Source organism: Megalops cyprinoides, chromosome 5 (genome assembly GCF_013368585.1).
Source record: "Megalops cyprinoides isolate fMegCyp1 chromosome 5, fMegCyp1.pri, whole genome shotgun sequence".
NCBI classification, from domain to species: domain Eukaryota; kingdom Metazoa; phylum Chordata; class Actinopteri; order Elopiformes; family Megalopidae; genus Megalops; species Megalops cyprinoides.
Genome location: NC_050587.1, coordinates 135,733 through 207,821, shown reverse-complemented (window position 1 = coordinate 207,821; position 72,089 = coordinate 135,733). Strand labels below are relative to the sequence as shown.

Here is a 72,089-nt window from a genome sequence, read left to right as displayed (position 1 = left end):
TGGAGATATAGCCTTCCCCAGACTGATGGGCTGTCACAACCTTCTTCCTGATGTCCTCGGATATCTCCTTTCCTCTTGGCATTGTTGGTCTTTGTGGGTACACCTTGGCACCTCTCTTTTAATCAGTGTTGCCCAACCCCTTTCCTAAGGATGTCTAATTTGATTGGTCTGCTTAACTGATTAAGCACCCAAATGTGTTTCACCTGAATCTGTTACCCACTTGACTTTACCAATGCAGCTGGGGGGTTCACTTACTTTTGCACATACACTAATTCCATCTTTCATGTAGTTTTTTGGCTACTCACACAATTCCCTCTAAACAAACACATGCAGTTGATAAACATACATCTGACATTTAATATATAAAAACTGGTAATGATACTGTAAAATAAGAAAATCATGGTAAAACAACAGAGAACTCTGAACTGCTCAAGGGGTTCACATACTTTCAAGAAGCACTGTATTTACCATTGCTTCATTTAGGCAGAATATGTTAAACACTATAGTTTAACCGCTCTTTAACATTAGCGGTCTTCCACTGATAAACGTGGCATAAGATGCACTATATGGACAAAAGTATTTGGCCACACCTGTTTTTCAGGGTTTGGGCTCAGCATACCAAGACATTTTGGACAATGCTATGCTTCCAACTTTGTGGCAACAGTTTGGGGAAGGCCCTTTTCTATTCCAACATGACTGTGCCCCAGTGCACAAAGCAAGGACTATAAAGACATGGTTTGATGAGTTCGGTGTGGAAGAACTTGACTGGCCCGCACAAAGCCCTGACCTCAACCCCATCAAGCACCTTCGGGATGAACTGGAACGGAGATTGTGAGCCAGGCCTTCTCGTCCAACATCAGTGCCTGACCTCATAAATGCTCTACAGAATGAATGGGCACAAATTTGAATACAATGTCATTACAGTGTAATGGTCAGGCGTCTGAATACTTTTGTCCATATAGTGTAGCTTTGTGGGTAACCTAATTTAGCAATGGACAGTGTTAAAAGCTGCTGTGAGTGATTTTTAAGAATTTTTAGAAGTGATGAGGGAGAAATGATAGGACCATTGTTTGTTTACTCGCTAAAACTGATACTGTTTTATAAATAAACCTACAGTCAAGTTTGTCAACAGCTTAGCCTACACCACTCAACTACTGTAACGTTAAATGTAATTTTAATGTTTGACTGACGGTACCAGCTTTCATGTTACTGCAGCAAAACCAGGCATGGCTGACATGAATGTTGTCAGGCTTATTTAAGCTAAGAGGAGAAGTGATGGGGGATAGGTTTATTTATTGTTTAAGTAACATATTTCTCGTGACAATTACATGGGTTAAAGAATTCCGGTCCCACGCTGGAAATCCGGCAGAGATTTTAGATTAGGTAATGAATTATTACTAGCGCATACAGCCTCTGATATTACCAGACTGGAATGCAATTTTACTAAAAACAATCACTGACGTGGCGTTTTTTTCTGATGAGTTTTAACCAACAGTAGCCTGTTTAGGCAACATACTTGCACGAGAGCACTGTTACTATCCAATTCTGTAACTAGTTTCAACTTTCTGTGAGGCGGGGCCAGGAAGTATTTGCGGGGACTGTATCAGTTGATTACTGCACAGTAGGCTAGCATGCATTGAATTAGATGGATCATGGAAGCGAAACTTGTGAAGGTTGGCGCAGACGCAAGCACAATAGAACAGGGGGTGAAAAATAAATGGCGATAGGCTTGGTTAGATGAAAACGGTAATGACGGACAAACGCTCGGTGTATGTTGTCACAAATTGACTTGCTGGGAGCTGTGGCTGCTGTAGCTGCTGCCGCTTCATCCATCCAAGACCGTGTGTGCAATCATAAAGTCCGCATTTATAGCGGAACATGACCTGTCTTTCAGGATAGCGCCAGCTCTTGTTGATCTGTGCAAAACATCACAGAACTGCACTCTCCAAACTTAGCGTGTCAAATACACAGGTCAGCTACCTATCCACTCACATTAGGCAATGTTTAGTGCGCAAGCTGTCAAAACGGGTGTTTTCACTGAACGTTTGACGAGTCCACAAACCACAACATGGATAGAATTTTCAATGTCTTGGGCTGATTCTAGGATGATGACTTGGACAAAGTTGTAACACAGCATGTTGGTACTCGACCAAGTTGTATTGAAGTTGGACTTTTCATTTTTAATAGCATTTAAGAAAAAAAAAGAAGCACTTTTAATTTGAGCACAGCAATACAAAATTGTATTAATGTATTTTTTTGTTTTACTATTTTGACTATGTACGTGCATCCATTTTGACAGATGACCTCTGTCATGGGCTACTCTGCTTGACTCTGCTTGGGTCAGCAGATTGTTGTGATTTGTGGCGTTCCAACCACGTGTGTTGCCAACAGTGGAGTTGCAATGTGCCCTCTAGTGGACAAACTACGCAATGACAATACTCATAACATTTTTGAAGGATCCATCTTCCGTCTCTCCGTTTCTTTTTTGTCGCTGATCGGCCGTTATAAATACAGATACCGATATATCGGCAATTGGCTCATATCGGCCGATAATATTGGCATGCCGATTTATCGGTCGGGCTCTAATATCAACTCTGAATCATTTGGACACTGAATTCATAAATAGTTTTCTTGCTTCAGAGCACTTTTAACATCGGGATCATGCTGCTGTGGAAATAAACCAACTGATGACAATGCACAGAGCTCCTCAGTATCTAGTTGCAGTAACATACAGGGTGGTGCCAAATTATGCAGGTCCTCAGGCTAAACAATCAATGCAAACCATTTTGAGAGGCTCTGAGGCCCTGTTTACACTTGGTTTTAAAATGTGTCTTGGGCATTCGGATGACAAGTGGACAGCCAAGACCCATTGCCGTTTACACCTGTGTCTATCATGCGTCTCCATGGTGTCCAGCTGACCACTTGTGTTCAGATTTCATTACCGCCTATGTCACTCCTGCTAGAAGGTCAAAGGGCCCCACGCACAATTATTATGTCTGTCTCTGTCGCCAGACAAGCGCCGGATTTGTTGAGCACAGGCTAGCTAAGAAAACAAAAATGTTTCAAGAACTAATATACATGTACAGGCTATTCAAACTGTTGAATTTAGCAGGAAAAAGTCATTTGTGACTTGCAAAAGAGCGCAGGACAAGACAAAAAAGAATGTTAGAAAAGCAGTGGCTTTCTCCGCTGCTGTGATAGCCACAAGACCCCGAAGGCATGCTGTCACCAAAACAACCACCACGTCCTGCATTGATGATGCATTTTCCTGTTATGTCCTTGTTGAGGACGCACCAGGATGCATTAGCGTTTACACTACAAAAGATATGTGGTCAAATGTGTCCCAGACCACCTCAGCAAGTGGTTTGAGTGATCGGCGCACAATGCGTCTTGTGATTCATTTTAAAACCGAGTGTAAACAAGGTATGAGAGAACTCAGTATGGGCCAGTTACAAGAAAGCCATACAGTGGTCGGTTAGTGTAAGGCTTCAGGTGCAGTATAGCAAGTATTACAATTCAGCCATTGCAATAATCCATGATTATGTTGGCATGCCTTGGAGTAGTTGATAATAGTATCTGAGTTCCCTTTAATGTCCTGAAGGCTCTTGGTATGTTGTTTGTTCATGTCCAGTGACCATGCTGACATTTCATAAATGGCTTAACTGGAGAACTGTTTTTAAGGAAGAGTAGCCTGTCTTTTTTTGTCTAGAATGATGATGATGATGATGATGAACTCCTGTGACGTGGGGGAACTGGCCCTTCAAATAAATGACAAGATCTCAGCTATTAGGAGGATCCTGGAACTGCGGCCTATTGGTATGTGAAAATGTAATTCACAATGTTTAGATTCTTGTCTATGTAGCAGACATACAAAAGTGCATACAGAGGTTAGGCTAAGAGCAGAGATGATACAAGTTCAACAGTGTTGCAGTCGATACTAAGAGTCATAACATAACAGGACTTTCTGTGAAATTCTGTAGCCAGTGCAGGAATCAGAAGATATAGCCTAACATTTTATATCTATCTATCTATCCAGAGCTTGTAATATAATGTAATATAATGAAGTTTGAAAAGAGAAGGTTTGTAATTCAGTTCTGTTCCAGCCAAATCAAAGTGGAGCCCATTTGCTATCTCTGGACAGTTGAATTAGAGCAGCGTTTTTCAGCTTTTTTCGCTTCAACACCCCCTTGGACTATTCCAAGGAATCACACCCCCCATCAATAGTCATATGTGCACATTTAGCACTTCAAATTTACTCATAAATTTTGATGTTTTACTTTGTAGGAAAATTTAAGAAATTACCGTTGTCCTGAACAATGACAATAAAGTGCTCTTAAATCTTAAATGTATGTAGCTTTGATTGTTACAATTATAATGTTTAAGTTATTGAAATAATTAATTTATATTCTAAATTATAATTATAATGATCTTTTTCCAACATTTGTGAAACGTATAGCCCTCTTCTCCAGTTTCCAAAATGTAGCACTTTGAATCTGACAGTAATGATCATGACTGTGAAGACAGGGTGACTAATGAACGCTTCTGTAAGGATATTTCCACTTTGCTATGAAGCCTGGCAGTTCAGGTATGTGAAAGTGTTGCTGCTTTGTGAAGAGAAAGAACATGGTTCAGTTATTAGTTCTGCTAGTTAAGGTCACTGCTTTCCCCTTGCTCACAATGTTGAACTTTTATGTAACAATGAAAAAATCAGTAGGTAAAAATAGGTGACAATAATGCTTTTCTGTGCTATTGTTATTAGTCTGTCGTTGAAAAAAAACTGATCATTTCATAAGATTGAAATCGGATGCAGGTTAACAGTGTATGACATTTCAGAGGCTCCATTTTATTTTTTATTGATTTAGTTGTTAAATCTGATTGGAAACTGTTCTAACTGCCCGTGAAACTAAACAGCAACAGCAATGTTTATAAAGAACGTTAATACCGGGAGCTCCGTAAGCTTTTTAGCAAGATATATAGAACATCAACTAGCATTGTTTTGGAGGAATGGGCAGTTTTAACATAATTTAGCTGGATACATCGTGACGAATATTCAGTAAGTTGCTAATATTGTAAATTTGCTAACTACAAAGTGGATGCAGAAAGAGGCCAATTGTAGCAAGATACCTGTCAGACCTGCTGCAACATTAAGCTGCTACCATGAATATTTAATAGCCAACAAGCATTAATAGGGGCAGCAGTGTAGCATAGAGTTTACGGAGCAGGACTCGTGACCAGAAAGGTTGTCGGTTCAATTCTAGGGGTCGACCGATTATCTGGTCGTTAGATAATTGGGGCCGATATTTGCAAATTTTTAATTTTTAATTATCGGTCATCGGTATATTTTTATCTAAATTCCTGATAAAGAAAACAAACAAACAAACAAAAAAACCCTTTTGAAAGCAATGTGTGTACTATCCCGACGCATCTCCTCTGTCAGAAAAACTGCTATTGGTATGGCTAACAATCCACAAAATTCCCTCATTGGCTGAGACGGACATTATCTGACCTTGAAAATCAAACGTTTTCTCAGACCTGCTGCTGGAAACAATGATGGAAGGTAAGTATCCAGATAAAGGGTTGTTGTGCTCAAACCATGCAGTTAACCAAATTGCACTAGGCTAACTGGACCCTTTTGAAGCAGTAGAAGTAGTCTACACGTAAGCTATAAAAACAAACTTGGAATATAAAAGAAATAAGGAACTAATTGGTGCACTTATAGAATAATTTGCAACAGTTTGAGACTGCACATTTAACAAATAGTAATGTATGTTTATTCTTTCAAATGAAACATTTGAAGAAATTTACCCTAAGGCACAGCCCTTCTGAATTGCAGTCGTCATTGAAGCAGCCGTTCATGAAATTAACACAGTTTGCACTTCACAGTATTTTCGCTAACTTTATCACAGTTCTTCCATACAATACCCTACTTTTGTATGAGCTGTCCATTTTTCACATAAATGACTTATGAGCAAATGGGCTCCTAGAATCTCCTCGCTTCAGAAAAAGCGTGGACGCACAGGCTAGTTTTAAGGTTTAATATTTCATACTTTATGATGAAAATGCAGCCTAAATGATGTATCAATTCGCTTTATTTCTTACGCAGTGATTGCCATTGTTCATCCGATACTTGAATGGTTTTGACACAGCGATAGGCATCTGTTGCGTAGCCAAAATAAGATAACCATAGAGAAATTTACCCACAACGTCAATATTAGCTCCCTTTTAGTAGGCCCTGTCTCTCTCTCTTGTACACCGTCTCATTCAAACGTGCACACCCTCGCATACACGCTGCAGCTCAAATGTGACCTTCGCTGATAATCTGTAATGCCAAATGTGGTCACTTTAGTTATTGCAATTTTCAGTTTATTTTTATCTTTGAGAAAGAGTTTTCATTTGATCTTTTTGCTCTTTATTTAACTTTATGCCTGAAAACATGACTAAGTAAAGAGGGTTTGTAATTAGGTCCATGTTGTCACAGCCTATTTCTTTTCACACTAGAAAAAACATGGTAAAAGCATTCAAATATCGGCCTGGAATATCGGTTATCGTCCTCTTTTTGTCACAGATAATCATTATCGTTTCGGCCTTGAAAATGCCAATTGGTTGACCTCTATTCGATTCCCCGCTGGGACACTGCTGTTTTACCCTCGGGCAAAGTACTTACCCCCAAATTGCCTCAGTAAATATCCAGCTGTATAAATGGATAACATTGTAACTGATGTAAGTCAAACTGGGTAACAGCATCTGCTAAATGCCAATAATTGTGAGACACAAGCCGTTTTCACATATGAACTCTGGACAAAGTGCAGAGAATCAGGTCCGGAAATTGGCTGGAATTGCCCTTTCACACATGTAGCACACAAAAGGAGATTGTCCATGACACACGCATTCTCACCTACAGCCAAAAGCACCTGATACAGTCTGTCAACACCATACCATAACTGTAGGAAATGGGGGCCTAATTTGCAGGTATATGCTTTGCATGTATGACCAGTGAATATGATAGAGAAAGCAGATTATTTTAATATACCGGTTTAATCATTGAACTTTCTTTAATCAATGGAGGGTATCTTGATGATGATCCAGTTCCCAGGGAAGAGAAGCTAGAAAAGAATAGAGCAAGGAATTGTTTTCATGGTTTCTTGCAGCAATCATCAGAACAGGATATAAAAGCACATTTAAAGTGCATTATTGGTATTATTTTTGAATCAAGTAAATGCAAGTGAATAGGTAACACTCAAACGTAATGTTTTTGAATGTATTACTACTTTTTTCCCCTTTTTGAAAACCTTTTCCGTCTTTGACCCATGTTCTTCTGGATATGAGTGTCTACTTGGCAAATGTAGTTTTATGAACAAAACTACTTGCCCTGTGTAGCTTCACTTTCTGCACAGGTCTTAACCCCTGGTGTAGAGAGAAACACACACACAAAACTTTTCTGCTAAAATTAATGAATGTTAAATGAAAACAGCAAAAATGGCAAAGTGGTAAGAACAGTGGTAAGAGTGGTCGTATGGTTGGACCCCTGAACACCTCTACTTTGATCCTAATGAAAAGATGCTCTTTTAAGACACAAACAAAATGATGTGTCAGCTGCTGCTTGTATTATTGTGTTCTTGTATTTTGGGAATGCATTTCTACTGAAGATTTTTCTTTTTTACTTGCCAGAGACTTTGGTGATTCTTAAATGGATGTAAATATCGTAATGTTCCTTAAGTTCATAAATTCAGTTTAGAACTGTAAAGTTGCACGAAAGTAATTTCATCCCTCTACTAATGTTTTTGTACAGCACAAGATCAAGAAAAGCGAAATATTCTTCTCAAGTTGGGACAGAATGTCCTTACCATAAATGGACTCATTGACAAATTCAAAACATGCATCTGTCAGCAAAAAGATATGCTGAAGAGCTTGAAGGTATAGTATGCAGAATGCATCACATAATCTAAATTTTATGATGTGCAATGTGTTCTTTAGAAAAGTCAAGCAAAAGGAATTCACTTCTGATTGCAAAGCTTTTTTATGGAAATGTATTTATCAATATTTTTGTATTTTGGAGAAATGGTGAGAGAGAAAGTGATATTTGGTACTCCAGGTAAGAAATTAGATGTTCAGGTCTACTTCATGAAATCAAATTTGTGCATTCCAGCAGGCATTTTTGGTCTGCAGCCGTATTTATACAGTGGTCTAATTCTGATATCTATAAAATGCCAAATGTACCCACCTGGATAACAAACAGGCTACCATTTCAGTTAAACATGTTGAAATGGTATATGTAATGTTACATTTATTGTTGCAAAAGTTTCTTGCCCCTTTCAAACACAACAGCGCTAAAATGTACTGTATAAAATGAACACCTTTTGTATTTGCTAGCTAGCAAGTTCCAGAATTTTCCAATTGGCAAACTGTATTTACATTATGAATATTTTGTAAAAGGAAGTGACAAAAATGTTTGCAGGGCAGCTCATACAACATAAAAAGACAGCTGACACATAAGTCGGAGAAAATTGCCAAAGCAGTTGGTGAATCACTGGACACTTTAGGAACTAGCTACGCAAAATATTTCCACCACTTAAGGGGACTAGGGCCTTGTCCTGTTGTAAGAGATGCCACAGTGTACCCCAACACAAGGTGGACACTAGCTATATGGCCAAGAGAATTTTTTTCCCCCAGCATAACCAGGGCAGCTTCCAGGTCTTTAGAGAAGTGTCACTATAAATCACTGCTTTATTCAGTGGAAAACACTGATAACACTATCAACACCATAATGTCTAAACGAGGCTAGGGATTATTGTGCACCTCTCTCTTATTGTCCTTGAGCTGTGTCTCGATTGTCTCAGCTGATTTTTCCATTGCTAGAGACAGGAAGTTGTAAAATCTGGCCCCACGTATACAAATTTGTTGTTAATTTGTTAATATTAAGGCACATTTATCTTTATAAATGTAAATGTTTGCAATTTAAATGCTATCAAATGTGAAATAATGCAATATTTGTAAAACAACATGCATTTTCTATGTGTATTTTTACTGTACATGTTCTCGTACATGCCTGTGTAGTTACCAACATTGTTCTTGTGACACAGTAGCCACCTTTGTGCACAACTTAATCAATGTTTGTGTGTGCCTAAGAGTTGCAAAGAGAAAACAGGTTTAAGTGTGGGGTCAGACTGCGTGTATATTGGCAAGTAATGAGACATGCTCATTTTCAGCAACATGGCCATTTTGTGTAAATTCTCAGCTGAAGTTTACTTCCTATATTCATTATTGTATAAGAAATTTAACTCAATGTTTTGTAACCAGTGCTTCCTAGACATCGGGGGGGTGGCAGAAGACTCAGTATTCAGAGAGACTGTGTGACTCATCTGTCCAAATAAATTGTTACATGGTATAAATTATAAATTGCTCCTGAGGTCCTGATGAGGACAAAACAGAAATGTAAATGTGTTACAATGTAATTTAACAATATCAAGAATCTAATGGACATTACCATGTACTCTCTTTTATCACTTAAAAACTGTCATTAAATTAACAGTAATAAAACAATAATACGACTTTAACATGCTATTATACATACTATATACATAATTTAATTAGCAAACTATTTATATATGGCATAATGAAGCATAATAAAAATATAACTAAACATAAAATGTCTTTCCTTTTAATTTCTAATCCATAAAAACACCTACAAATGACACTGTGTGCATACACAAGAAGTGTGCGTATGTCTGTATATGTTATTACACCTCATGTAATGAATATTTTGCAGTAAAAGATTCTTCTGGAAAATTGCTGGTAATTTTTTTCCTCCTAGGTGTTTATTGTGGTTATTACTTTACTATAAATTTCATTGTGCTTCCAAAAATTATCCTAGCTCAGGAAGTGTGGTATGCTCAAATTCAGGTGTGGCATGGTGCCATGCCCATAAAGTGCTAGTGGAACCACTGCAATATACATTGTGCCTGTGCTATCAGAGCCTTCTTGTTAGTTATGCTTTGTTGTTTCTGGATGGTGAATTGAAGTGATTGGCATTTTTCTGTGTTCCTGCAGGAACTTGAGGAGTTCTTTCTAGAAGACTTAAAAGATGGACGACATCTCAGGGAAAATTTGCCACCCCATATGCCCAGGAAAGGCCTTCTAACCCCAGTGTAAGCAAAGGGTTGACAATGGGATTTTTATACAATTTGAAGCATTAAAAATATTCTTTTTAATGCTTCAATATTTTATATGCTTTATATTCTTTTATAGTTTGTTTTATTGTCCCTGTTCTTTTGACCCTTGTTGCAGTGGGCTGGATTTAACCCAGAGCTGTGAGACTGATGTGCAGCCAGCCAAACAGCAGATCCTGCCAAGAAAACTTCCCTGCAAACAGATCAGAGGAATGGAATATATCACCATACAGGAGTTTGAGGGCATCCCACAGTGAGTTAATCAGCCTCAAAGTCATAACAGTCAAATGGAACAGTAGTATCAGTGTACCTGTGTTTTTACAGTAGTGATTATGTACCTGTGAATCAGCCTGTCATGAACCAGTGTGTTATTCCAAAGACATGATGTGTTTCTCAACCATCCATTACGGGGTGTATAAATGACAATGTATTGCCTAATGGCATTAAAAAACCAAGTGACTTTAATGACGCCAATAATGTACTTCCAGGAGCAGATTGACACCTAGAATCCTTGGAGCAATATGTCCATGGATGATTGCTTGCAGCAGGCCACATTTTTTATGGCTTCATATCACAGTAAATAGCTGCATTGCTTTGAAATACAGAAATATGTAATGAAATAGTTTGAAGAAACATGGTTATAAAATATGACTATTTCAAAATGAAACTTGCATTTGTTTGATTCTGATACTGTGGATTCACAGAATGAAGACAGCCTTGTGTTTATCAACCAAACACTTACAATGTTTAACTCTGAGGAGTCAAGAACCAGTCTTCTGGATTATTTTGAAATGTTTTGCTGTTGAATTTGAGGGAAAACAATAATAGCATGACTTACATGCACCAGTGTGTAACACAAAATAGTGACATAAAATTATGCAGTACATAATAAAGAGTGTATCAACAACAAATAAACCATATTTGTTTATGTCAATGTCTCTTCTCAAATGAAGCAAAAAAAATTCTCAAAGGTAAAGGTGGGTATAATATCTTCTATGGGGAAAAAAAGGGAAACAAGGGGCTATTAGGATTAGGATTATAATACTTTACCTTCACCCAGCCTTAACGAACTGATTTGTAAATCTTTTACCCTACCCTGGTTTGTTCCTCTGATTTTATTTGTTGTAGTTTTGTAGTTTTTTCATTCTCATATGTATGGAGATACTGCATTTCACTTGACTTGTTGAGTCACTTGCATGCCGTTGTTTTTGTTCATTTCATGCTGGTTTGTTAAATGCAACATTGTATTTGCATATTAAATGTCACTCTGGATAAGAGTGTCTGCTAAATGGCAAAATGTAGGGCTGCCCCCGACCAAATATTTTCCTAGTCGACTAGTAGTCGCACGTTTATGATGTTAATTTAATTATTTAAATATATATATTTTTTAGGCATCAGAAAATGGTTTGAGTTCCAGGGCTGAGAAAGAATGTTATAAGTAACATTGTTAACACTGTGCTACATTGCAGAGAAATACAACCGTAATAATGAGCCTTTAGAATATAAATTTTACAAGCGCACTGACGAAGAAAACTAATGGAATAACCCTTTCACACGCACGGTCACACCAGTGTGATTAGCCCCCCGGTGTGGGGATCAAACCAGAAACCTTTCGGTTACGACTCCTGCTCCTTAACCACTATGCTACATTGAATAAATTTAAGGCAGGCAGTGACCTTTGTGCGCAACAATAAAAAGAACGGCTCTTAAGTACTACCATTCAAAGGACTCGGATCAGTCACAAACATTTTTTTTTCTGCGACTAACCGACCAATGAAAACTTGGTCAACTAAGACTCTTCTCATCGATTAACGGTTTGGTCGAGGGGGCGACCCTAGCAAAACGTAAATGGCTTCTACCCTGGTCAAATGCATACTTGCCGCTCTTGACTGGTTCATTGCCAGGTGTTAATTAAATCACCTGACTAATTGTTAATTGATGATATTTGTATAATAGGAACTAGCATTGTCAAGCCTGATGAAGGCTGCTTGAAGGAGGTTGCGTTTATGCTGGTTTGTATTGTTTTCAAGATAGAAAAACCATTGTGACTTTAATCTGAAGATTCAAAAAGGAATACCTTGAATCAGTCAAATTTGTTTCAATGCCCACTGCCCAGTAATATTCAAGTATTAGGATTTGTTTTCTCTCATCTGAAAGACCATTTTGTTTTGAATGAGCATGATTTTTAAGTTTTTTTTTTTTTTTCACCTTTGTACAAAAAACACAGTAGCACTTGAACAATTTTCTCTTCTGTCTGTACATACTTAGTAAACCCTTTTCACACTATAGGTACATGAAGGGCCGTATGACACACAGCCAGCTTAATGCAGCGGTACAGAGTATTAACACAGCTGTGATGGAGAAATACAGCGTCTTGCAGCAGCCATCTAAGACCTTGAGCAATACAACCCGCAAGCTTCACCAGCGCTTTAAGGATGAGGAGACCAAGGACACCAAGGGTACATCACTGCTGACCACAGCCACCTTTTTATAAAGTGGAAAATTTCATCTTATTGTTTCATGCTTAATGTTATTTCCAGTAATAGTTATTTCCACAGTAATAGTAAGACAACTTATGCATTGGTTGTCTGAGTTTCAGACCATTCAGTTTGTCTCTGCAACATTAGGGTAGTACTGTGTCGTCAGTCATGTTAAAGAACTAACACATTCAAGGAATACCTCTCCCACTTTCCAAAAATGTCTTGCATGTTGTGAAACAAAAGTTTTTTGATCCGTTAACAAATGAACATCTGCATAGATTCTTTCCATACACCTTAACTCAGATAACTAAGACTAGCTAACTAATCTTAGATTAACTAAGATTTTTGTATTTCCTTAACACATGAAATGCTTTGTATTGTGCAAGTGACAGGGTTAACTACTCATTTGGTGTTTTTGTAGGCCGTTTTTTTGTGGTGGAGGCAGACATTCGGGAGTTCACGCAGATGAAAGTAGACAAGGGCTTCCAGAGCATGCTAAGCATGCTACGTCACTGCCAGCGTCTACGTGAAGCGCGAGGAGGTGGCCTTGTCCGCTACGTTTTGCTGTGAGCTGGAAAACTATAGGAACATCACCTCCCTGCTGACCTGAAGACATCAGGAGTGGGTTGCCTGTTTTGCTCCACTAATAGGTTCTGTTTTTCTTGAACACAGCATTTTTGCTGTAGTTCTGAGATCTGATCAACATATAATAAACCACAACACACAGGAGTCTGTCATTTGCTCATATGGGCAAACAACTCATTCTTTATGCTTGGAAATTGATTAAAAAAGCACTATGGTTGGAGGTATACAAAGGCATAAAAACTATAAATTAGCACTGTAAAATCTCATTGATATCATTAAAATCTCTTAATATCTCATTGTTTGGTTTGTATATTTAACTAAACTCAGTCCTTTGGATTCATGCACAAATGCTTAATTTTCCTAAAAACGTAGTTAGTGGCACCACATCAGTTCTTGTAGCACTGCAATGGTAGCAACGTCATTGGTTCTTGGACATTGCACAGTTGATGACTTCTCAGCCATGGGTGATACCACTCTGTCTTGTCACAGCCAAATGGCAAGATTTAGAACAGAGGCTCAGCTGGTAGAAGCTGTCTGTCTTTTCCTTTTGGAAAAATGTTTTTTAACTCAAAAATCCAGAAGGACTCTCTTTGTAGCAGTCTCTTGTTAAAATCACCATCTCTCCTTTTGGGGTAGACCTTCTCAATGCCTAGGAACTGCAGGTCAGAAATGGAGTGATTAGCTGATTGGAAATGCCGGGAGACAGGTGATGTGTCATCCTGTCTCCTAATTGTACTCAAATGTTCCAGGACTCTTGTTCGTAGTGCCCTGGCTGTTTTACCTACATACAAAAGTGGGCAAGGGCAAAGTAAAACATAAACAACATGGGTAGATTTGCTCGTATAAACTGTTTGATTTTGTATGTCTTATGTGTGTGTGGATGTGTGAAGAGTTTTAACTTTAAATAGTGGGAACAAGACATGCAACTTATATATATATATATATATATATATATATGTATATACGTACGTTCACCTGAGTACCATGGGAGTCAAACTATGTTACATTTAAAATTATTAAATGTCTTTTAAACAATAACAAAACTTTAACAGCATTCACTCGCTAGCGAACAGGCTAACGGCTTTGAGCTACCGCTAGGATGCTAGCTAATTAAACTAAATTATTCATTAAATAGAAACAGACAATTATCAGGCATTACAACATCTTACAAGTTATGATTATCGAATACAATACCACATTTGGGAGTAACATTTGGGATATGACATCCCTCACCTGAAACAAGAAAACAAACGTTTCAGTGGTGAGCTGGGCTGGAACTTCAGCGGTCTCGTCTCCAACGGCCAACTCAAGAACCCAGCCCGAGCGCCCTAACTGCACCCGCTGCCAATCCACAGCGCGTGGACGGCAGACAGACACAATAACGGCAGAGACACAGACGACCATAACGTACGATCAAGGAGGGGTAATCGTGAATACACCACATAGACACAAATTTTCCAATGCACATAAAAGCGTACGTGCCACACCAGTAAGAATTAATGTTTTTAATGTCACTACTCAAAGGACTGTAAGTTAGCTTAACGATGCAGGAGTTGTCCTTTTGTTTGGAAGCCAGATCTTGAGAACCTGTATTAGAGGAGGTACGTACTTTATGTAATGCTACATCCAACCAGCTATCAGGGTAGACCCTTATGCTGAAATCTCAATACAGAACTCTCGCTTTGACTTCAAAATCACTTCTGTCAGAACAGATACAATGTAGTCTTGTAAACTGGCTAAAGGGTAGGCCTCGTTTAAGAGATGTAGGGTGGGCACTACTTGCATGGAGTAAACTGTTTTTCTCTGTGTCTTTTCTATACAAAGAACTTATAATGTGTCCGCTAACAACAGAAATACAGGTATCTAAGAAGTTTACATTGGTGGTACTGGCTGTATAAGTGAATTTAATTGATGGTCTTAAGCAGTTTATATACAGGACAAACAGTTCAAATTCAGGTAATGAGCCTCTGAAAATCACAAAACAGTCATCAATAAATCTCTTAAACAAAATGATGTTGTGTAAAAATGGATTATTATTGAAGACACTGTTTTTCCAGAAAACCCAGATACAAGTTCGCATAGTCAGGGGCCATGGTGGCACCCATGGCTGTGCCATTAATCTGTAAATAGTTCAAAAAGGAAATAGTTTTTAGTAAGAACTAGCTCGGCCATCTCTACAATGAACTTGGTCGGTAGGCCATCATCATCAGTCCGTAAATTCAAAAAATGTTCCAAGGCAGTCTAGCCTTCAGTGTGGGGTATGTTTGTATAAAAAGAGGTCACATCCATAGTGGCAAGTAGAACATCATGACCTGAGTGACCCATCTGAGACAGGCAGTGTAGAAAATCAGATGTGTGCCTGAGATAGCTTGGGAGGGCTGTAACAAACGGTCTTAGTATGAAATCAACAAAATTAGAAAGTGGTTCAGTAAGACTGTTATTCCCTGCCACTATTGGCCTGGTGGATTAGTTAGATTTTTGTGAACCTTAGGTAAAATGTAGAAGGCTGGCTTAGTGGGAAAACGGTTAAAAAGATACTTGAATTCTTGATCTGAAATTAATGAGGAAGAATGGGCTTGTTGAAGAAATTTTTCCATTTCCTTTTGAAATTGTACAGTGGAGTCAAAGGGCAAGGCTCTATGATATGAAGTGTCCTGTAATTGTCTCAGAACCTCTTGGTCATATAAAGATTTAGGCGTAACTACCAGATCAGACAGGTGTGGATGGCAGAGGAGACACGGTTCTTACCGTAGCCGTAGCCAAACTAAATGCCGCCACACTACAACCATCACAGCATAATTTCTTTTATTAATATCACCAGCACCTTTGATCTGCACTGGATAAAGTGAAGTTTGGTTTTATGAAAGTCCGTAAGTTTGTAATACACGGGAACGCCACCCAACCTGGACCTATTGTTTGGACACTGGTTTATTGGAGCTACCTGCGCGTTGAGAACACTTGGCCATCCACTCCGAGGCTTATAGGATAGCGCTACCAACCACCTAGCAACACCCTAGCAACAACTTAGCAACACCCAGGCAACCACCCAACAACGCCCTAGCAACCAAATCATACCATAGTAACCATCTGGCAACATGCTACCAACCACCTAGCAACACCCTAGCAACCACCTCATATACCTTAGCAACGCCCTGGCAACCACCTAGCAACAGCCTAGCAATCATCCAGCAACAAGAAACCTCCGAACCTCAGAAACCTCTTGGAAACAACTTAGCAACACCCAGGCAACCACCCAATGACACTCTAGCAACCAAATCATATACCTTAGTAACCATCCAGCAACAACCTAGAAACTGCTTAGCAACATCTTAGCAACCACTGAGCAACACCCTAGCAACCACTTAGCCACATCCTAGCGATTGTCTCATATACATTACATGTTTTTGCTGCAGGGTTGCAAGCGCACTCTGCATTTTCTTCAGGAAATGCACTTTTCTAGTTAGTGTGATTGCAATGTGAAGTGCAACTATTGATGTGCAATGTGAATTGCAACTATTGATATCCGATAGTTTTATTCTTCTTATTCCACCAAATTTTGTCCCGCTTCTCCTCCCACAATTTTTGAGATATCGACCCCAAACCAACTGTAACTCGTCCAGTCTGACCCTGATCGGTGCGCTTGTATACAGCTAAGCCGTACCCGCACTCGTTTTCTGGTTTTTGTTGGTTTTTTCATCCCTTTTTTCCCATGGACTCCCATTCATTTTCAAAATCACCCCCTCACACTTCATGTCCTTCCCACTCAGTCACTTTTCACCCAATAGCCACCATCCCTCATATGCTACTTCAGGACAAATCACACAACACTCATCCAAGACCATCTTTACCTGCACTCATCTTTTTGTCTTTCACTCATCTCTCCATCCTCCCATTGACTTCAATCCAAAGTCTTACCGCTCCGTCACGCTTCGTACCTCATATATTGGCTCAGGTCATGCCACCCAACACTCATTGAAACCCATACTGACCCGCACTCATCTTTTACTCATTCATCCCTCCATCCGCCCATTCACCTCAGTGCATTTTTAAGGTCTTACCGCTTGGTCACCATTTGACCAATAGCCATGGGACCTGATATGTTGCTTTGGGTCATGTGACCTAACACTCACACCAAAGGTGGGTGTGTCCCCCACAACCATATTGTTTACCCTAGCAACCACTTAACAACCACCTAGACACACTTTAGCAACCACCCAGCAACGCCCAGTGACCATATTGTTTACCCTTGCAACCACCCAACAACGCCCTAGCAACCACCTCATTTACCTAAGTAATCATGTAGCAATGCCCTAGCAACCACATAGCAACACCCTAGCAACCACATAGTAACGCTCTGGCAACAGCCTAGCAACCACTTAGCAACAACCTAAAAACCACTTAGCAACATCCTAGCAACCACCTAGCAACTCCCTAGCAACCACCCAATATACCTTAGCAACCACTTAGCAACAATCTAGAAACCACTTAGCAACATCCTAGCAACCACCTAGCAACTCCCTAGCAACCACATAGGAACTAGCAACCACCTAGCAACCACTTAGCAACACTCTGGCAACCACCCAGCAACACCCTAGCATTGCCCCAGCGACCATATTGTTTACCATAGCAACAACCTAGCAACATCCTAGCAACCACTTAGCCACATCCGAGCGATTGTCTCATATACGTTAGCACGTTTTCGCTGCCGGGTCACAATCACACTCTACATTTGCTTCAGAAATGCACTTTTCTAGTTTATTGTAAAACCTGACCAACAAAACAAAGAAAACCAGCCTATGCACACCAGCAGCAGGGACAAAGTGAGCCTTTCCCCCTGCTCCCCAGCCACACTTGTATTTAATCAGGATAAGGATAAGGATGTTTTATTGTCATTCCTCGACATGTGCATGACAGGGAACGGTTCAGAATAATTATGATAATATCAGGAAGAACAATAAAAAGAGGAAGCACACAATAGCACACTAGTAAAGATTAAATAGGTAAATAAATATATAAATATGAGTGCAAGTGAGCAGAGTAGTAGTCAGTATAGCAGCAAAAAAGAGAATGTTCAATGATAGCAGCAGTTCTCTGTGAGATCCAGACTTAAAGTGCAAAGTGCAAGGTTTCAGTCTAAGAGATTGCAGCAATGCCCTGGTGGGTAATGATGCCCAGATGTGGAGTGATGAGTTGTTCAGTGAGTCCCAGAGTTTGTCAGTCTCACAGCGTCTGGGAAGAAGCTGTTCCTCAGCCTGGCAGTTCTGGCCTTGATGCTGCGTAGTCTCCTGCCTGAAGGGAGGGGGGGGGGGGGGCAAACAGTCTGTTGGCTGGGTGGATAGAGTCCCAGGCCTTTTTCCTGCACCTGCTGCTGTAAATATCACCAATGGTGGGTAGGCTGCTGCTGATCTTCTGTGCAGTCTTTACCACCTGCTGCAGTGCCTGTCTGTCTGCAGCAGAGCGGTTAGCGTACCACATGGCGATGCAGGAAGTGAGGATGCTCTCCACCACACACCTGTAGAATGAGATGAGGACTGAGGTGCCAAGGCCCGCGTGTTTCAGCCTCCTCAAATCAGGCTTCAATTAGTAAGGTGTGGCTCGTTACCCAAAGAAACGGCTGGCGCCCCAAAGAAATTGCCAACACATGGACACAATTAAATGATTGACACACACAATTGACAATGTACAATTAGCATTTAGATTCATGGGAGAGGTGGTGAAGGCTCTCCTTCACAGTCTCCACAGGCAATATGCTGGCACCCTTCACTGAGGAGTGAGTCACACCTCTGCTGAAGAAAAGGACTCTAGACCCATCTGATGTCCAGAACTATTGGCTGGTCTCTCTCCTTCCTTTTCTGTCTAAAACTCTTAAACGAGCTGTGGCTAAGCAGCTATCCTCATTTTCTTCTGGAACAACCTTCTTGATCCTTTTTAGTCTGGCTTCAGGACTGGGCATTCCACAGAGACTGCCTTATTCTCCATCACTGAGGCTCTTCAATTAGCCAGAGCTTCCTCCCGCCCCTCAGTCTTGATTCTTCTAGACCTCTATGCAGCCTTTGACACGGTGGATGACAAAGGATAATTGCTGACACTGCTCTCCTTCAGGTTGAATCCTACCTGCCTGGATGCTCTTTCAGGGTGTCCTGGAACTGTGGGTTGTCTCGACTCCACGGCCTGTCTACAGGTGTCCCTAAAGGCTCTGAACTTGATCCCCTCCTCTGTCATCTCCTCCCATGTTTTTTGTATCATTTCTATGCCAACGACATGCAACTCTTCCTGCCATTTCCTCCATCTGACACACAGGTTTCTGCACGTATCTCAGCTTGCCTGAAAGACATTTCACAGTGGATGGTGGACCACCACCTAAAGATGAACTTGGCTGTAACTGAGATGCTTTTCTTCTCATCAAAGTCCTCCCCATTTCAAGAGCTCTCCCTCAGCCTAGATGCTACAAGCCTTACCGTCAATAGCGCTGTCCAAAGCCTTGGTGTTATGCTTGATAGCCAACTGTCCTTCTCTCAGGTGGCAGCAGTGAGTCGGGTGTGCAGATTCTTCTCATACAACATCCGAAGTATCCACCCCTATCTCACTAAGCATTTGACACAGCTCCTAGTTTAGGCCCTGGACCTCTCATGCCTGGACTACTGTAACTCCCTCCTTGCTTGCCTTCCTACCTGTGCAATCAAACCTCTACAACTAATCCAGATCGCAGCTGCAGGATTTGTCTACAACCTCATTAAATGTAGTCAAGTTACTCCCCTCCTCACTTCACTTCACTGGCTTCCTGTTATTGCTTGCATCAAGTTAAAAATCTTGGTGTTGGCATACAGGACAGTGAATGGGACAGCCCCCTCATACTTATGACCACTCTAAAAACCCTATGTTCCCTCAAGATCGCTGTGCTCTGCATCTACAGGGCAACTGACTATCCTGTCCCGACAGGGTCGCTCTTTTCAGACACGATCCTTCTCTGTATTGGTCCTTCAGTGATGGAATGATCTCCCCACAGAGGTTAGGACAGCAGAATCACTGGTCATCTTCCGTTGCAGACTGAAGACCCACCTCCTCAGACTGCATCTCAGTCCCACTTCAATCCCCATCCTCTAACACCTGCTACCTCTAGTATTGGATGTTTATTTTATGTGCAGTATTGTGGTGTATTTTCATTCTGTGTTTTAGGGACTGTTGTATCATAGTATGCTTGGTTTCTGTCAGATTGCACAAGTTAAATTTTGAATAGGGTTTGAACAGAGTTATGCTCACACTCACTGGTCACTCACTGAGTGTTGTTAGCTTGGTCTGACACTGTTGCTTGTTTAAATTGAATGGGTACATACAAGTTTTATTGTGATGGAATTCGCTCTGGATAAGAGCCTCTGCTAAATGCATGTACTGTAATGTAGTCCATTTTGTTAGGTACGGTTGCTGGTTTGCTAGGTAGTAGTGGGTGAAGGTTCAGGGACCAAGGCCTCTGTGATTTTTATCTTTTTGTAAGGCTATTAATCCTATCCTAGGTTTCTTATTTTTCCAGTAGAATTTTGTTAATGCCCTATATGCACGGCTGCGCATGACATATTTCCAGTGAAATCTCAGGTTGCTTGGCTCCTTCCGCCGACCGTAGAATGCTATAGGAATGCCGGTCGCCAAAACAGCCTAAACTCTGCTAATGTTACTGTTGTTTATTTATGTTACTTCAATTTGTGTGCATACCTTTACCTAATATCATAATGACATCTAAACGTCATTTAGTGTCATTTCAAAGACGGCAGGACAGCTCTTCTAGCCACCACTGCTGTGTGCCGCTATGTACAGCATCTGCTAAATGTAACTCTGTGTTTGACACTACTGCAGTATAGCAGTAATGTTTTGTAAGGGATGTTTAAAAAGAAGTAAAGATGACAGGACAGTTTCGAACATAGAACATGATTGGATAGAAGAATAGCTGAGTAAGTAAAATATTTTCTGCTTTTGTAGCCATCACGTAAGGTAAAACTACTAATGTCATAATTAATCTTCAAATTCTAAAATAAACTCCTGTTTGTTTACAGTATTACAGACCAACTAGAAAGCTTGCCAATTTCCACTTAGCTATCCTCAGCTATCCTGTAACTGCATTACTACTGTTTCAGCTATCCTGAATAGCATTGCCTCTGTGGTTATCGAAGCTGAAGTTTGGTAACATTAGAAGAGTAAGAACTCAGAACGTGTTCAACAGAACTTTGAACGTGACATTTAATTTACTTGTCCTACTCTCAGCTGGTGTGGCGTCTCTGCTTTCTTCATAGAGCAGTAGCAGTGAGCTCTCACAGAGATCTCATTTGTGGCACTATTTTTGCCTGATATATTAAGAAAACATTACAAATACATGAGAAACATATCTAGTAATGTGATTAGCCTGCTGCTGGACGGATCATGAATATAAAACCCCAAAGCCACACTAGCTCAGGGTAGCTGGCGTTAGCAAATTACCTTCAAAATTGCAAAGATAAGATCTTTCTTAAGTTTGCTCTGCGGCGTTGTACTGCACGCCTGGACAATTCTCTGCACATCACTGATTGTGAGTTTAGGCAACTCCAGCAAACGACAAGTGAACTTCGCCGACTCTGCCATGATGTTTTCTTCCACGTTCAGTCTCGCTGACCGGAAATTTCAGAGCCCCTCACATCAAACACGGAAGTGATGCGTGCATAGAGTCCATTAACTTGTCTAATGTGTTGAGCCAATTGGTGGTTGGCTGTACTGGAATCATAGAGAACAGGTCATTTTTGGCAGTATTGTCATTTTGTTTGTGGCACTGCATCCAAGAATTGAGTTCTTCCATCAGTTTAAGTCATCTTCATTTCCTTCCAAGAATGGATTGACATTGAGGTGGAACAATTCTGACAGGTTGGTGGAGATATTCACACTGAGGTATCTGATGTCTATGGTGAAGGGGAGAGGGAGATTTTGAGATGCAGCATTCCAGCAGTCCCTGAATCAGGGTAAAATTGTGGATTTAGTATGGTTATAAAGGAGCTGGATATATTGGAATATGAGTTGATGAGCTTGACAGGTTCTTGGAGTGATTTGGTCAGTATGAAGAAGGTGATGTGGCGTAGTGGGTCTAGGAAGGAACAGGCAGTCACACAAAGGCTTCCAAAAATGATTACCTTTATTTACAACAGTGCCACAGTGTTCAGGTTGTCAGTATATACAGTTCAAGCCTGAAACAGCAGAGGTGCATCATCAAAAAGAAAAAAACACAACAAAACAACAAAGTAAGCCAATAAGGCAAGCCTAAGGCTGTCTGCAAGCCCTACAGACTCACATAGAATACAGGCATAGAAGCTAGGCTCAAGTCTCTCCCTAAGTGAGCCAGTGTAAATAGACTCCCCTTACCAGACCCCACCCTGGACTGATCCACAAGGTATAACACATACTTTACTGTTGTGTATGATCTCATGCATGATCATATTTATGTACTACATTTACACAGAGGTGTAAAGAGTACTAAATCATTTTACTCAAGAAAAAGTATTGTTACTATGGTGAAATTGTACTAAAGTAAAATTACTTGTTTAAAAATCCACTCAAATAAAAGTAAAAAACAACTTATTTAAAATTTACTAAAAGTTACTTAGTTACTTTTTTTAACTGTGTGGTTGGCAAGGTGCAGATAGATTGTCCTCTAGGACCTTTCCCAGGCAATGCAGACAGGGCAAGAGCATGTATATAACATGTTATTTTTAATTTCAAATCACCTTTATAAAATAAATTTCATTAACAAATTAAATTAAAACATAAAATAAACATTGCATAAATATTTGCATAAATATTTTTAAATTGAAAAATAAAAATGATATAAAGTGCATTAATAAGTTAAATGAAATAAACAAACATGAAATAAATACAATTAAAAACTGAAATAAAAAATAAATATGATATAAAGTATACTAAGAAATTAAAATCAATTGCCTCCTCATGTCAGGGCTCCGCCCCCTTAAGCCGCGGTGTTTTTGTTTTTCCCCCTTACCTGTGTTTTTGTTTCCCCTGTGTTCCAGCCCCGCCCCGCTCCCTGCCTGGTCTACGCCCACCTTATGCCCTCATTACCGGCACCTGCCTGCCTGCTCACCTGCATCCAATTGCCTCGTTACCTCTGCCCTATATCTTCCCTGCATGTCTCTGTCTCGTTGCTAGTTCATTTCAGTGAGTTCTTCCTGTCTCGTCCCCGCTTTAGTTACCTTGAGTCGTTTGCTGTTGCTGTTGCCGTTTCCTGCCTGTTTCCCGACTTCGTTTCTGCCTGCCGACTTGGATCCATCTGACACCATTCGCCCGCCTGGTTCCCGACTCTGCCCGCCCCGACTTCCGATCCTGGATCTGCCCCCGGACTGCTTCCCCGTGCCTTTGAACCCTGCCTGTCCCTGTACTACGAACTGCCTGCTGATTGTGATTAAACGCCTGGTTCCGTTTATCCGTTGGTCCGTGTTTGTGTCCCGATCTCCGATCCTGACACCTCAAGGACATTAATTCTTGTCATTGGATCTAAAACACATGTGGCGACAGACTTAATGAGACCAGTCATTGAAGTTTCTAAAAGCCTGAGCAGGTCTCCTTGCTCAGCTTCAAAAGCCTTCACAGCTGCTTGGACCTCTGATAGAACTGACCTTAAAAATGTTAGGTATAGTACATTCTGAGGGTCACTGTACATTACATAAAGTGTCTCTGCCATGTAGCAATGCTCAGGCCAAAGTGCAGCTTCATCTCATCCCACTGGTTCAGGATGTGGTCAACTGCGGGCTCAATGGACAGCCACCATGTTGCACACACCTGAGTGATGTGCAGGGACTTTTCTCCAACGTTTATTCATAGACTGCCCTGTAAGCATCCCTCCAGTTAAAAGACACAGAAAACCAATTAAATGTCTCCCTCAAAAGGTACTCTACACTTCTTGGTGTGGTGTCATGTGATGCATGGCTGACAGCTAGCTGGAGAGAATGGCACACACATCTAATGAGCACAAGACTGGACAAGCCGTACTCATCCCAAAGGACTTTGTAAGCACCATTATTTATGTTAGTCATTACAGAGGCATTGTCTGTCCCAATGCCAATCAGATGTTCCTTTTTTAAACCACATTTGACTAGAAAATCCATTAGTGTAGTCGCAATAGCCTTAGCATCACCACCCGTTTGCTCAACCAAACCAAGATATGTGGAGTTGACCTGATTTTTATACCCACTTAAGTCACTAAATGCTGCTTTGCAGGCTTCCCCCAAATGATCTATGGTTAGCAATAAGCAGGGGTACCTGCAGGATTTCTTCTTGGGTACGCACAGAAACCTGACCACGCATGTGCACGTACACGCACGCACGCACACACACGAGAGAGAGAGCTGAGAGAGAGAAATGCCACTGACTGATTAATGAATAATGAAATGTGGCCTACCTATTTGAAGTTTACTCTCCTTCTCCCGGTTGCATCGAATTGTTTGAGCACTTCCTCACAGTCTATTTTCACTTCAGGATGAATGTTCATAAGGGCAAGTCCAGTGAGTCTGCCGTCTGTCATCGTGGTAGCGGTGACATTGATCACATAGCCTAATTGAAGAGCGTTTAGCCGGAGGAGAATATATGAAGTGGACTTGCACATGATATGTGAATATCAGTAAACACTCAGAGGTGGTCACCATGTCATGCCCAGTACTTAATAAAGTCGGTGCATCACAGTTCATTTGTTTTATAGCTGCTTTCCTCAGTGTGCCAAGAGCTAGCTGCAGGTGACTAGCAAGCTAACTTAAGCTTGCAAGCTAGCTTGCTAATTGATACACCTAGATAGCAAGCTAATTTCTGCTTTGATAGAAATTGAAAAAAGCACAATAAATGCCAAATGTTAATAAATGCTCATGCTATTATGATCATACAATCCAAAAATAGTCTATACTTTAATTCTGTCAGACAACTGTGTTGTCTTTTACATGTAATATTTAGCATAAAAGCTGGCACAGTAATGTGCCGATCTCCATCAAAGACATTTATAGGATGTTACTTTCTGTCTTGGCATAGGAGATCACATCATTTCCTGGCACGTAGTTGGAGACTTTTTATTTTTACTCTGTAACGGAGGCAATTTAAATTGTAGTGAAGCAACATAAACATAAAGTAAAATTACAGTTTTTAAAAAATACTCAAAAAGTATAAATACACAAAAAATCAAATTTGTTACAGTAACGAAAGTAATTGTAATTTGTTACTTCCATCCCTGCATTTACATTTATTCATTTGGCAGACGCTTTTATCCAAAGAGACTTACAGGTGAGGCAGAGTACAACACAAGCGAAAGCCATACATGCAGTCACAATATGTACTGTTTTACACAGTAATCAACACTCTTTCAGTACCTAAAACATTCTATATCCACATGTGACCTGGGGGGCGTAAAGTACAGGTCTTGGCTCTAGGGTACTCAACTACGCCACCTACGGACTTTCACCCCAGGAAATGCTTTCAATTTAGACCCCTAAAATGTTGTGCAGAGACAAGAGGGTTCTCACATGCAGGTAAGTTAGCAGTGATGACAGAGATGTGGTATTTCAATTGATACACAATTTTTATTAACAAATAAATTCATTAAAAATACAAGTCTGCAGTTTATTTTTGGTGTCAAACTAGGTAAAAACAGGTTAGACCATAATGGGGGGACAAGCATTGCCCCAAGAGGAAGGGGTAATGGCTGCCATCAGAGACAATAAATGGAATAGAAAATGGCAAGGGATGAGTAGGCTGACCACTGGGGAGGTTACTTTTGCTGGGAGGGGAGAGAGACTGATACACTGCACGTGCCCTTGATCCTGGTGCCTGCTTACACACACACGCACATATACACACGTACTGCAAAGAGTGACCACAGCAAATAGTGAAGTGCACTTTACCACTACGAACACTACATGCAGTGCGTGAAGGAGGGGACCCAGATCCAGCAACCCACCCTGCAGACCAGCTGCTACACTCCCTGATAACCCTATGGAGGGGGGAAAAGGGAGGAGAATAATTAGAGCCCCAGCCAGCTGGTCAAGGACTAAATACAAACTTCATATATGGAGATACTGGGAAAGACAGTAAAAACAATGAAATAAAGGAAGAAAACACTGGAGCAGCCAGTACCACGCCTATGGTCCATCCACAAATTAAAAAATACACCAGAAAGGTGGGCAGACAACACACCAATTCAGGCCACTTATATTTAAAAAAAATAATAACAGCAAGGCAAAAGCTAAGCAAAATTTACAGGAGTCAAAGCAGCAGTGGCAACTCTTCCTTAAAGAGGTAAAAACAATATTCATCACAGCTGTACATTCACATATCAGTAATATATGATGTAGTGTATTGGGTTTTCATGTTAATGTGCGCACACACGTAGTTAGACTCGCATGCTTATCGCGGAGCAGGAAGTAAGTGGCAGGGTGTAATCGAGCTAACGTGAGTGCGATGTGCTCAAGTTATGTATGCTGTATTCCATACTATGTTAAGTAAAAATTCGTTAACAAATAGCGTCTCGTCTTTTGACGGATATCACATATGAGTACACAGCACACATGTTACTCTCAACTGCCACGAGCTACCCACACAGGAAAAGACAACCCTAGTTTAATTTTACCTCTACATGCCTTCCAATTAACGTGAGCGAGACTTGTGCTTACTTGGCGTCTCCCAGCACAGACCTAAATCTAAAGACCTAGACCTAAAACATCGCCGTTACATACACACATATTTAAAATACAGAATCACTCGTTTGTCACGGATTTGAACTAAGCTACAGGTGCAAGAGATTGAATAAAATGCAGATACCTTCAATGGAAAACCCACACACCAACAGGAAGCGTTTGTAGACCAGAAAACACCTGTTATCAAACAGTTCAAATTTACACATACGAGTGAGCAACGGGAGCGATTTAACGGTGATAAAAACCAAACAGGGAGCACATACCTTTCAGCATCGGTAGCAATGCATGTCAAGAATAGTAAACTTTGCTCCATTGTTTTCGTACTTACATTCACAAACAAATGAGAATGACCAAGCAAATGTGATGATGAGGGAACTAATGACTGAGCAGAAAAAAACTCCATTTAATGTGCATACATGGTGTTATGGAATCACTTGAATTGACTTGCTAGTTGTGTTTAAATAATTATAATATGAAATATGATAGAAATGACAGAAAATATAAATGAAAATGTGCAATTTAGTGCATGATGAACTGCCCCACTCAACTTCATCACAATCAGGTTTTGTAGGAATGACAGGATGTTGTTTGTATGGAGGCTGATCTTGTGAGTTGACTGGAGGGTTGTGTTGCCAGTGATATTATCTTTGTATGTATTGCAGTAGGTTCTATAAACAGTACAAATAATGATGGAGACAGTGGACATCCTTGTCTGGTTAAAAAGTCATGATATGATCCTGATCTCACCTTTAATTCTTATATTAAAAACATCTCCAAAGTTGCATTCTTTCCTTTACAGAATATTGCCAGATAGCAATGTAATTGTTATAAGCCTAAGAGTTGCTCTAAATGTTAGTGGACTAATTTTCTTGGTGCATTGAAGACATTTTTATTTCATCAATAAAGCTTATATTGAATTCTACCCCATTCTTATATAGTGTTTGACAACCATTCATAAAAGCAATAACACACTCAAGGGTGTGCATTATTGCAATTATTTGCACTCTGTGATGCTGACGGTATTGTTTTGCCTTGTACCTAGTGATCACATCACAGCAGTGCCAATAATCACAGTAATGCACACCCTCCAGTGTATTATTGTTTTATAATTTAATAATTGCTTTAATCTGTAAATGAAGGGCCTTTATAATAAATATGAGGTGGAATCTTATTTCTTCCTTTTAGAAAAAAATGAGTGTGTAATTATCCAGGAATGTTTAGGCAGTACTTCATAATGTGTACATAGCACATTCATTGGCACTATAAAAGAGTATAATGGAATAATAACTTCATGAAGTATCTTCCATGCTTCATATCACATATTACAAATTTTAATGATTTAAACAATGCATGGGGCATGGTGGTCATGCACCAAATTAAAAGTACTGCAAACTCAAATGTAGCAACTGAATGGTGTTGCAGTAATTTTAATGTGTATTGATGGTGGATTTAGTGAGTAAGATCTGTGGTGGTCGGATGTTGGAAGTGTTAGGGATGGTGAGAAGCCTAACAGTTTTACAGTATTGCTAACATTTGGTGAGGTTTCTCTGCCTTAGCATGCTCACCTGGGTTAATTTGAGTTTCCCAGTGTGGAATTATGTGTTTCCCCTGCTTTGGTGCTGTAAGTACCAGTGGTTGGGGCATGTGACAGCCGTGTGTTAGGGACTGCAGCAATGTGGTAAATGCAGTGGGGATGACTTAGGTAAGTGTAAAGCCAGTGTGGCTAAATGTTGTCACTGTGGGGGTGGGCACAGTGGGGGTTTTTGGGGCTACATTCAACATGCTAAGGTTCTAGAGGTTGATCTGTTGTATGCGGTGACTGTCAGGAAGGTTGCAAGTGCCCATACTGGGGAGCAGAGTGGCTCTGTGGCTCTGAATCTGCAGGTGCTGGTATGCACACCTGTGATCCCAGATGATTCAGTGGTGGTCAAAAATGTGGATTCTCTGGCATTTGTATTCGATGTAACACTGAGGGCTAAAATGGCTAAAAACAAGTCTGATGTCATTCATATTGTGGCAGTGAGGTTTTTGGAAGTAGAAGTTGCCCTGGATGCTGTGTTTTAACTTCAGGAGGCACATGGCAATGATGCCTTTTTGATTTTGTGATGGAATGCACAGTCTCATTGCTAATGGACAGGAGTAGAGAGGATAGGCCAGGGAGTGGTGGCAGCTAAGGTTGAGTGTGTGTTACTGGAGGTTTAGAGTGCAACAGGTAGGTCAACAATGTGTTACAGTATAAGCAGCTGAAAGCTGTGGCTTGGCGTGTCATTAAGTCTGCAAAGAAGAAGTGTTGTACCTATTGTGGAACTATTGGTAGGGATACCCCCCTCACAGAAGTATGGAGTTTTATCAAGTGCATGTCTGGGATGTACAGGTGTTTTGCTCTGCCTGTGCTGGAATATGATTCTCAGGTAGTGTTCTAATGTGGAAAAAGCAAATATACTCTTTGACATATTCAGGCTGGTGCATAGTGGTAGCGCAATGGTTCAGATGGGTCTTGCTGACCAACTTGCTATGGCTGAATGTAATCAGGGGATGTTGGGGTTGGGTGTTGTTGGTGGAATGATGATAATACCTACCCAATAACTTTATAATGGCTGAATTGACAAGGGCCTTCGATGTGGGAGAAACATGGCTCTTGGTAAGGATTGCATATGGTATGGGATGCTGAGGCTCTTTGACAGGGTGTTGTTAGATAAACCGTTAAGTTTGTATAACTCAGTTTGGGAAGATGGTATCCCTCCAAGAGCATGGACACATGGAATTGTGGTCCCTATCCTAAAGCTGGGGAAGGACTTCAGCCCAATGCCCTACTGCTTGATTTTTCTTACCTCGGTTTTATATAAAATCATGGAAAGGATGGTGATAGACTGGGTAATACAGTTTTTGGAGTGTACAAATGCGTTTGTTGATTATCAGAACGGCTTAAGTAAGGTCTACCGTGGACAAAGTTCTTGTGCTAGATGCAGACAGTCGAAAGGCCCCCATGAATAAGGAGTGAAGTGGGAAACCATCCTGATGGCCGCTGTGAAAAGAGTGGGGGAAATAGTAACACATGTACTTTTAAAATGTGTCAGCTATGCTAAGGAGTGTAGAGAGATATTATACGGTTCTGGCACCTTGCAAAAATAAACGTAATGTGTTCTCCCTGGATTTAAACTTCCTTAACGACGCAGGTTTAGGTTCCAGGGTGTGATTCAATTCAATTCAATTTCAGTTTATTTTTATTTGTATAGCACTTTTTACGTAAGTTGTCACAAAGCAGCTTTACATTGTTCCCAGGCCTGAGACCCCCTGAGAGCAAGCCTAAGGTAACAGCGGCAAGGAAAAACTCCCTATCAGGAAGAAACCTTGAGCAGAACCGGCCTCATAGGGGGGGCCCATCTGCTTCTGGCCGGCACTGGGCAGATAGAGTTACAGACAAGTTATGCAATGTACTTTAAGACATTTATGATTGACAGACAATAACAGCAGAGTTATTATAAGAATGTCTCCTAGGATGTCCAGTTCGTGGAACGCAGTTGGCTTTGATGGGCAGGGCAGCGAGGTAGCAGGACTGGAAAACTGTGATCTGGACTGTGCGCTCAGTGTCGGTATGACTCCTGACCAATGGGTGGCAGCATAATACCTTACATAGCATTTTCGATGAGAAGACGAGTCAGTTTCGCTGTGTAACGTTAGCTCAAGGGGAAGTGATGTAATAAGCCAGTTATGGCAATTGAGTCTGTTACTATGTGGGGGTATTTCTGAACAAATTACAGATACATATTTTGGAAGCTAACGCTGCACAAAAAAAGATATATATATATATATATATATACATATATAAGACATATTTATATATGTATGTGTGTGTGTGTGTGTGTATCTTTTTTTTTTTTGAAAAAACAGCTAATTTAAGAAAACTGACTAATGCAGCTAGCATGTCGATTCCGAGTTGGAGGTAGGGCAAAAGAGTGATCTCACAAAAACATTATTAGCTTGTTAGGCCAAGAGGAAGTGAAACTAAACGTTAGGAGACGTCAATAAAAGAATCTCAACATTTACTGGTAAGAGCGATATTCTGAGAGTTTGCTATATTTTTACAGACAAGAAAAGGGACAGCAAAAGGAGATACGTGAGCTTACCCTTAGCTAACGTTAACCTGCCAAGTTTGTTTTGTTGTAGCCAGCTAACTAGTCTAGTTAGTTATGTCCACAAATTTTTTTATTGTCGGATCTATGTGATTGGCCAATATATTACTACCTAACGACCTCCCTATCTCGATTGATGGAAGCCTAGTTAGCCAGCTAACTTGTTAGTTTTAGCGTAGTCTTCGTAGATGGCTAGCCAGCCTCATATCTGTTTGGCGTGACTAGCTTGCTAACTATGTAACTAGCGAAATGTATGCATACAGCTACCTAGGCTACACAATGTTTTTCGCTAGCCCCATGAAAAATCTTATATAGTTTGGCATAGATTGTCTTGTGAGTTGTCTTTGTTGCAAGTAGCTTGCGCAAATTGATATAATGATAGTTTGGTAGCCAGACTAGCTAGCGTTAGCTGTACTAATTTTTTTGACAGGCGGGTGTTGCGTCCAGAAGCTAACTTGCTTGCTGACCTCTAACTTACTGTTTGAAAACTCCATTGTCGCATAAACTGTTAGTTAAGGTTTATGATAGAGAGTCTCACCATGACCCTAACTTGGTCTTTGGCACTCAGCGCGAAGAGCCCCATCCCATGAATGATTACTCTACGTTGATAAATCGTAATATTTTTCGCTGTGGTTAAATGGTTTTGTTATGGTCACCATTTTCAGAAAACTTGTTTTTGGTTAATTTAGTTGCAAATTTACGTAACGAATTAAGTATGCCGTATTGCATCAGCAAATTCAAACGGGAGAGACTTTTTAGTTTTCAGAAGTGTAAACACACATGATGGAGTGTTTACAATACAGTTTATAATAATGTGACCTCATGACTTTGTAGAGATTAACCTGATTATTTTTCCCTTACTTAGGGTCCAAGGTTGTACTGTTGGTTCTTAAGACTCCAGAAAACACTCCATATGCTGTTCTCAGCTTTCATAAATCTGCCCCATCAGGATGACTTCTTGTGTCCTTTGAACAACCAACCAGGAGTTCATTTTCAAATGGTCATTCATTGCACAGCTGTGGTGAATTATTTCATGCCCCCTACCTAATTATTATTTTGAGCAGTAATTAGGCCATTGTCATGTAAGATGTTGTTTAACTAATTACCATAATATAAAACAGTGATTCATCATGCATTTATAATTATATCTTGTGCTCTTAAGATTAAACCTTGTTTAAAGATCAGTAACTGATTAAAAATGATCAAAAATGTGGTAGGATCATTCGTGTGCAGATGCTTTTTAAGTGTTATACTTGTTTTATTCTTTCAAGCACAGGAATTTTTTCAGTTTGGTTCACTCAAAATACGTGATTATTCAGCTGACCACAATTAATAGGTGATAATAGGTGAAAAGACATTTGTGTAGTGAATCATGTCAAAATCATCAACAAAATAATTAATTAATGTCTTCCCAAATTCCCAAAAATATGACAGTGCAATTTTTACTTAAGCACTGCTGTGACAAAAAGTACTTTATGAAATGATTAATTGCAATACTTTGTTCCTTTTTGACAGTCTGCATTCCAGTTATCACTGATATATCTTGGGTAAATGGAATTTTCATACACCATTTTAATATTGCATGTTGACAAACATAAATATAACTGATCCATTTTGTGTCACTAGGAGGTAAGTTACTTTACCGAAGATAGAAACAGTTTGATTCCCTGCTTAGGCACTGCTGTTGTACCCTTGGGCAAGGTACTTAACCCACAACTACCCCAGAAGATATCCAGCTATATAAATAAATAAAACTAACTGATGTAAGTTGCTCTAGATAAGAGTGTCTGCTAAATGACAATCTAATGTGATGCTGCTCTATCCTTTGCTGTATCCAGTAGGTACTGTGGAGTGGGAAGAGGAGAGGAGAGAATCCATTAATAGTGAGAGGTACACTGGGGGAGAGAGCGTCGACTAGATGAGAGCGTAGAGAACAGTAGCCTGCGTGCAATAAGGAAAACCCCTACAGAGTAAAATTCTGGCAGCATAATGAAGGGATGGGTGGCGGGGGAAAGCATCAGCAGAACTGAGACTATGTAATGGCTCCAGTTGTGAGCTGGTGATGACAGAGTTAACATTCTGTGATATACAAGAAACTCTGCCTGTGTTTGTTGTCCAACCCACATCCCTCACCTGAAGGATTTGCTAAAAAGGTGCATGTTAATCATAGACTTGAAAACCGAGAGTGTGTTTGCATCTTGATATACTGTTACATAACAGAGGAGCTCAGCAGAAGAAAGCCTGATCAACTGCACAGCGTTTTGCCACTTTCGGTGTAACAAGATAACCAGGACTTTGTGTACAAAGTATTTTTTGGGGGTGGGGGGTTACACATAAAAATTAGTTCTCTGACATACAGAGGGACAAACCCAATTGAACAGTTTGCCAATTAAGAGAAACAAGCACTGTTTAATTTCCCTGTTCTGGGCAGCTGTATTTTGGAAGACAATTTACTGCTTAGAGACTTGGGGCTGACTACCAAGTTTCAAAATCACTAGCAATATGTGTGTGAAAAAATAACTACATAGCTAGCAAACATAACCCCCACCACTATGTTTAGCTACACGACAGTTAGTTTGCTGGTAGCTAGTTGTCTACTTGGCCATGTTACCTCAGACAGCTAGCTAGCTAAGTTATAGTAGTTTGTTTTCTGTTGGAAACAGTAGAGTTTGTACCTAGTTTACAGTTCTTGCATCCACTGAAGAAGTGTGGTATACTGGGCAGTGATAGCATTGCATATCAAAGAAGGTTACCTCAGGCAAAATTTCAGTAAACCATCTGACAGTAAATTAATTAGAGTAATTTGTGTCTTTCTTCCCTTTGTGTCACAAACAGGGTTTGCATGACTACTAAATTTTGAGTCGACATCTTTCCAGAAAAGTAGTCAACTATCCAATTAACTGCTGTTTACATTAGTTAACAAGGGGAAAAAAGAGCAGACACTATCAGTAACGCAGGCAGTCTTTACAGCTTACTGTTGTGTGTCATGGACAACTGAGGTAATTGCAGGAACTGGCCACATAGTTGTAGAGCCACATTCATGCTACTAGCGTTGTCATGAATGATACAAAACATATTGATTCCTACTCCTGCACTATTTTCGTAAGTCTCTTGGCAGTCTTGACGGTAGCGTGTTTTTCTAGCATAATATTGGTTTGCAGTACTCAGTTTCATTTCCCAAGTTTTACAAATATAAAATGTGTTATCACTTTGGTGAGGGGTTTCCGTGGTTGCTGATGTGCACAAATCTGTCTTGAGGGACAACTCGTGTTCCTATCTCAGCATCAACTGACTACTATCATACTGTCATACTGATACTTTATTGTATTCCACAGGGTATTGCTTGACAGAAAAGTGTATGAGCTTCTGAAAGCCTTCCCTATATATTACCAAAATAGGGCACACATCTTAAATGATGAAATTCAGCAGCTGTAATGAAAAATAATGAAAATTATTGAAAAGCAGCTGTAATAAAGTCATGCTCTCTCTGAGCTACATATGCTGTCAGCTTTTCCGATGGTGACCAAGGGCTTAGACTTAAAATACACATACATAGCAGTGTATGAATAGTATTTCGGAGTGCTCTGATATAGATTATGGTGCACTTCTGTGCTTTTTTAATTTTTCAGCAAGTGCTTTCAGACAGTGCTTATTCTGGGGTTTGTTGTCTCCCCCACCATTTGTTGATTCAATGATTAATCAAGTAATCAGTGAAAGCACATCTTGTAGTGATTCACATCTATTACTACTTTTAAAAGTTGACCACTGTATTAATTGACCAATTGGTGCAAGCCATAGTCACTAATATTCCCCTAGCTTCATATGCTGCCTCTCAGGTAGCTTATTAATATATATTTTGCCATTCAGTATTTTAAGTGTGCAGGCTGTCCATCTAAATGGCTGTTGTTTGGCTCTGAATTCTTTGAGAATGCTTTTATTCTGATACACCTTCAGAGTCAACAGTGTCCTCATTAATTATTTATGTTTTCCCTTTTTTTTCTACACTTGTATAGTGCTGCCCCACAGGCTGTTTTCACAGAAATTAACAGCAGGCCACAGAATTGCAACCTCCCAGCTGTCCTCTCTTGCTCTGCATTGTAACACTGATTTGTCTGGGTTACCCACCAGGTTGAAGTGCTGTTGTTAGAGGGAGATGACTCCTCATCTTATTGGAGTGCTGCCTCAGAAATCGAGGTGAAAACTTCAACAGTCTTAGAGGGGCCTCAAAAAAGAAGATATTTAGGAAAAACAAACCTTGGGAACAGACTCTACCATTCGATAAAGGCCACAGGGACATAGTGTTGCAAAGCTGCCATCCTCAATATGTCAATCACCAGCACTCCCACCAGTAATGATGCTTGCCTCAGCATCGTGCACAGCCTTATGTGTCACCGCCAGGGTGGCGAAAGTGAGAGCTTTGCCAAACGTGCTATTGAAAGCCTGGTAAAAAAACTTAAGGAGAAGAAAGACGAGCTGGACTCACTCATCACCGCCATCACCACCAATGGAGCACACCCCAGCAAATGCGTCACCATCCAGCGTACCCTGGATGGTCGCTTGCAGGTAGGGAGCTAAGCATATAGAAGAGTGAATACAGGGTGGGCATGAATAATGGACTTTTTACATTAGTTTGATATTAGTTAGGCCATAAGAAAAAATTGAGTGACTTGGGGTAATGTGCAAAAGCAGGTAGGAAACAGGGTAGGGTGTGGAAGAATCATGCAGAAACAGGTGGGTAGATATTTCGAATGGGGGAGATGTAAGACAGATGTCTTCAGTATTTTTTGTCTGCTGAATGTGTCAGTATCAGAAAGAGCTAAGTGCAAGGTATTGGAAGGAAGAAAAAGGTGTGTTGTATCTTGAAAGTTTGCAGCTTTCTTTAGGTTGATGTTTCAGTCCTTATGAAAAATATCAAAAGTGGCTGTTTTTTTACCTCACCTTATTAGATTTCCATGAAAATATTGGCCAATTGGAGAAATTCTCTATGCCAGTTGCGGACCTTAATGATGAAAATGAATGGCTGTTTCGTAGTTAAAATAGTTCAATATGTATAATGTGAACTGTCACTGATGGCAATATTGGTATACAGAAAATGCCAAAAACGACCTTAATTTCATGTAGTGTTACCATTAAATACCAGTTATTCTGAAAACAGGAAAGATTTGCAGTTTCCGTGTTTTGCATTTTTTTAAAAAAATGTAACACACCAAGGGAGGGGGGATAAGAAGGCAGACAGCAGCTCCAGTAGTGATATTAACCTTTTTGTGCATAAGGTCAATAATTGGTCAAACTTGCAACCACACATTTTCTTCAGGAAATGCACACAAATCTAGTTTCTTAATGTTGGAATGTCTTACTGTTGGAATATTATTATATAAGTATAACTTTCTATGAATGCCTGTGAATGTCTGTGTAATACAAATGCCGTTAACCTCTCTTAGTGTCTAAATAAAAAAATTCAATATCACTGCATTAGTAACTGAAAATTGAAAGTCATTTTCAAAATTTCCAAAAATGGGGATAACCACACAGGCTTCGATAGGGATTTTATAGACAGAGGGGAACTCTGTATTATCCAGTTATGTTGAGCTATAGTTTTGAAATAATGTCAGCTTTGAACATTGACATGCAGATAGTGTTGTCACTTCTGTAAGGAAAAACAAGGCGCAATTCCAATCTTCATGGAAAAGACTTCTTTATTTACAGGAACAGCAGTCGTCAGAAATACGTGAAAACGCACTCTGGGTTCAGCGGAGTCAATCTGAACACTGGTTGATACACTTTATATACCTTCTCTAAGTTCTTTGTCCTCAGAGGCTGGAAACAGAAATGTGTATTCCAGCTACATTTTTGCGTCTGGAATTCTTAACTCTGACAATTACCTCTGTTACCTGCTTTCTGCTGGTCCGCAGGGGGTCTGACCCTCAGCCCTCAACCAGAGACCTAGCCAGGTAACAGTCTATGGCAGCCTTTCTGTGTGTGAGTGTCTGTCTGTGTGTCTGTGTGAGTGTGTTGGCACCTAGGGTGTCGGCACCTCTGTGTCTGTCGGATAGTGGAGAAGACCCTGTATGGGGTGTCTCATGGCAGCATTTGTGTGTGAATGGGTTGGCACCTAGGGTGTCAGCACCTCTGTGTCTGTGGGATAGAGGGAAAGACCCTGTGTGGGGTCTCTCAGACCTTACACTTCCTCTAGTCTCAAGTTGGCATTTCCTGAACAAAGCAATAAACCATGTGCCAAAATAGAAATCTTACTAGCCGTTTACTTCATGCTTGTTTTCTGTTTTTTAGGAATAGGTATAGTAATGTATTAATTATTTGCAGTATAAATACACCATTAATATAACATGTGACTGCTGTTTAAATATTCTGTGGCTTTCCTTTCAGCCACCTTGATCCTTTTCTTGAAACTTCTTTGATGGGCTGGGTCCCAATCTGCAAGTGAGTGAGAGAAGTAGGGGTATATGAGTCTTATTTCACATTATTTCATAGAACTGGACACTTTAGGGGACAAGGAGGTTTTTATTTGGGAGTACATTTGGGAAACACTGCGCCATACATCACGATGAAGCAAAAGTGTCTCAAAACAATATATGTAACCCAACATTAAACTATGGAAACAGAAGAAGTGGCAACATCTGGAATCAATTCAAACAATATTGAAAAAAAGTTAAATACTAATTTAAAGTGGGTTTTAACACTGAAATCGTGTCTTCTCTCGTGCTGATATTTCCCGTTGTTTACAAGTACAGTTTGAAAATTAAGGGACAACATGTAGGTAAAATTTAAATCAATCTGTGGGAAAGAACGTTAAATTTGAAACACATCTTTGTCACAGTTTATGTTAATGTTATGTTTATATAAAATGCACTGGGATCACTTGGTCTAATGTTACACTGTTTTATGATTGTGAGAAACATTCATACAGTAAAATTACCATCTGCAATCATTAAAATACCAATGTAGTTTTATTTAAAATATAGTGTTCTCCGTGCTGAATGGAACTCTCGTAAAATGCTCAAAGCATGCAGCACTCTTGGATACTGAAGAGATCCTAGGATATCACACCAAGCTTACAAAGCATGTACGTTTGCTCGAAGGCAACAGCAGTGCAAGTGAAAGTTCATTTTACAGACTGGGATACCCTTGACATCTTGACTTGAAACCTTTTTCAGGGGAAGTGCTTAGGGCAAGTTAGCAAAAATGTAGATTGGGATGCAGCCATAGTCCTTCTGAGAACTGGACTGCCAAGTCATCTGACTGGTAGCATTAGGCAGCATCACTGAAATAGTAGATAAACCTTTGATATCTATTGGAGCACCAGAGCTAGCAAGGGGAATAATTATTGCATCATTATTCATAGTAACTGATATTGCCACATCAGGTAAGGTGGTATGCAGTCTAATGAATTTTACAATATTTAATGTAGATCATTACACTAAGGGATTGAAAATATTTCAGAGGAAATGTGCCCTATCAAGCTGCAACCAAAGATTGTTTTAGTAATTGAGTCAAGTATTCTGATGATTAATTGAGTACTCAGATTGTAAAAACTCTTATGGAAATTGTACTTTTAAAATACTTAAAGTAAAAAAAAAATATTTATATATATTATGTTAATCAGAAAATTTTGTAAATCCTCTCTTTAAACCAGTTTTCTGCATTCTGTTTTAGGCTATATCAAAAAACAATGTAGCTGAAACTTTACTGTCATTTAATAATTTTTTAAAAGTTTTGATAAATCAAAAAGCCAAATCATTTAAGCCTACTTATAAGCACATTTTACTGACTACTGTTTCCTCAGAAAATGTAATGACAGTGAATTGCCCTACAGAAAGGTGTTTAAAAAAAAAAGTGATGTTGGCTAAGGCAAGCCTGCTGCTAGCATTTTGGAATTTTTGTAATGATAGAATGGAATAATTGGTGAGCTAGACAAGTACTTTGTTTCATGTTTGCACAACCAGGTAGGCTACACTTAGGTAATGCACATCCCCAGTGGCTGACCTACTCTTAAAACTGGTGGTAGGCCATAAACATTTAAACATGACTGATACAAGTGAATGATGACGTTTTATTCAGTCCTGTCAGGATGACAAGGACTGCATGTTGGTGAAGCAAGGTACATAGATTAGCTGGCTACCGACATCTCCATAAATATGTTTGCTTTGTAAGAAGCAGCCTGACAATTTAATTGTTGATTAATTAAATATAAAAATGCAACTATATTCTACCACATTTAAATGGACTGCATTTATATAGTGCTTTTCTACTCATTTGAGTACTCAAAGCACTTTACAGTTATATGCCTCACATCTACCTACCAGTGGCAGAGGCTGCTATACAGGCTCACCAACTGGCCACTGGGAGCTGTTGGGGGTTCAGTGTCTTGCTCAAGGACTCTTCGACACTCTGCCAGGATGAGCCAGATTTGAACCAGGGACCGTCCAGTCCCTAGTCGACTGCTCTATCTCCTGAGCCACTGTCGCCCCGAGTTAGGCTACTATATAGGCCTACAGAATACACAAATATGAACATTCTGATTAGAAGAATTCAAAATACTTGGGATTTTAGGAATAATTTCAGCCCTAGTGCTAAGTGCATTTATTCACTCTTTTGATTTGCATACCATGCCAATTTCCATGCCTATTTGTATATAAAATTAAATTGTATTGTGTGAAAAGTTTATATGGTTTTTAAAATGCTGAAGAAACTTTATTTAAAATTCCATTAAAATGGTTCTCTTACCAATTTAGTAAGATTCCTGCCCTTGCTTTTCCTCGCTAAGTTTTGCAATACACTCTTGGTAATTTTTTTTTTGTTTTATCAAAAATGTAATGAATCAGTCAAAGAAGTAACACAATTATTAGCTTCATTCACTTAATTATTAAAATTGATGTCAGTGAAAACACTACAACTGTTTGGAATGTCTGGAATGTTTGGAATTTTCATTATCGTCTGTCCTCATTAGAGAGAAAACGTCAAAAATATCTTATGTGCGTTGGTAAGGGAATGACAAGACACTAGGCAGTTTCTTAAAATTACAGAAGCCGAACAATTTTCAAAACTGAATATAAGTATTGATACTAGTTGGCATGAGTCTTTACTTGAACATTTTTGTGTTTTTATGCATTCTAAAATGTCTTAAGACTCCTTCCAGTAGATGTTTTCTAAGACCCCTTTTCCGTATTTTTGAATAAAACTCGAAGCTTTTACATTTTCCTATTTTTAAGTTGGAAAGGAAAATAGTTGACAAAATGTACATATGCCTTAATTTCCCAAAACTGTAGACTGTAGCTTTCATTTGACTCCCAATTTGAGATGCCATGAAGCAGGATGTCTTTGTAAGAGTCTCTTCTAGCAAATAAACTGCACATAAGTCCAAGCAGATCAAGAAATAAGGAAATCCACTGATTAAAGATTCATAGCATGTAGTTTTTCCTGATCAATGAGTTCTATTATTAGTGTATTAGTATTAGTGTGTATTAGTGTATTAGTAGTGTATCTAGTATTAGTTCTGTCAGCTGGCAATTCAAGTTACATAACAATTTCCGTTTTGTTTTCCAGCCATGGTAAGAGCACCATCCCTGGCCACTTTTGTTGCATTGACACAGTTTTGGACAAGAGTTACTGTCTGATTTTGCAAAATGTGCCAATATGCTGCTCTCTTATTAATTGGTTCAGTCTTGTGTTAATCTGGAAAGTTTTTCTCTCAGTTTGATTTAAAATACTTGGGGTTCTGTTTAGAGGGTGCAAGAAAGATCCATTCAATGACCAAGGTGCAGTGATCAAACAGAACATTTTGTGGTGGTGCAAGTGGTAATTGAGTGAAAGTTTTTTCCACTTGCTTTTATTATTTGTTCTGATTTGGTGTGAGTCTTGATTTCCCAGAGTGGATTGTTGAAAACAGACCATAGGTATGTGAAAGAGATCACATGATCTCTTTGGTAGCTGTATACATGAAGTGCATTAGTATTGTCCTAGAAATCCAAAGGTGAAGGATACTGAATGCAGATGCAAACTATTGCCTACCAGAATTACAAAGAAAAATTAAGATTTGTTGAATATGTTGAGGTGACTTATGTCATTAAATATAAATCTGTTTTATGTTACTTATTTTGTTGTAATAGTTACTTATTTAGCTGTAGTAGAATCAAGATTCTTATTGAATCTTTTACTTGTAACTGTAGACAAGCTGTATCAGTAAAAATTATTTAAAATTGAGAAAACCAACATGACATGAAAGTTGAGGATTCTCCTATCAGTGGTTCAAATATTTTCCAACTCTCAGAGATTAGGCAATAACATACTCACACAAGGTATATAAGGGGATCAGTGGTGTAATGTGTTCTTTTTATATGGTGACAGTTTTATAAATCACTTGCTCTTACAATAGTTCTGTGGGGTACATGCTGGCGGTAATGAAGTGAAAAACACCTTTTCAGGATAACTAACATATTTTCATTAGAACTTTTCATGCTATTAACTGGAATAACAGTAGTTCTGACAATCAAAATTATCTTGCATGCCATCTTAGGTTCCCATTAGTCAAAAGTGACATAATGTAATGTAGTTCATTATTAAATCCCCACATTGGGCCAACATAGCATGATCGATGTCAGACTTCCAACAGGTAAGGAAATGAAGTGTCACCTAACAAGGTAGGGTGAAATGGCTGCAGAGTGGAGACCTTTTTATCATGGCTTTGTTTGCAGTGGTGTAGGAGGGCTGTCCATGTGAGTTGAGTCTGTATTATGTGTTCTGTTGCCCCTTACGGGAGTCTGCCTGATTGTAGAAACTGCAGCACCTGCGTGATTGACTGATCACAACCTGGTGTGCTTCCCCAAGGCAGTTTCAGTGTAGCCACGTTTCTGCAGCTGAGAGTATCTTCATGTCTTCTTTGGCAGCTGACTGTTGGAGTGGTTGGGAATTGGTTTAATACAGTACAACCACTCAGAGGGTGACCATCACCAATAATATCCACTAATAGTCATTTTCAGCGGACATGCTTAAGACTTTCAGTTTAACCCTTTTGTACATGACTTATTTTATAGTATGTAGCGTTACATGGTTTGTTATGTTTTCATTAGCGTTATTAAGCTTCTCATAGTTTTCACCTAGGGGTGGGCGATATGTTGAATATACTTGATGTATCGTGGCTTGTTCTACGTGGGATGTAGTAAATGAAAGTAAAAAATGAAGTAAAAAAAAAACTATATTGTGAACATCGAGTACAAATTGTCACGTAATTTTTTTAAGCCGCTGGCATGAGCTGGCAAGGTACTTAACCCACAATTGCCTCAGTAAATATCCAGCTGTATAAATGGATAACATTGTAAAGAACTGTAACCTATGTAAGTCGCTTTGGATAAAAACATCTGCTAAATGAATAAATGTAAAATGTAAATGAGACTCGCTTTGGCGTTTTGCTTCTCTCGCTCTCTCCCTGTCACAGACACAAAAAGAAAAAAAAAAACTCACATACATAACTACTCGCCCGCCCATCCAGACCACTGTCCTGGGTGAGTGTGTGTGACGTATATAGGTGAGACGTGTGGTTTTGTATCTGGAGGGAGCAAGGAAAGAACCTGGAGAGCGAAAGAAGTGAAGCGCCAACGCAGGGTTATACGTGCTGAGTTCGGAAACGGTAATAGAAGATGGAGGCGGATGAACTGGTTCCGAAAAGAAACAGCACTTTGTCTAGCAGTGGTTTGGATATCCAGGGCTCCAGACTGCGACCAAAATGGTGGCATATGCGACCATTTTTAAGAGTGTGTGAGTTAAAATTTCACGTGGTCGCATTCGTGCGAGTGCATAATGATTAGGCTGTTTTGGTGCCCCTCCAGCACGGGTACTGCATTAACCATTGTGGTTGAAAGTAGTACTTTTTCTTCTTCACTGGCTCAGTTGGTCTCTCCCTACCTGCACACGTGCACTGATGATGAAATGCGCGAAACAATCCATTTAGCTGTTAATGCGTTCCAAAGATTAAGTGGTCTATAGCTGATTATTTTAACCCTTTCGCACGTAACTTATTTTATGCTATGTAGTGCGCGTTACATTACACGGTTCATTATTTTTTCATTAGTGTTATTTAGCTTCTCATAGTTTTCACCACCGCATTTGCTATATTTTTAATGTTAAATTGCTGTTTTCTCAAAGCTAGAATTAGCTAGAATTTTTTCCAGTCTCGTTTTCTATTCGCACCGGTTTTAGCATACAGGCTAAACGGCTAATCACACCGGTGTGACCGTACGCATGAAAGGGTTAAAAAACAAAATGAGGAGAAAGAGGAGGATGCTGGTAGAGAGTGAGAGCCAACGAGAGGTCCCGACTCAGACACAACTGATGATGAGAGTGCAGGTGCAGGCAGGGAGAGACCGACTGAGCCAGTGAAGAAGAAAAAATACTACTTTCAACCACAATGGCTAATGCAGTACCCGTGGTTGCGGTACGAGCGAAACTTAATGTTCTTTACATAATTGCAAAACTAGGGTATGCAAATTAAGACAACTATCCATCAGCATGCAAGGTCATTGATTAATACCATGCTGTACCAAAAAAAGGTGCGACCAATTCATGTGCTGGTGTGAGCAACTGAAAAAGTGGCTACCAGTGGAAAAGTTAGTCTGGAGCCCTGGTATCACAAGGAAGATGTTGAACAAACAACAGTTATCTGCAAAATATGCAGCAAAATACTGTTTTGTTAAATTTAACTTGGTTGTGATTCGTGCATACGGTCACACCGGTGAGATTAGAATTGGAAAAATTCTAGCTATTGTTAGCTTTGAGGAAACAGCGATTTAACGTTACAAAGTATAGCAAATGCAGGGGTGAATATAGGGCTGGGCGACATGGCCTATAAATAATAACGCAATATTTTTAGGCTATATTGCGATACATGATATATATCTCGATATTTTGAAATCTCCTCTAAAGCACTTAATAAATGCTCAATTTAATCACACTGGTGTGACCGTATGCACAAAAGGGTTAAACCTGGGGCTGGGCGGTATATCGACCTTTTAAGGTATATCGATATATTTTCAAAGGAGATATAGGATGAGACAATACCGTTTATATCGATATAGTTTGATGTTGCGTTACATAACCCATTTCTTCTGTAAAGCTGTGCCAGTGTTTGCATCTCTCCTCTTTCACACTCTCCGCGCAACCCCGCCCCCACTCTCTCTCTCAGTCTGCGCGCAAACCGGTGTTCTGTCGATTTGTCCAACCTTATTGAAATGTCCTACCGTAGCGTAGATTGATAGTCATATCTATCGATCTTTGTTACCCTTTTGGGAAATACTACCGCAAGTAAGTTGTGTTACCTTATCAGAAAACGGGTGTAAGCTAATGCTAACGGGTGTAGAATGTTCTGATAGTCTCAATTACGTAATCAGAAAGTGCAACCAACATAAACCTACAGGTAGTGTATTTCGATAGTCTGAAATAGCTTAATAGAAAGTGCTACCAACATAAACCTTCTTTTATTTAATATTGGCTATTTATTTTATATATTTTTTCATTTATATTTTTATATAATTTGCAGCTGTATATTTTCAAACAGGGTAGGCCTGTTGTTATTTTTGTTCTGTTTACATTTTTAGTGTTATTGGCACAGCTGTGTGTTTTGTTAAGCAGGAGAGGAAAACCTGTAATTGTACTCTATTTTAATCAGTCTGTTGTTGTTGAAAACAACTGAAGGAGCATTCTCAGAGATAGGCCTATTTTTGTATAATATAGGGTATTTCTGTTATAATTTTTCATTTACATGTTTTGCAGCTGTATATTTTCAAACAAGGAGGGATCACAGTGTGTTTTAATAAAAGTGCTTGTGATCTCACATGTGGCTTTGACTTACAACTGAACATTTAGCCCACTTCCTAGAAAATACTGAGATATATATATATCGTGTATTGCCATTCAGCCTAAAAATACCAAGATATGATTTTTGGTCCATATCATCCAGCCCTAGTTAAACATACAGCTGCCAAAACATTGTCAGCCTAAATTAGGCATGTTTTAGTGTTTTGCATTCTTTGAAGGACAGTGGTGAACAGCATGTATTTATGTTATGTTAGTTTCTGGGTAAATAGTGACAAAATAATGATAGTGTTTTTCTTATCCTTCCCTTGTTCTAAGGTGGCTGGGCGAAAAGGTTTCCCCCATGTGATTTATGCACGGTTATGGAGGTGGCCTGACCTGCACAAGAATGAACTGAAACATGTGAAATACTGCCAGTTTGCCTTTGACCTGAAGTGTGACAGTGTCTGTGTGAACCCTTATCACTATGAGAGGGTGGTGTCACCAGGAATTGGTGAGTGGGAAACTTGCCTTGGTCACTCAGTGTTCATGTATTTTGATGCAGAGTTTCTGTTACAGAAGATAATTCTTTTGTCCACAAGCTGACCTTCCTGATCTCATGTTTCCTTATAGACCTGTCAGGACTGACATTAACCAGCTCTGGTAAGTATGTTATGTTATGTGAGCTCCCTTATTTCATGCCTTTTAAATAATTTTCCAGATAAATTTAACCTGGCCAACATACAAAGCATTAGTGTGAAGAAATGCAGGGAACCAGGGGAACCTAGTTTGAGAGACTCCTGGAAAATAGTGAAAATATTACCGGGGACATGCATAAAAGGCATCAGTAAATCGCAGCAGCTCCATTCTCTTGACAGTGAGGCGGACAGGGGATAACAAGGTGGCCTTGAGCAGGCTATGTGTGAGGCAGTGCAGTGACAGCCCAGTAATCTCGTTCTTTGCGGCTGTTAGATCAGCAGGAGGTAATCTGCCGCTCTAGCAGGTGCTCCAAAAACTGGTTGAGGGGACAATAGAGAAGCCTTATTAGGAAGATACATTTGAAGAGAGGATCGATTAGATGAGTGAGAAAGTAGAGAAGCCTGCATGCATAAGAAAAACTGCTGCAAAGTAAGGCTACGGCAGCATAACAAAGGGATGGGAGGCAGAGGGCCATCATAGTCATGAGGTCAGACCCAAGGCTGTCACCTCCAGATGACAGCTGGAATACAGAAGTAGCATGCCGTGACCTAGGAACAACACTGTCCACCAGTGAGACTCTGTAGACCATTTCAGTCCTCCAACCCTCATCCCTTAACCAGGGGATTTACAGAAAAGGTAAGTTTTAAGCTTAATAGAAGTGTCTTATCCAGAATTGAGCATCTACAGTGGGTCCGGGGTTAGCAGAATGGCCCCTGAATCCGATGGTCCCTGCTTCAAGACCAGCCGGTGCACATACAAATATATAGACAGTGGTGGCGAGCTGTCTAGAAAATAAGAGGGGGATTTAAATTATACTCTCACACGGACATTGACATCTACACCTCCTCTGTGCTGGATTATATTAATACCACCATTGACAGCGTCACTACCCAGAAATAGATCACCACATACCCAAATCAGAGGCCGTGGATGGACAAGGAGGTCCGGCTCCTGCTGAAGGCCCGCAATGCCGCCTTCAGATCAGGTGATGCTCAAGCCTACAGTTTATCCAGGGCCAACCTGAGGAGGGGCATCAAGAAGGCCAAGCACTGCTACAAGGTAAGGGTCAAGGAACACCTCACCAACTCCGACCCCCAACGTATGTGGCAGGGCATCCAGGCCATCAGTGACTACAAGCCCAGCAACGCCACCCCGACAACCACTGATGTCTCCTTCCTCAATGAGCTAAAGGACTTCTATGCTCGCTTCGAACCGGGGTAACCAGGAGACAGCTTCTAAGATCAGTCTCCCTGCAGACCACCAGCCCCTCACACTCTCCACCACAGAAGTCTATGCAGCACTGAGCTGGATCAAGGCACGCAAGGCTGCTGGACCTGACGACATCCCTGGACGCGTGCTCAGGACATGTGCTGGACAGCTGGCTGGGGTTTTTACGGACATTTTCAATCTGTCCCTCAACCAGACAACTGTGCCGACATGCTTCAAGACCACCTCCATTGTGCCAGTGCCTAAACAGTCCACCCCAACGTGTCTGAATGACTACCGCTCTGTAGCGCTCACGCCCATGGTTATGAAGTGCTTCGAGCGACTGGTCCTGGCAGACCTAAAGACCTGGCTCCCATCCACACTGGACCCCCACCAATTTGCCTACTGCAAGAATTGGAGCATGGAGGATGCTGTCTCCACAGCATTGCACTCTGTCTTCATGCATCTGGAGAATAACAACTCATATGCAAGAATGCTGTTTGTGGACTTAAGCTCAGCATTCAACACCATCGTCCAATCCAGGTTAACAACCAAACTTCAAGCTCTAGGCATGAATACATCTCTCTGCAACTGGATCTTGGACTTCCTGACCAATAGACCTCAGCATGTTAAGTCAGACAACACTTGCTCCTCCACCATCACACTGAACACTGGCGTACCACAGGGCTGTGTGCTGAGCCCGTTCCTCTACTCCCTCTTCACCCACGACTGCAAGCCTGTGCATGGTTCCAACTCCATCATCAAGTTTGCAGATGACACCACGGTGATCGGCCTTATCAGTGACAACGACGAGACAGCCTACAGGGAGGAGGTAAAGCACCTGGCAGCATGGTGTGCTGACAATAACCAGCTCCTTAACACAAAAAAGACAAAGGAGCTCATTGTGGACTTCAGGAGGAAGAAAGGAGGCACGCTTGACCCCATCCACATTAATGGGATGGCTGTCGAACGTGTCTCTAGCTTCAAACTCCTGGGGATCCACATTTCAGAGGACCTGTCTTGGACACAGCAGTATCACAGTCTGGTACACAGGATCTCCGCTTCCGGCCATTGAGGACGTACATAGGATACGCTGTCTACGTCGAGCCCGAAGCATCATCAAGGACTCCTCCCACTCAGCTCATAAACGGTTTGTCCTCCTGTCTTCTGGGAGGCGCTTCAGGAGCCTCCAGTCCAAGACCAGCAGGTTCAGGAACAGCTTTTTCCCCACAGCTATCGCCTTACTGAATTCTGCTCCCCACTGACTTCCCTACACTACTATGCACATCTCATTGCCCCTCACATCCTTATCCCCCTGGCCGGGACTGATTGTAATACATTTACCACCTGCACTACTAGAAGGTTGTCTGCACTTACAGTAATACTATAACTTGACACAGTTGCTTACTGTAGTTTATACTGCACTATTCTTTGACCCATTCAGAGCTACTGCACATACCATCAGTCTGTTATTTGTAATCTGTAATCCAGAGCCATTTAATATATTATACAACTGTAAATATCATAGCATATATTATATATACTGTATATGTCACTGTGTATATCTATCTGTAAATTTGTCCATAACTACTGACCTCATAATGTACATGTGACATTGTATATATCCATCTGTACAAAAAATGTCCATGGCAGTCATCTTATACTGTACATACATATAACTGTAATATATCCTTTGCACTTGCTGCTTACTGCACTTCTGGTTAGATGCTAACTACATTTCGTTGCATTGTACTTGTTACATGCGTAATGACAATAAAGGTGAATCTAATCTAATCTAATTTAACAGGTTGCAAGTGAAGGGCAGCTGAAGATTCATGTGCTCAAATCTCTTCATTCTGTTTAGAATGCATGCAGCTGCATTTTGGACCAATTGCAGATCCTTCACTAAGGTGTTTGCACTTCTAGATAGCAAACATTACAGTAGTCTGAGTTAGCAAAGGTAGTTCTTGTTTTTGGTTACTTCTGTGTCATGTAGGGACAGAATTTTCCTTTCCTTGATTTTAGTGATGTTCCAAAGGTGATTAAAAAAGCAACCCTGGAGATGCTTTTTATATGCATTCCATGTGTGGTCTGGATCAATGGTTACACCCAGGGCTTTGATGGCAGTGAGATGCTATCAAGGTTTAAGATGTCATAGGATAATTTCTTTGGAACTCAACTTCCAACATCTCAGTTTTGTCCAAGTTTAGGAGGAGGAATTTGGAGGAATTTGGAGGAATTTGACTTTATTTTTATGTCTTTAAGAAAGGCTTCCGTCTTACAGACTTGCACAACTTTATCGGGTTTGACTGACATATACAATTGGGTGTCATCCATGTAATCATGGAAGTTAATGCCATGTTTATGGATAACAATGCCAGGTGGTAACATATAAAAAAAGAAAAGTAGAGGTCCAAGCACTGATCATTGATGTATACCATATCTTACCCTTGAGCGTTTGGTGGAGTCATTGTTAATGGGGACAAAATAATTTCAGTCTGATAAGTAGCCTCTGAACCATGTTAGAGCTAGTCCGCTGTGATCAACAAGGTTTTCAAGTGTATAAAGATAGGATGATCAATAGTGTCAAAAGCTGCATTGAAATCTAATAGCACAAGTACAGAAATACAGCCACTGTTGACGGGCAGCTCATTAAGCACTTCGACTAGGGCTGTGATGCAGTCTGATATCTGACTGAAAAACATCTAAAATTTCGCTGGAGTGTAGGAATGAATGAACTTGTTAACGAAGGGGGAGGTTTGAAATGGGCCTGTGGTCAAATAATTTGTTGGGGTCAAGCTTTGGCTTCTTGAGGAGAGCTTTAGTGACTTCTATCATGTCCAATACATACAGGACATGATAAAAATCCTTCAAGCCTGCAAGAGTGCTGTGCTCTGTTACCTTGGGTTGCCTCCATGTCCCGAAATACAAGGGCAGCATCTCTCAAACTCGCCTCTTTCCAGCACTGGCTCCACACTGGTGGAATGAGCTTCCTATCGAGATTCAGATAACAGACTCGCATACATGTCAACCCCTTCGGATGCCCACCTCTGACACCCTCTGGAAACATCCATAAAATTCATAGAAAATCCTTGAGATCTATAAATTGCAACAAAATGAATTAGATATTAACAAATAGACAATGTTGCCATGTAAACTTGTAAGTAGCTCTACAACACTAAATAACTGACTTCACTCAGCTATTGTTTGAAGTTGTCTACTACACTAGGATCATGTCACAATTCTGTGCGCCTACAATTTAAAATAAAATTGTAAAGGTAACTTGTCCGAAGTAATGTTACCTAGCGTTAGCTGCTAGGTAGCAGTTTAGCCACATATCAACGGATCCCCCGTAATAGTAATAGCGAAGAGTGCTGTCAGCTGTAATATTAATAAGAAGCGAAATCCCAATGTGCAAGTTTTATGTTTTATCTAAGGCTAGAGAGAGTCAGTAAGTTAATTTACTTCTAAACTAGCCAAGATGGTCAATGACTGTTAAAGTGCTGGCTGACACATGCATTCGGTCAGCTATCTTTATGGGGGGAAACCCGTGTTAAAATAAATTTCTAAAGTTACTCATGTGATCATGTTGGTGGGAATATATTTTGTAGTATGCTGCAATGCAAAAAAAATTATACCAACATTACAGAGACATGGTAAAGTTATTTAATCACATCGAGAAAGTCGTGAATATTGCATGTAAGTCCACTGGAGCCAAAGCCACTTTCTGCCACCAGTCAACACGGAAGTATTGGTCTATTGTGAGTTGTGATAAATTGCTTTCTGATATTCATGCCTTCCCCAGCTCCCTCAGGTCTTATGGTCAAAGATGAATATGACTTGGATGGCCAGCACCCCCCTTCCAGGACAGAGACTTTCAGCTCCCCTGCTTTGCTCCCCCCCTCAGAAGCCAGTGCATCTGCCTCCTCGGCCTTCTCCAGCATTGCAGTTGGATCTACCTGTAAGACGCCACTGTCTCATCTCTTTTACTCCTCTTCATGCATGTTCTCCCTCTCTAGAATTCTCTCACTTTTTATCATTTTTACCTTACATCTTTGTGGCATTCTGCATATCTTAGTCATTCAGGAATTTTGAACACATCATACTTCTGCAGACATACTCACATAAAGCTCAGTTCCTTGGATACATTAATCTTTCTTCAGTTTCCTCTCTGTTCTACCCAGGAGGGAGATGTTGAACCACTTTGTGGAGTATGAAGCTTAGTGTTTCTGCACAGTGCCCGTTCATTGCAGTTGTTTGTGTGTGCCTGTATTTTATGACTAGGTCTTCCCTGGCTCAAAATAAAATGATGAAAATGGCTGTAAAAGGAATAGCTAGCTGAACCTGACTGTGTGTTGTGTATGTATGGGAAAATCCAAACCAACAAACCAAAAAAATGGCACAAGGCAGACATTCCAGTCTGAGGTAGCAAAAGGTGAACTCACCAGTTCTAGGGATCTCCTCACAGGCCGGCTCTGTCCTCTGGGCTTATTTTCATTTAAAAACAGTCGCAGTTGTACAGTCAGTATATACAAAGGACCTACAGTCATGTTGGGCCCCAAACAAACCATTCTATACCGGCATCCTGGCTAAAACCAACAGTGTTTACCAAACGACTTAAAATTGTGAAAGCCCCTGACAAATCCTGTATGCTGGTCTCACCATCCAGACTGCATTCAACTAGTCATCTCTGTTTAGTTCTTACTTTCTGCCATATGTTTCTCTCTCCTCCCTCTTCTGGTTAACAACTCACCTGTATGGGCTTACCTGGAAGGGAGGCTGCCTCTAGCTGCATGGTTACGTTGTTGCATGTATCAAATACAACCCAAAAGAATAGCTGTGAACATGCATAAGGAGAATGTGTGGCCCTAACCATAACATCCCTCCTTAGCCCAGTCCACCAATTTGCGATCAGGGAGCCACAGTGGGGAAGGCCTGTTGCAGATAGCCTCAGAAACAGGACAGAGCTCACAACAGAATGACTTCACCTCTGCTCAGCCTGCAACCTACCACCACAGTAAGACCTACCCTCTCTGTATATGTCCTTCCTATAAATGGAGGCCACCCCCTTTCCACAGGTCCCACCTAAAATGTAATAGAAACCCCACCCTCTACAGTCTCCACTCACACCTATGATGAGTAAAGCTGTAAACATCTTTAAAGCCTGTAGAATTTTCAGCTCAGCTTTGATTAGTGCCTAATTTCTGCTACATACATGATGTTTTTTGTTTTGCAGAAACTTGAATTAACTTAAGGATCACACGTGTAGTAATCATAACAGCTAGGAGGTGAATAATTCAGTGCAGCATATTAATTTTTCAGTTTTTACTAACCTCACAAAAATAACTTGTCAGCATTGTTTGTTTTTCATAGTTACAAAAATGACCACAGTTAAGAAAAATGACTGACTTAGGTCTTGTGGAAGGTGTGTGTGATTCTTTTGTACAACTCCTACAACAGGTGCAACCTCCACCTGGACGAGAGACAGCAGTTTGACATCCAGTGTCCCTCACCATCAAAATGGACATTTACAGCACCACCCACCAATACCCCATACAGGCCACTACTGTAAGTTTAGCGCACACACGCACAACTTGAGTATGGTGGGTGTGAATTACATACGTATGTGACACCTTTTTCTCTTCCAGGTCCAGTACACAATGAGATCGCATTCCAGCCCCCCATATCTAACCATCCAGGTGAGCTGCAACCACAAATCCAACACTGTATTTTCAAGACCTGAAATTGCTATAATAATTGGTCATTTAATGCAAATCATTACAACAGCATAATGCCCAGACCTTGGTTTTCGCGGTATGAATTGTTGATGGGGACACACATGTTCTGTTTTATGGAGAAATACTGTTTAATTATTCTGCCACTGCTAAATAATAGGTCCTGGGAGTAATTTATCCTAGAGCTTTATGTTCAATTCAAATCTCTCACCCATCATTGTGTTTCTGTTCAGATTTACATTTACATTTATTTACATTTATTTATTTAGCAGATGCTTTTATCCAAAGCGACATACAAAAGTGCATACAGTAAGTATAGCGACAGTACGGGGACAGGATGTGTACATTTCCACAATGAGACAGTAGTTCTCAGCTGAGAGCAAGGTCTGTTTGAGGACACAGTACTATCCAATTTGTACGACTACAGCAACTTCAACATCAACAACTTCAAACAGCACAATGAGTGCCAGAGTAAAGGTGGTGACAACGGTGACAAGAAAACAATACACAAAAGCACACAGCAATTTACAACAGCACTGATCTGGGGGGGCAGCGATTGTGTGATGGGTCAGTCCAGGTAGAGTCTGAAGAGATGCGTCTTCAGACCACGTCTGAAGGAATGGGGTGATGGAGCTGTTCGTAGCAGGGAGTTCGTTCCACCACTGGGGAGCGATGTAGGTGAAATGCCGTTGCCTAGCAGAGCGAGAACCTCCTGCTTTGTCCGTGCAAGGAGCAAGACGTCCAGTTGCTGCTGAGCGCAGGGGCCGGGCAGGTATGTAGGGCTGGATGAGGTCTTGGGGGTAGGTAGGGGCTGTCCTGTTGATTGCAGAGTAGGCGAGGGTCAGGGTCTTGAATCTGATCCTGGTAGTGACAGGAAGCCAGTGGAGGGATTTAGCAGGGGAGTAACGTGGGAGAATTTGGGGAGGTTGAAGATTAGTCGGGCAGCTGCGTTCTGGATGAGATGCAGAGGCTGGGTGGTGCAGGCTGGGAGGCCTGCGAGGAGAGTGTTGCAGTAGTCCAGGAGAGGGAGCACTGTTGCCTGGAGAAGGAGCTGTGTGGCGTATGTTGTCAGGAACAGACGAATCCTCCTGATGTTGTGGAGGAGGAATCGGCAGCCCCGTGACATGTGAGCAATGAGCTCCTTGAAGTGTCTGGTGGTTGACTGTGTCGAAAGCAGCAGAGAGATCGAGGAGGATGAGGATAGATGACAGGTCGGAGGCTCTAGCAGTGTGGAGAGCCTCTGTCACTGCCAGGAGTGCGGTTTCCATTGAGTGGCCAGCTCTGAAACCTGACTGATGGGGGTCCAGGAGGTTGTTCCTGAGAAAAAAGGGGACAGTTGGTTAAGTACAGCACGTTCCAGGGTTTTGGATAGAAATAAGAGGAGAGACACCAGTCGGTAGTTCGTAACATCTGATAGGTCAGTGGATCGTTTCTTTAGGAGTGGTGTGACCAGGGCTTTCTTGAGGCCTGTGGGGACAATACCAGAGATTAGTGAGGTGTTGATGAATGAGGAAAGAAATGGGGTGATCTCACCGGATACAGATTGGAGCAGAGTAGAGGGGATGGGGTCCAGAAGGCAGGTTGTGGTATGGTGGTCTGTGATGAGTTGAAGCACTTCCAAGTCTTTGAGTGGCATGAAAGAGGACAGGTGGTTGATGCAGTTGGTCGTGGTGGTCAAACGTGTTGTTGAGGGAGAGAAGGAGTCCCAGATGCTGGTCACCTTTTCCTCAAAGTAAACCCTGAAATCATTGGCAGAGAGGAGAGAGGGGGAGGGAGGAGGCGGAGGGGAGAGGAGGGTGGAGAAGGCGGAGAAAAGTTTTTGTGGGTTAGTTATGTTAGCATTAATTTTGGATTGGAAGAATGAGGACTTAGCTGATGTTGTTGCAGTTGTAAATGCTGTTAGCAGAGAGCCAGGTCCACAGAGGATCTGGATTTCCTCCTCTTCCTCTCAGCAGCTCGCAACGCAGTCCTGTCAGAGCGGAGGGAGTCTGTCAGCCATGGACAGGAGGGTGATGGTCGTGATGGCCTGGAGACAGTAGGGCAGAGAGCATCTAAAGATTGAGAGAGACATGTGTTAAGGACTGATGTAGCAAACTCAGCAGGCATGATGGAGAAGGAGGGAAGGTGGGGAGGGTAGAGAGAACAGTGGAGTTGAATGCAGAGTGGGAGAGTGTGTGGAGGTTTCTTCTGAAAGTGAAGGTGGGGGGATCAGTTGGGGGGTTGAGGGTGGAGGGGAGAGTGAGGGAGAATGTAACGAAGTAGTGGTCCAATACGTGGAGGGGAGTCACCGTGAGGTGGGTTGTGGCGCAGCTCCTGGTGAACACGAGGTCAAGCTGGTTGCTGGCCTTATGGGTCGCAGGTGATGGTGAGAGGTTGAGGGCGAAGGACTGGAGGAGGGAGATTACGCTGGCCATCGGGGAGGTCCCAGATGGAATATTAAAGTCTCCCAGTAGTGTCAGTGGGGTGTCATCAGGGAGGGAGCTCAGAAGAGTGTCGAGCTCGTCCGTGAAGAAGCCGAGGGGACCTGGAGGGCGGTGAAGAACAACAATGGTGAGGTTTAGAGGGTGAGATACAGATATGGCATGGAATTCAATTGAGTTAATAGAGAGAGTATGGAGGGGCAGAGGGGAGCATCTCCAGGATGGGGAGATAAGCAGCCCCGTGCCACCTCCTCTGCCTGAGGCCCATGGAGTGTGAGTGAAGGAGTATGAGGAGGACAGGGCAGCAGGGGTGGCGGTGTTGGCCGGGGAAATCCAGGTCTCAGTGAGTGCCAGGAATTGGAGTGACATGGTCTCAGCGTAGGCTGTGATGAATTCAGCCTTTTGAACCGATGACTGGCAGTTCCATAGTCCACCCACCACTGAGAGCACCTCAGAGGAGGACAGAAGGGGATAGCCCAGGTTAACCAGGTTGCGTTTACGGGAGTTGTATCTCCTGGAACGAGAGGAAGAGTGGATGAGGATAGGAAGGCGGCGCATGGTGTGATGAGTGAAGGGTCTGGTGATAGAGTAAGGAGAGGATTCAGAAAAACGCTGGTGAAATTGCAGAGGAAATGACGACGTACCGGCAGCCTCTGTGTTAACTAAATACCTGTGATGCTAATTAGCTTGATCAAACAAAGTACAAATAGCTGGTTACAGCTGACCACAGGTGATACTAATCGATGATTAACACCACAATAGAACGAAACTGGTCACTGCAAACACGAAGTTAATTACAACCACAGCCGACCATCAACTATCAACAATTATGAAAGCAATACGCTTAACCGTGTCCTACGCGAAGATGCCGCAATGCCAACAAGATGCACACAGATGGTACTTCACTAACAAAACCCTAGTAAATTTTGTCCATGAAGTGATTTTGGTAAAACTAACCTCTTACTCCTGCATATTTCTCTCTCCATTTTCATAATTCACTACTTCATAATTCTTCTCTACATCAAAACATCAAACTATGGTCATAGTTACCATAACGGATGAAACTTCATTTTTTTGTGAATTTGAGCCCACTATCTATTGTACTATAACAGAATAATTTGGATTTTTAAATCTCAATGAGTCATTTTGTTGTTTACATCATCATATTGCATTGTGTTCTTGGTATTTGTATTTTTAATCTGTCTTTTTGCCTTATGTTTGATACTATATGTTTCTCAAGCATGCATAATAAAAAAAATCATAGAATCAGCCATTCAGGCACCATGAAGACATTATACAAACTTCCATTGAAGGTGACAACATATATGGTACAAAAAACAGGTTATTGGTAGAAATTGTGCATAACAGAATTAGTTTGATTCTGGAGTCTTTATACTGGGCAAGAATATCTCCTGCTTCATTCAGTTCCCAGCACCAGTAAGGAGACATGCTGATCCAGGCTTTGCTTGCTTATGAACAACAGTCTAGACCTAACACTGTGCCATCAATAAATAATAATTTTGTTGTGTTAATCAAGATATGTAGTCCTCTGTGTTCATTAACAGAAGATATAACCAGTGAATTGGTGTCACAGCACAATGATGAATACATTTAATGAGGAATTAGCAAACAACTGCAGAAGCAGGTACTTGTATTTAGTCATGCACACTTGATTTTTTGAAAGGAAACTGCGTTAGTTGACACCAATCACATTCAATGTGAACAGACATGTTGCATTAATAAAGGGTTGTGCAGACAATTTCCTGTTTTACTGGATTATAGCCATTTGATCTGAATTACTTATGGGCATCGGAATGCAGAAGAACTGTAGTTTAGACTGACATGATCACAGAAATGCATGAAGTAGGAATCAGTTTTTTCCTCTATATATGTGTTGCCATCAGAGGTCTGTCTAAACCTGCACTCTCCAATACCTGTCCCTCAACAAGAGAGTAATATATGAAGGTAGAATTGTGCCTTAAATACGAAGAAGCGCAGAGTAAGATTTGCGGGTGTAAATGGCGAACTGTAAAAGCGAAACACTAATCGCAATTGTAATTCATAACTTGCGAAATCGCATTTTGGAGTTTGCAATTGTAACTTGTGATCTGCAAAACTGCAAAAAACAAATTGTAATCATAACTTCATACTCGCAAAACTGTACCACAGGACTTGCGTTTTGTAACTAACGGTCTGAGCGCTCAGGAGCATAATCTTATCACGTGATTTTTGGCCGCTTTCTCTTGCCGGTCTGAGTGCCAAAAATGAAAGAAGCGCAACTCATGATTTGCAACTTAGAACTTGCTCTCAAGAAACCTTAAGCTGTGGCTGTTCTAACACAAGCATCCAGTAGGTGGCAGTGTATGCAATTGATTGGCCATATGTAAGCGTCATATACCCACAGCATTTAAATGCAAATCATCACATAAAAGTGCAGTGTCTTATTCATGCAAAGCTGTGTTTGAGAGGAGATATAACATTGTGATGGTCCTCTTCCTTTCTGCCTAGCACCTGAATACTGGTGCTCCATTGCCTACTTTGAGATGGATGTGCAGGTGGGTGAGACCTTCAAGGTACCCTCCACTTGCCCCATTGTGACTGTAGATGGGTACGTCGATCCATCTGGTGGTGATCGCTTTTGCCTGGGCCAGCTGAGCAATGTGCATCGGACCGAGGCCATCGAGAGAGCCAGGTAGTGAGCTACATTTTTCTTCCATTACATGCCATGTCTTATTAAAGTATCTTAAGATACAGACACATTTCTTACTAAAATATTAAAATATTCCAACATACACTATATGGACAAAAGTATTTGGCCACACCTGTTTTTCAGGGTTTGGGCTAGGCTCCTTATCTCCAGTGAAGGGCAATCTTATTACTTCAGCATACCAAGACATTTTGGACAATGCTATGCTTCCAACTTTGTGGCAACAGTTTGGGGAAGGCCCTTTTCTATTCCAACATGACTGTGTCCTGGTGCAGAAAGCAAGGACTATAAAGACATGGTTTGATGAGTTCGGTGTGGAAGAACTTGACTGGCCCGCACAGAGCCCTGACCTCAACCCCATTGAGCACCTTTGGGATGAACTGGAATGGAGATCCAGGAATCCTGGAATGCGAGCCAGGCCTTCTCTTCCAACATCAGTGCCTGACCTCATAAATGCTCTACAGAATGAATGGATACAAATTCCCAGAGAAACACTCCAAAGTCTTGTGGAAAGCCTTCCAAGAAGAGTGGAAGCTGTTATAGCTGCAAAAGGGGGACCAAATCCATATTAAAGTATATGTATTTGAATACAATGTCATTACAATGTAATGGTCAGGCGTCCGAATACTTTTGTCCATATAGTGTATATTAATGTGTCATATTAAACTATCTTAATATGCTTTAACATGAAGCTTATTAAATTGTCCTAACATCCTTAACATCTCTTTGCATCATATCAAGGCCAAATTCCACTGACCCTTTTTTCCCCCTGTACCCTCAGGCTGCACATTGGCAAAGGTGTACAGCTGGAGTGTAAAGGGGAAGGTGATGTGTGGGTACGTTGTCTTAGCGACCATGCCGTCTTTGTTCAGAGCTACTACTTGGACCGGGAGGCCGGCCGTGCCCCTGGTGATGCTGTGCACAAGATCTACCCCAGTGCGTACATCAAGGTGGGATTCCAGCCTTTACCTGAAATTTGAGGCCCAAATGTTCTCATTGGCAGTTAGAAGTTAAATGATTTCTCTGCTGCTCTGTCATCCTCAGGTATTTGACCTGCGCCAGTGCCACAGACAAATGCAGCAGCAGGCTGCAACTGCACAGGCAGCTGCCGCAGCTCAAGCAGCTGCAGTTGCTGGGAATATTCCAGGACCTGGCTCTGTTGGTGGCATTGCCCCTGCAATCAGTAAGTGTCTCACTGTCATCTTGTTCCCAGTTTTACTTTAATTCTTTTCATGTCATGTCATCCTGCCATTAGAGTCAAAGCTACACTATATGGACAAAAGTATTTGGCCACACCTGTTTTGCAGGGTTTGGAATAGGTCCCTTATCTCCAGGGAAGGGCAATCTTAATGCTTCAGCATACCAAGACATTTTAGACAATGCTATGCTTCCAACTTTGTGGCAACAGTTTGGGGAAGGCCCTTTTCTATTCCAACATGACTGTGCCCCAGTGCAGAAAGCAAGGACTATAAAGACATGGTTTGATGAGTTCGGTGTGGAAGAATTTGACTGGCCCGCACAGAGCCCTGACCTCAACCCCATTGAGCACCTTTGGGATGAACTGGAACGGAGATTGCGAGCCAGGCCTTCTCGTCCAACATCAGTGCCTGACCTCATAAATGCTCTACAAAATGAATGGGCACAGATTCCCAGAGAAACACTCCAAAATCTTGTGGAAAGCCTTCCAAGAAGAGTGGAAGCTGTTATAGCTGCAAAAGGGGGACCAACTCCATATTAAAGTATATGTATTTGAATACAATGTCATTACAGTCCCAGTTGGTGTAATGGTCAGGCGTCCGAATACTTTAGTCCATATAGTGTATATAGCACTGCATTATCTGTTGTATAGGTTAAATAAATACTATTGTATTTTTCCTATTTTAACAACACATTGCCAGTCTAGTCTGTGTGCTTGTTAATATTTTAAGTTCAAGTGCTAATATTTCTTTGACTTTCAATTGGCTACGATGAGCACATTTTGCCATTTGAGAAATATGATTAATTTCATGCTTTCTTGCCAAGAGAGAGCAATGGTCAGGATCATTGCATAGGTTTCTGGAGTACTTGTGATTACATTATGGGCAGGAAAATTAAATTGGGGAATAGTAGGGTTGGGAAGAAATAACAAAATGGTTAAAATTTGAGCATCAGTTGCATGGCTGAATGAAGTATGAGGTTACATGAGCTTAGATGATGCTAAAGTGTATTTAAGGACTGAGACTTGTGGGTCATTAAGGTTATTTCTTTTTTAAACACCATTAAGTTTCTGATTCTCAGTACAGGAGTGTGCCCTCTCAAGTTGTAAATTGGCTGAGTGGCACACTTGCGATCTCAATAGCAGTGCTGAATGTAATAATAATTGCAATAATGGGTTACAGACAGCCATTATGAGTCTGAAAATGTTACTGCTGTCATCATGAATGAATGTGAAGATACCTGGTTCTGTCCACCAGGTCTATCAGCAGCAGCTGGTATTGGTGTGGATGACCTCCGTAGACTCTGCATCCTGCGAATGAGCTTTGTGAAGGGCTGGGGTCCGGACTATCCCAGGCAGAGCATTAAAGAGACACCCTGCTGGATTGAGATTCACCTGCACCGAGCACTTCAGCTTCTGGATGAGGTTCTGCATACTATGCCAATAGCAGATCCCCAATCCCTAGACTGAGCCAGAGGGGGCACTGCAGACTTCTCTTGCTCCACACAGTTCTTCACTATGATGCTTCTGAGGAACAGGAAGGAAGTTGTACCACAACAGGGAGTTGTATGTTTTGTCCCTACTGTTGTGGTACAGAGGACACATTTTTTTTTTATTTGATTTTGCCTTGACCCCACCCATCCATTACAAACCAGGCCAACACCCCCCATCTGAAGCCCCCAGAACAGTGGCAGGGATACCTGCAGGTCTCATGAGATTGAATTTAATATTTGATTTAAGCTTTTTGGTGCGTTTTGCCCTTTGTGTGTGACTGAATCACAAAGCTACAGTCTACACTATTCAGGTGGTGCTCATATTAATGAAGTGAGACATCAAGGTGTAAGCCTGCACTGTTGGTTTGTTCAGCACAGAGGTTAGCAGAAAGGTAGTTAAGTTGACTGGGGCTAGCATTGAAGATCCAACTACAAGATTTAAGGTGGCATCTTTATTATAGATCTTAGCAGTTTCCTTTTCCAAGTTTTCCAAGTGCTTAGAAATGCATTTTATCTTGAGTATGTAGTGTGCTTTCTGTAGATACAATAGAAACTAAACCTGTTTTGTAAATACTCGCTGTAAGTCTTTATTTTTGTTTTTCTATTTGATGTTTTTGAATCTAATTGAAAAGGGTAGGTCTGGCAATAGATCTTACATCAATAAGCACAGCAGCCAGGTCAGTATTTAACAGAGAGGACAGTTCTCACTTTTTAAAAACTGAAAAAAAAAACTGTGTCTTCACAGCAGACTTTTTGCTGTCCCAATAGTTCTTTTAGTTGTAACCCCTGCTAAGGGCTCACTGTAGCTTGATCAGTAATAGTGGTACTCTGCATGAATTCTACGTGACCCTAGGACCTATTTATCTGGAAGTAATGATATGGAACTGTCATTTCCTGTTGTCTAATTACGTGAAGTAATTATCTGTTATTTATTCTGGTCGATGTAAAATCAAGCACCACAACCATTGTGTGTCCTGTGTGTATTTTCTGTTCTATTTGGAATCGGTGACAGTCGTTGCATTCCTTCAAACTCTGACAGCTCTTGTTGCTGAAGGGTGACCATGTGTGATAAATCTGTTATGTTCGTTAAATTTGATGAAGGAAGTAGAAACAGGATGAGATGTTTGTGTGTGAGAGTGGAAAGCCATCGTTCAGGTGAGCTGCTGAGTTAAGGCCGGTGAAGTTTGGGATGAACAGAATTAGTGTCAGCACTTGGTGAAGCTTGTACCTCTTGTACTCAGTCTTTCAGATGCTCATTATTTGATCGTGTAAATTTAGATGAGAATTTTGACAGCCACTTTGATGGCAGTTTGGGGACGTTGTGGATGGTTCTTGTAGGTACTCAAAACTAAAAATGTAGTATTTCAATTTTCATTTTATGACACTTAAGCAGTGGAATTCTGCACCTTCACCAAAAATCTGGCAATGATGTTAAAAAACGTTAAATTCTAAAGGGTCATAAACTGCTGATGTAACAGTAGAAATGTGTTTAGAATTGTTTTGTACAAAATTGATCTGCACTGTGCTACAGAAATGCATGTGGTCATATGAATTGATTCATTTCATTTATCTTTTCAGCTTGCCATTGTTTTACTTCTCTATGTTCATTGACTGCATTGCATCATTTTTTCCCCAAAGGTTTTAATGTTAAGGAATTAGAGATGGTGTACTGAAAATTGGATATTAACATTCAGTTGTTCCTACATTAACAATGAACCAAGTTTTTTAATTAGAAAGTTTAAAATATATTTTGGTATGGCACAAAGGCAGTGCATTATACATTTAGGGTACTTGTATAACTCAGTTGCTATTCTGTCAATTGTACTGTAAGCAAATGAGATACAGGTAACTGGACATTAGCAATTTTTTAAACATTTCTTAAGCAAAATAAAAAGTGCTTCTGTGGGGAGTTGTGCACCTCTGAAACTACCAAGCACATTCAGACATGGGTCACTTAAGCTTCTATGTGGAAGATGTGCCTGTGGGGTGGAGGGTAACCAAAATGGGGGTTTGAAATGAGGGTGTGTCAAATTGTTTTCCAAGAGAAGCATATTCTGTTGCCTAAATCTGCTTTCTCTGCAGTCCTTCTGCGCAGGAAGAGGTCAGTTAAACCGCGTGACAGTCGTCATTGTGTTTAACAATGTTCTTTATTGTAACTAGACAGGACAAGTCCAGTGATGTGAACCGTGCTTCACAAAAAGATCTCCGAAGACCTACAACTTTGCATAAAACTGGAAGGGGTTACAAAGTAATCCCAAAGACTTTAGGTATTCACCAGTCCACAAATTGTCTACAAATGGAGATGATTTAATACTGTGGCTACTCTCCCTAGATGTGGGCGCCCGGCCAAGGTGACAACACAGAATGCTCAATGAGGTAAAAAAAGAACCCTAGAGTAACAGATAAAGGCTTGAAGGAATCATTGGAACTGGTTAACATCTCTGTTCAAGAGTCTAACATATGCAAAACATTGAACAGGCATGGTAGGACACCATGGAGGAAGCCGCTGCTTTCCAAAAAACACAACATTGCACTCCTGAAGTTTGCCGAAGAGCACCTTGACACTCCACAATGCTACTGGGAAAATGCTTTGTGGACTGGTGGGTTGAACTAAGGTTGAATTGTTCGAGAACACTCGTTGGTTGCTTTGCTGCTTCGGGGCCTGGACAGCTTGCCATCATCGAGGGGAAAATGAATTCCCAAGTTTATCAAGGTATCCTACAGGATAATGTAAGGGTGGCTGTCTGCCAGCTGAAGCTCAGTAGAAGCTGGGTGATGCAGCAGGACAATGACCCTAAACATCAAAGTAAATCTACTACAGAAAGGCTTCAAAAAAGAAAATCCACTTTTTGGAGTGGCCCAGTCAGAGCCCAGACCTGAATCCAATAGAGATGCTGTGGAATGACCTCAAGAGAGCCGTTCACACCAGACATCCTAAAAATATGGCTGAGCTGAAGCAGTTCTGTAAGGAAGAATGGTCCAAAGTTCCTCCTGAACGTTGTGCAGGTCTGATCAGCAGCTACCGGAAGCGCTTATTTGAGGTTATTGGTGCCACAGGAGGTTCGACCAGTTATTAAATCCAAGGGTTCACTTACTTTCTCCACCAGCACTGTGAATGTTTAATGGATGTGTTCCAAGACATGAACTATTATAATTGTCTGTGTGTTATTAGGTTAAGCACATTGTGTTTGCCTATACTTGGGACTTAGATGTAGATCAGATCACATTTTATGACCAATTAATGCAGAAAACTACGTAATTCCAAAGGGGTCACATACTTTTTCTTGCCACTGTACATGTGCCTGACCACAGGAATAACAATAATTCTCACTCTGAAATATTTCATCAAGAAGGTTTAATTTTGAATGACAAGCCACAAATGTCATGAAAATAAAACTAATAGGACCTTAAGCTTATGTTTGAAATGTTCAGATAAATCAAAACACATAATACAAATCAAATACATAATACAAATCATGCTACACATGTAATTCTTTATCATTTTAGAAAAAATCGTAATGTGTGTGTGCATGTATATATAATTTTACAATTTTACAAATATACATGTATACATATGCTGCAAACTTAATGCTTCAGCATACCAAGACATTTTGGACAATGCTATGCTTCCAACTTTGTGGCAACAGTTTGGGGAAGGCCCTTTTCTATTCCAACATGACTGTGCCCCGGTGCAGAAAGCAAGGACTATAAAGACGTGGTTTGATGAGTTCGGTGTGGAAGAACTTGACTGGCCCGCACAGCCCTGACCTCAACCCCATCGAGCACCTTTGGGATGAACTGGAACGGAGATTGCGAGCCAGGCCTTCTCGTCCAACATCAGTGCCTGACCTCATAAATGCTCTACAGAATGAATGGGCACAAATTCCCAGAGAAACACTCCAAAATGTAGTGGAATGCCTTCCAAGAAGAGTGGAAGCTGTTATAACTGCGAAAGGGGGACCAACTCCATATTAAAGTATGGATTTGCATTATGCAACATTATGCAAATGTTCCTTTCGTTCAGTTCAATAAAATGATCTTTGACTCACTGATTCGTTCATTTCCATACACGGCATACACGAATCTGTAAATAGTTTTATTGCATTTTAAAAGTTACTCTACGTTGTTCCACACATCATGTCCATTATTAGCCTGCTCTGCGGCAAAACAGCACGTGTGAAACCAAATGTCAATTAAATTAATAATAATTAAATCGTAATATTCATTACATGAAACTGCGTCATGCTATTCAAGCAATCATGCAGCCGCGAAGTATACTTCGTCTTTAGGATGGCAATAGAACCCCACATTTTAACGTGTATAATAGCCTAAATACATGTCATTTGCTAAAACTAAAAAAAAGCACTGAGACAAAGAGTCACGCTTATATCCGAAGCGAATAACTTCGTTTTACAAGTTTTGAACTAACCCAACCCAAACATTTTAATATACTTACAGGCCTAGTCAGAGATGTCGTATTTTTATTTGTTGTTAATGTAGACATAGTACTCTACAAATGTGATGCATTGGCTTATGCATCACATTTCTGTTTTGTTTTGTAGCCTACTAGTTGATTTGTCAGTATTTATTAATAAGGACTTTATTCACGTTAAAAGGAAATGTGATGTCAACATTAAATACATCGTAGCCTACATAAAATTGGTTTTGATAAACAACTGCGATGCATTGTGCGCACCTAAAATATGCCACTCTTAAAATATGAATATAAAATATTATTGCAGGTAGATGAGCAAAATAATATTTAATATTGTTTTTAATTCCTACAATAATGTCACGGAAGCGCTCTTATTCCTTTTGCATTGTCACAGTCAATGGCGGATGTAGCCCGAGCCTGCTACACTGAGAACTAGCGATTCTAGAAACACGTAGTCTCCAGGTTTTCATAGTCAGTTTGGAGTCCGAACGAACTGGTGAACTGAGAAACTTGTCAGCACAGTCATCAGTTCCTTTGTGTCCGAACAAACTGGTGAACTGAGGACTCACAGTTCCTTTGAGTCCGAACGAACTGGTGAACTGAGGAAGTTGTCAACAGTTCATCAGGTCAGTAGGTAGAGCTTAGAGTCTTCGTAGTCACCGGATCTTTTGCATTGTCCCACATCGTCAGTTGTGCCGAGATGGCCAGTGGGAGGTGCTTCGAGAGTTTTATCAATTCAGCCATAGGCTAGTTGTTGTCATGAACAGTTTTGTGATATGCTGCTTCGTGGACAGACCGCATATTGAATATCCACTGGAGGGAGAGTTATAGCTGCTATGCCAGCTGATCAGTAATGTTTGCAAAGAGGAAGGAACGACTCTTTTAGACTAGGGATTCAGTACACTCAGTTCACCTCAAAGATTCGTTCAAAAGGATTGGTTCGTTCATGAACTGCACATCACTAGCCCATACACATATGTATATGTAAGCAGAACTATGGCTGTTAGCAGGTGCATTACCCTCATGCTCTGAACTGTCGCCAGTGTTTCGTGATGAAGTGGAGGGTCTGTCAGAGTTTCTTGGTCGAGAAGTTACAAAGCGATCGATTGTAGATCACATTAACGTAGGAATGGCCGTAGACCTAGGCTAATAATATGTACCTGTTTGGCTAGAATAGGAACATTTATCTTTGCTTATTATAGGTTGCAGATTTGGCTCCTGCCAAATTCTTTTTTTTTTTTTGGGTTGCGGGGGGTGGGTCAGGAAATTGTTGCGATGATTGCTAAGGTGACCCGTTCAATGGGTAAATTAACAGCTAGCTAACTAGACATTGTCACATTGCATTGTGCAAATTGGTCAGCTAGCTAACTCGACATTGTCACATTGCAAACAAAGCGTTAGCTACTTCGCAGCCTGCTAGCTAGCCGCTCATACGAGCTCCGCGAAAATCCACGGTCATACTGTCATACAAACTATCTAGAACAGTCACAGCTAACGTAACACTGTGGTAGAATGTGATAGAAAAATTCCCTCCTTTACCCCCTTTGGTGGTGCGTCGCCCGACAGCCCCAAGAAACAAACCGCCCCTGACAGGTTGTATTTATGTTAATGTGTATTTTCGGACATTTTAATTTTTGGAAGAAAAAAGTTAATTAATTTGGCGGACCATCTGCAGTAATTCTGAGGACCCCCTGTTGAAGATCGCTGATCTATACTATATGAATCAGGGGTCTCCACCATGTCGCTCGCCAGCTACCGGTAGCTCGCTACCTGTTTTTGAGTAGCTCGCCAAAAGGTTCAATGATTATGTACAAAAAAACCTGACAACAAATAAATGCCCCCTGGAAACATCTTCCGATTTCAATCTAATACACAAATGTCCCACCCCCTCCAACACAAAATTATATCAGCTGTCAATTAAATAAGTTAGGCTACTGTCAAGTTTGCCAACACGTCCTCACGTCAGTTAACCTGTAGGCCAGTTACTGAGGTAGCTACTGAGCTAAAGCAAGGAGTTTGGTGGTGTTAGCAAGCCAGTTTAGCTTATAAAATAGCCAGATTTATGATGAACAAAGAAAGTGGGCAGGCCAAAAAACTTGCTATTTCCATGAGGAATAGGAACGTGAGTTTTTTTTTTTTCCACGAATGTGAAGGACAAGCGTGGGTGCCTCATCTGCGGTACCAGCGTTTCATTCGGTAAAAGAAGCAATGTTCAGCACCACTTCAGGGACATTCCAAAAGCTCGTGGCTTAATGTTCCGGGGGGGGGGGGGGGGGGGGGGGGCTGCTCTTGCTATCGTTTTAACCCTTTCACATGTTATGGTACTTATTTGTTATGGTATGTAGCGCGTGTTACCTTATATGGTTTGTTATGTTTTCATTTGCGTTATTAAGTTTCTTATAGATTTCAGTTAGCATTTGCTATATTTTTAGAGTTAAATCGCTGTTTCCTCAAAGCCAAACTTAGCTAGAATTTCTCTAATCTAGTGTTCTAATCGCACCAGTTTTAGCATATGCGCCAAACAGCTAACCACACCGGTGTGACCGTATGCACGAAAGGGTTAAAACGAAATTTGCCGTTCAGCACATCTGCGATTGCCATGCCTTTCAGTAATTCAGCCAGGTAAATATCCGCGCTGGAATTACGGAAGGGAGATGCGGTCAAACTTGATAATATGATTAATTTGCATTAAAACATTAACGCCTTAAAGTTTCCACATTTGTCGCGAACGAGCGTTAACGCGTTAACGTTGACAGCCTTACTTTGTATTCACGTTGTCGCACGGAAGTGATGACTCTCTGTCAACCAATCAACGGACGGCAGTGGGTGTAGCTCCATCCTTTACAAATCGTACCACCGTGCTTGGTACCCCAACAGAAGGGTACCAAAATCCGGTACGGTACACTTATTTTGGTACAGTTCGCAACTTTTGATGATGAAACCACAAATAATTGCGTACCGTACTGTACCGAACTGTACTGTACTGCTTGGTGGAAATGCACCATTAGAGTGATGTGTAATTTAATTGCAAAGCTGACAAATAATGGTTGCTTAACAATGTGACTTAGTGGAGAAGAAAACAGATAGGAAGAGAGGGAGACAAACATGTTGAGTGAGACCGGTGATGACAACAGGTAGGAAGTGTTCTATTTGGACTACTAGCTACATAAAGTCAGACTTTAACTACAGTATAGTAGGAAGTGCTGCTGTAACCTATTGACTGTGTTCATTTGAAAAAAAATGCAAAGAAAGATGGAAAGACACTTACCACTCAGAGGGAAGTCACAGAAGAGGAGATGGACATTTCAGGGGAATAGAGAGATGCAGCAGAGGAAAGATCTAGGGAAAGACCTTATTCTGAGGATCCAGCTGACTGGTCTTCACCACATGAAATCAGTGACTCATTCTCTTTTCTTGCCGAAAGAAACTTGCCACTGAGAGGCAAGAACACACAATTAGGAAATCCTAAAAGTGGAAACTTCCTAGGTTTGATTGAGCTGTTGACGCGTTATGATGTCACAATGGCAGAACATCTTAGAAAAGCCTCTTGCAAAAAAAAAAAAAAACACAGCATACCTGTCCTCGTGCACTCAGAAGGAGTTTTTACAGTCCATATCTGTGCACAGGTTAAAGCCTCTAAATATTTTGCCATAGAATTTGACTGCACGCCTGATATTTCAAAACAGGAACAGGCCTCCATCATAATTCGGTATGTGCACCCAGATGAAAACAAAAAGGCAACTATACATGAGTCATTTGTTGGTTACACAGCTGTGAAAGACACAACTGGGCAAGGCCTCTCAGAGACATTGATTAGTGTCATAGAAAAAAATCTAGGGTTAGAGCTGGCTAATTGTAGGGGACAGAGCTATGACAATGGTTCCAACATGAAAGGAATTCACAAAGGTGTCCAAGCATTAATGTTGCAAAAGAACCAGGAAGCACTGTTTATTCCTTGTTGTAGCCACTGTCTTAATCTGATTTTGTGTGATATAGCCTCTTCCATCAGAGAGTGTTTGAGCTTCTTGGGCACTCTACAAAGATTGCACACAATCTTTTCTTCATCTGTTAAGAGATGGCTGAGGTGTTTTGAAAGAATTTGTGGATATAACACTGAAGCCACTGAGTGACACCAGGTGGGAGGCAAAATTAGACTCTATTAGGGGGAATTCTTGATGCTTTGGAAAAGCTTGAAAAAGTTTCCAAAGACATTAAAATTGCATCGGAGGCAAAAGCATTGTCAGACAAAATTGTCTGCATGGAATTTCTTGTGCGTTTGATAGTTTGGTATGACCTTTTGGCAGAGATCACTCATGTAAGCAAGGCACTGAAAGCAGCAGATGTCTCACTGGACACAGCCATTATGCTGGTTGACTCTCTGAAAGACTTCCTGGTTCAGTACAGGGTGGAACGTTTTCAAAAATCAATTTCGATTGCACACCTGATGGCAGCTGAATTAGATGCTTGTCCAGAGTTCAGGAGGAAATGCCACCACAAACAGGAAAAATTCCATGATGAAAATTCTAACTACACTGAAGATCAGGACCCTGAGTCTGCTGCCAGGCAGCAGGCTTTCTGTCCTACACAGATGTCTGCTTTTTCCCTTGAACCACCATTTAAACTCAATCCCATAGAGACAGTGTCTGCTCCCCGACTCCCGGTCCCAAATTTCTTAAAAACATCTAGTAAGGGCATTTGTGCTGATAATTTCATAAAAATTAAACTTGACAAACCTGAAAGTAGTACTTGTAGATAAATGGTCCTTAAGATTGGGTTAATAAATATTAGATTGTTACAACCTAAAGCTATGTTAATGAACAAATTGATTACTGATCACCAATTTGATATCTTATGCCTGACTGAAACATTGGCTTAAACCTGATAACTTTATCGCTCTTAATGAAACAACTCCTCCCAAATACAGTAATCACCAGGTCCCTCGACCTACTGGCAGAGGTGGCGGTGTTGCTGCTGTACACAGCTCCAAACTCCAAACCACTTTTAAACCTGGCTATAACTTTCATTCATTTTAACTGTTAGTACTTAGCTTTGCACATCCTGACAAGACTGCATTCCAGCTATTTACCCTTGTAATAGTTTACAGGCTAACTTTTTATCCAACCTGGTTGTCAATATAGAAAATGCTACGATAGTAGGCAACTTTAATGTGCATATGGATAATGAACATGACCCGTTCAGAACAGCATTTTTGTCTATCATTGAACCTATTCGACCTATTGGTGGATAAACTCACACATTACTGTAACCATACTCTAGATCTGGTCCTCACATATGGAGCTGATATTAACCAGGTAGAAATTATGCCACACAATCCCGTATTCTCAGACCACTATCTCATCTCTTTCAATTTACCGCTAACATGCTTCACATACTTGGAGCCCAAATCTTCTTCTAGGCGCACATTTTCTTCTTTTACAGCCAATGCCTTTATCGATGCACTCCCTAGATCATACAACCTGTAAATTGAGATCTCCTCTAGTCCATGTTCAAACCCTATCTTAACTGAAATAAATCTACTCGCAGACAGTATTGACTCTACTTTGCGTAAAACTCTCAATGCCGTTGCTCCTCTCAAAAGGAAGAAAATCATAGACAAAAAGCTAGCACCTTGGTACAATGACCATAAGCGTACTCTCAAATAAGCGACTCGAAAGAAAATGGCTCTCCACCAAATTACAAGTTTTTTTCCTGGTGTGGAAGGAAAGTCTACTAACCTATATGCATGCCCTCATAGCTGCCAGATCCAAATATTTTTCTACCCTTATTGAGAAAAATAAGAACAATCCTAGGTATCTGTTTAGCACTATCGCCAGATTAACTAAGAGTCCTGCATCAGTTAACCCTAACATGCCAGCTATTCACAGTAGCAATGACTTCAAGAACATCTTCGATAGTAAAGTCATAACGATAAGAGACACAATACAAAAATTGTCATCGACTTCTGCTTCCTGCCTGGCCAGTCCCGTCCCAGACAACATAGGTACGTCTATTAGGCCTGCCTCACGCTTTGACTCCTTTACACCCATTGAACTTAGCAACTTTCTTTCTTTTATCAATTCATCTAATAACTGTACCAGCCAACTAGACCCCATACCAATCAGCTTCCTAAAACAGCTACTACCTGCAATTGGCACACCATTATTAAATCTTATCAACGCCTCCCTTATGTCTGGACACGTACCTCAGTCTTTCAAAGTAGCAGTTATCAAGCCTATTCTGAAAAAGCCCAATCTAGATCCCAATGACCTGTCAAACTATAGCCCCATCTGGAATCTTCCATTCCTCTCAAAAATTCTGGAAAAAGCAGTTTCAAAGCAACTCTGTGTCTTTTTACACTCTAACAACATTTTGGAAGTCTTTCAGTCCGGGTTTAGACCTCATCATAGTATGGAAACCACTCTCCTGAAAGTGCTCAATGATATTCTACTCTCTTGCAACAATGGCTGTATCTCTCTTCTTGTGCTACTTGACCTGAGTGCTGCTTTTGATACCATCAATCAACCTGGTTGGCATAAGTGGACAGGCTCTATCCTGGTTTAGGTCCTATCTATCAGAACGATATCAGTTTGTCTCCATTAACAATGAATCTTCTGCTCTTTCCAGAGTAAGATATGGTATACCTCAAGGATCTGTGCTTGGGCCTCTGCTCTTCTCATTATACATGTTGCCTCTCCGTGATATCATCCGTAAACATGACATTAGCTTCCACTGTTATGCAGATGACACTCAGTCATACATATCAGTCAAACCTGATGTCCCTCTGAATATCTCAAACATGGAGGCCTGCCTAACAGATGTAAAGAATTGGATGGCCCAGAATTTTGTCCTCCTTAACTCAGACAAAACTGAAATATTGGTCGTTGGCCAAAATTCAATCAGGAGCAAATTCACTCACTTCACACTGGACCTTGATGGTGTCTCCCTTTCCCTGAGTGCAGCCATCAAAGACCTTGGTGTTGTTATTGATCCTGAGCCCTCTTTTGAAACTCACATAACTAACACCTCTAGGACTGTCTTCTTCCATTTGAGAAATATAGCCAAAATCAGGAAAATTGTATCAATTAATGATGCTGAGAAGTTAATCCATGCCTTTGTAAGATCCAGATTAGACTACTGCAATGCCCTCTTATCTGGATGTGCAAATGTCTCACTAAAACCCCTTCAGCTGGTGCAAAATGCAGCTGCTTGAATCTTAACTAGAACTAAACGTTTTGAGCACATTACCCCAATTCTTGCTTCTCTTCATTGGTTACCCATTAAATACCAGATCGATTTGAAAATACTCTTACTCACATTTAAGGCTTGCCCCTCCCTATC

The 72,089-nt window shown here is 40.8% G+C and overlaps 2 protein-coding genes across 4 annotated transcripts in view; both read left to right on the top strand.

The window, feature by feature from the left end:
* The window catches only part of ska1 (spindle and kinetochore associated complex subunit 1), a 26,997-nt gene extending 3,381 nt beyond the window's left edge, over window positions 1-23,616 (top strand). Inside the window, exons 2-8 of one of the 3 annotated variants that reach the window (XR_005004985.1) lie at window positions 3,691-3,816; window positions 7,790-7,914; window positions 10,048-10,145; window positions 10,285-10,419; window positions 12,456-12,625; window positions 13,068-13,267; window positions 23,445-23,616. Coding sequence is in view for 2 of the 3 variants with exons in the window: in XM_036529888.1 (XP_036385781.1) it covers window positions 3,711-3,816; window positions 7,790-7,914; window positions 10,048-10,145; window positions 10,285-10,419; window positions 12,456-12,625; window positions 13,068-13,216 (783 nt within the window). In the remaining variant the exon portion in view is untranslated. Of the gene's footprint in view, window positions 1-3,690; window positions 3,817-7,789; window positions 7,915-10,047; window positions 10,146-10,284; window positions 10,420-12,455; window positions 12,626-13,067; window positions 13,507-23,444 lie in introns of those variants that run through there. The other 2 variants (XM_036529888.1, XM_036529889.1) reach the window with 2 other exon arrangements.
* An 11,575-nt stretch (window positions 23,617-35,191) lies between these two features.
* Window positions 35,192-60,758, top strand: LOC118777472 (mothers against decapentaplegic homolog 4-like). The gene is made up of 11 exons (XM_036528408.1): window positions 35,192-35,624; window positions 45,201-45,375; window positions 45,495-45,524; window positions 50,572-50,727; window positions 51,658-51,783; window positions 52,227-52,334; window positions 52,415-52,465; window positions 57,430-57,613; window positions 58,410-58,578; window positions 58,673-58,811; window positions 60,082-60,758. Exons 1-11 carry the CDS (start codon window positions 35,385-35,387, stop codon window positions 60,291-60,293), a joined length of 1,590 nt encoding a protein of 529 aa, XP_036384301.1. The 5' UTR covers window positions 35,192-35,384; the 3' UTR covers window positions 60,294-60,758.
* The last annotated feature ends 11,331 nt before the right edge of the window (window positions 60,759-72,089 follow it).

Bases quoted from the DNA above. Each gene is read 5' to 3' on its own strand.
- LOC118777472 (XM_036528408.1), top strand. From the start codon at position 35,385: ATGTCAATCACCAGCACTCCCACCAGTAATGATGCTTGCCTCAGCATC. The intron at 52,335-52,414 runs GTAAGTTTAGCG...TTTCTCTTCCAG, and splicing joins ACCCCATACAGGCCACTACT to GTCCAGTACACAATGAGATC. The intron at 52,466-57,429 runs GTGAGCTGCAAC...CTTTCTGCCTAG, and splicing joins CCCCATATCTAACCATCCAG to CACCTGAATACTGGTGCTCC.